This window comes from Arachis hypogaea, chromosome 17 (genome assembly GCF_003086295.3).
Source record: "Arachis hypogaea cultivar Tifrunner chromosome 17, arahy.Tifrunner.gnm2.J5K5, whole genome shotgun sequence".
Classification (NCBI taxonomy): Eukaryota; Viridiplantae; Streptophyta; class Magnoliopsida; order Fabales; family Fabaceae; genus Arachis; species Arachis hypogaea.
The window spans coordinates 27,170,737-27,242,825 of NC_092052.1; the positions used below are offsets into that span (position 1 = coordinate 27,170,737).

The following is a 72,089-nucleotide window of genomic DNA, read 5'->3' on the forward strand; positions in this document are numbered from 1 at the left end:
AAAATGATAAAGAAAAAGAAAAAGAACATATATATATAAAAGAAAAAAATATAGAAAAAGAAAAAAGAGAAAAAAAAATAAAAAGGGGACAAAAATGCCCCAAAGTAAAGTTCAATAAAAATCAATGCATATGGAATGTGAATTAAAGAGAATGCATGAGTATGTGAAAAAGTGAGAATCATGGGTAGCTAGGCATTGTATTAGAATTGTATAGGTTGTTATATGTGTTTGGTGAGAGCTTAGGTTAATCAAAGATTCAAATTTCAAGCTCACTTGACCATATGCATCCTACCTTGACCCTCGCCCCATTACAGCCTATGAACAAGTCCTCATGATGAATGTATGCATGCATTGAATAATTGTTGATTGTTAGATGAAAAACAAATCATAGAAAGCATGATTAGAAAGAGAATTGAGTGATCGACCCTATACACTAGAGCGACTAGAGCGAATACACTTCCGGTGAGGGTTCGATGCTCAATTCCTTGTTCCCAGCTTTCATGAGCTTTCTTCTTGCAAGTCTATTTGAACTTCATTTTGATATTTGAATTGGTAGAGTTTGTGAGTCATCATATGACCTTTGCCCTACTTGCTTATATATGTTCTTGGAGATTGATTTGCTTTTAACCAAGTAAGTAGAAGCATTTTGCATTTAGTTGCATGCACGTAGATAGGTTTATATAGTTTCTTTGCATTGAATAAATGTTCATACCCCTTTTCTTGTCCTTCTTTATTCTTAGCATGAGGACATGCTTGGTTTAAGTGTGGGGAGATTTGATAAACTCAGATTTTGTGGTTTATCTTGTGCTTAATTTGGGAGATTTTGTCAACTTTTCTCACATTTATTCAATGAAATAGCATGGTTTTGTAATTCTCCCTAGATTTGTGCTTAAGTGTGAAAACATGCTTTTTAGGCCTTAAAATAGCTAAATTTAACTCACTTTAATTTCATTCGATGCCTTGATATGTTTATTGAGTGATTTCAGGTTCATAAGGCAAGTATTGGAAGGAAGAAGTGAGGAGAAAAGCATGCAAAGTGGGAGAACTCATGAAGAAATGAAGGAACCGCAAAGCTGTCAAGCCTGACCTCTTCGCACTCAATCGACCATAACTTGAGCTACAGAAGTCCAAATGAGGCGGTTTTAGTTGCATTGGAAAGATAACATCTGGGGCTTCAAAATCATATAAAATTTCTCATAGTTTCCTGACGTCTAGGGATGCGCACGCGCACTGTACGCATGCGTGCCGATGGAGCAGCGTGGGTCCACTTTGGGCAACTTGTTGGGGGCGATTTCTAGCTCATTTTGGGCCCAATCCAACTCATTTCTGATGCTATTGAACCCAAGAATTGAGGAGGGAATGAACCAAGTAGTAATAATTAAGTTTTCATCATATTTTAGGAAAGAATTCTAGAGAGAGAGGAGAGCCTCTCTCTAGATTTAGAATAGAAATTAGGGTAAAGTTAGGTTAATCACTCTCAATTTTCTCTTTCAATTCGTGTTTTGATTTCAATTCTCTTTACATTTTAGTGTTCTATTGTCTTAATCTTCTTAGTTTCTCTTGTTAGTTTCTTGTTTTGTTCTCCTTTATGTTGATGAACCATTGTTGGATCTCGATTTCTTTAATGCAATTTTATGTTTCCATGTCTCTTTTATGTTGATCTTGATTGTTATTATTGATTTCTTGCTTATGTTAGTTATGGGTTTCTTTAATTCTTGCATTTGGTGATGTTTACTTTTCTTGCACATTAGGTGTTTGTTAAAATGCTTTCACTAGTTTTCAAGTAGTTTCTTTTGCTCTTGGCCTAGGCTAAGAAAATTGAGTGACCTTGAGTCATTGGGTCTCAATGATTTGGTGATTTGAGAATCCTTGGTGATCAATTTGATACTCATTGACACCAACCCACTACTAATCTAATTAGTAGATAGGTTTGGACTTATGGGTTGATGTGATCAAGCCTATTTGACGTACTTCAAGCTTAGGAGTAGATATTATGTACTTAAAGCTTTTGGAGGTAGACTTAATAGGTTGGCCTCTTATAATTATCAATGTACGCTTTGTAGACAAGGATGGTGATCTCAATTACCTATGTCTAGCCAAGAGTACTTTTTTCTTTCTTTTATTAGTTCTTGCTATTTTACTTTCTTGTTATTATATTTTCTTGTCAATTATCAAAATCAAACTCCCTTGCATCTTCATAGCCAATAATTAAACACTTCATTGCAATTCCTTGTGAGACGATCCAGAGTTCAAATACTTCGGTTAATTCTTCTTTGGGGTTTGTTACTAGTGACAACCAAAATTTTTTATTAGGAGGATTGTTTGTTAGTTTGGAGCTATACTTACAACGAAGTCCTTATTTCTATAAGAGAAATTCTAAGCCATCGAGCAATTCTCACTATCAGATACCAAACTCCACGTATTGACATTATATATTGTTATAGAATATAACAAGATCTATTAAAAATTATTTATCACCATTTATTAAACATTTGTTGGCTTCTAATTATTTTTTTCTCATTTCATATATGACCTCGAAAATCAACCTTTTGGCATAGTCGTTATCTAGTTTAAGACGTCATAAAAACTTATTTAAATAATTATTTCATACAGAGAAGTACAACACTTCTGGCATTTAGCAGGGGTTATGCAGCAATATTGCGGTGGTTTTTCGCCGCCACTAAATATTTTTTGGTGAGTAAATAACCGCTCCAAGATAGGTCGTGAACAAAAAATTAGTGGCAGTTTTTGGTAACCGCTAGAATATCCGCCGTGAAATTAGTGTTCGATTTTGTGGCAGTTTTACTCACTTCCATAGTTGGTAAGAAAATTGCCTTTCAAACCGTCGCTAAATAGCACGTACGTAAAATGACATATTTTTTGCGACGGTTAAAAATCGCCGTCAAATTCATTATTCCAGATTTTTTTATTATTTTGCATATTTTATTTTGTCTATTTTTTTACTTTAATTTATTAGAAAGTAATTAAAATAAAGAACGTTTAATCAAATAAAAGTACATAATACTATAAAGAAAATAAATATATTTGCAAAAATAACATATATAATAAAATTGTCATAAGTGCATCATTCCTTATAAATAAAAATGAGCTAATGTCAGGAAAATAAACATTAAATACTAAAACAAATTAAATTCAATAGTATCTATTTCGACTCAAACTCATTATTTTTGTTGCAGGTCATGATTGCCAGAAAAAAATGGCCTTGCGCGCGATGAAGTCAGTGTACTCCCCAAAGAATCCAGCTCTGCAGCAACCTCAGATGGCAAATTGTATCCTTGCTGCCAAATTAGATATCTCAAAAGACTCTCCATCGTCTGTCTCTTCGCTTTCTCTTCTGCTGTCTCAACCTTTAATTCTGCAATCATCCTCTGATACTCTTCAACTTGCATACAAGAATTCGACTGTTGTGCAGTACTATTACCAAAAACTTGGGTGGGACATGGTCCAATGCCTAAGGCACGAACTCATCCTGCGTGCTCCTTTCCAAAAAGTTGTGCAAGCGAATCATTTTGTGAAAGCAGCTTGGAGGATTTATCTTGGCTCTCAATATTCGCAATTGCTTCCTACAGAATACCAGAATTCGGATTATAAGGATTTTAAATTATCATGATAAATACAATAAGAGAAGTAAAAAATATTGTAACATTACTTACACCAACAACATGCGCATCGGCATAGATATACGAACCATTTTTTTTCTTATGAACCGTGGTCCACAACTCTCCTATACTAATGGGCTTTCCTTGTACTTTCTCCTACAACAATGATGTCGACACAATCATATAAATAACAACACTATATTTAGGAAAATGAAGCAAAATCCCTAAAGTAAATAATTATTTATTACCTCTTCATCTTTTTGTCTTGCCAGTATTTTGGAGCTCCCAGTATGTGTGTAAATTTGCTTCGAACGATTTAAAGCATTTTGTTTACACTTTTTCTATGAACAAATACAAATGAGACTAGGATGAATATTATAAAATTTAAAGAGACTTTTACGTACACATACATATATTTTAGGGAAAATAATACAAAATACCATTTTTTACCTTTGTTTCTTCCTTCAAGCGATATTCAAGGAACCATTTCCAGTTATTTTCTTCTATTTCTAATGGGCGATGCTTAATATTTTTCTCAAGAGTCTTTGTTTCATTGTAAAATTTATGATACAAGTTGTGTCTTGTATCCTTCCAGTTCTTTCCTATCCTTTGCACAATTCACCGCTTTATTTTCCTCCAGCGTTGTCCTCATAGTGCGTGAAAGACCCGCTATAATTATTTTTCATTGTCAGTAACAAAAACCAATCAACAAGCATAAGACTATGGTAATGTGAAGACTATCAATAACAAAAAAAAGCTACTTTAAAATGAAAAACGTATAAGAATATAAGAATCTATATGGCATTTAGTCACAATTACATATAAGATAGAAATCATGATTTAAGCATGTGAAACACGGAATATGGAAATTTAACCAGCAACATAATTTACCCATGCTAAAGTTTTTACCCCAAAAAAACTTGTAACTAAAGTGCCTTAGTATGTTGACACTAAAAGATCTACCTTAACCATGTTGTATGCATGTTCCTTATTAGCTTTGTTCATGTTCTTCCAACTCTCTTCACAGATGGGAAACTGGGAATAGTCAGCATCCAAACTCTCTAGAAAACCACTTAATAATCCAGCTGGCTGACCAATTGGTTGCAATTCTTTGTTAAATAGGAGTATGATCTTTGTATTTGGAGGAAGTGTTATAGACTCCTTGACGCTCAGCTCAGACCCTTTTGTCATGTCGTCCTCTTAGAAATATATTAAAAAAATTTGTAAAATAATCATTGCACAAAAGAAAAATAAAAGTAAAGGGATTTAAAAATAGTTATTAACAAAAACAGGAGGAAAAAAGCTTACCAATGACAGTAACTTTCCAATAATCTGTATCTTTGTGTTTCTTGTCATTGTTCCGAACTTCGGCTTCTTGCATAGCAAACAAGTCCTCAATGTGGTCATCAAACGATTCAACTTCATCCGCCTTTGGGTTGTAATCTTCATCCTCAGAAGGTTTATCGGCCACTTCATCGCGATATTGAGTCTCTGTGTGTTCTGTGGGAGTTTGAGGGCCATCACTTATACTTGATGGCGCAAGGCATTTATCATTGCGCGGTGCATGAAATGGCTCATTAATACGGGATGCTGGATCACTATTAGCTGGGGAAAAAACTGGAGGAACTCTATCACGTAGTTGTTCACGTCATATTCGAGCTCTTCTAGGAATTGATCCAACCTTAAGGCAAGATGAAATCATTTAGAATGATATTGAACAAAAAAAAATTATTTAGAATTATAATTGAATTCATAAAGTAAGAATTTTCCATGAAAAAGTTACAAAACGACTCAATGATACAATTAAAGGCTACATAAATGTAAATAAATATTAACGACGATCACTCACCATAGTATCCTCAGTTTCGGTATTAGTTCTGACATCTTTCGGGGGTTCCCATATAATGTTGTACTGTGGTCTCCTAGGCATTTTTACAAACCTTGAAAGAAGACAATATTACTAGACAAATATTAGCACAAAAAAATGAACTATAAAGAGGAGATTACTATGAGTACATTGAAAATATTGAGAATATTATAATTGTACCTACTCAATTATATTATAACTTGCCAAAAAATGTAAGATAGGACATCTATAAAATGATAACTCAATGTTGCGACTTGGACCTTCATATAAGCACTATGGGTAAATCAAGATAGGACAAAAAATTGAAGGACAAAATAAAAATAAAAAATACTCTCAACCAATTAGAAACGACATCAAAACAAAACTAAACGAATTAAAATCATTTATACAAAGCATGATAAAAAAAAGCACGACAAAAACAAAATAAATTAAAAGGTCAACGAACCTATTAGCTGTTGATAGTTAAAAAAAACATCAATTGATTAAGAAAGTCAAAACGGTAACACCCAATCCTGATACAGTGAACACAATATCAGAAGCACCTGTTGCAATATCACAAAATCGTAAATAAATGAAAATTTTCAATGAGTAAAAAAATGAAAAAAGAAACAACACAAAAAACAGCAACAGTAGCAAATGGGACCAATCCAGGAGAACAAATAAATTAAAAGATAATCACCATCAACAAAGACACATCACAATATAATCACCAAGAACAATATCACTACCATACGCTACAAAAGAGAAGGTCGTCAAACAAACAAAGATTAATAATAGAACTTAACACAGCCAAAAAGATACCTAAGCAAACATAATCATAACAAAACAATAAAACCAAACCCTCTCAACATACCAAGAAACCCGAAATAGAGAGCCGAATAAGAAGTAAAACTGGAAAAGAAAAAATGTATCTCGAAGAAGAAGTTAGGAGAGAAAATGGATCGATTGGTCAGGAGAGAGACCGAGGGACGCCACTCATTCACCAGCAACAACCAGACCCAATTTTGGATTCTAAGACAGAAGAAGAAATCAGACACAAATCTGGAAAGAGAATCGTGAGTTGAATCTAGATTTATTTGGACTGAAAAATCAGAAATGTTATTAATTATCTGACTAAAATTTATATAATCTGAGCAGTTGCTATGAAGGCTTTCTAACTTCCAGACGTGATCAAATAAGAATAACATTGGTTGACAACATATGTATTGACAAATAAATTGATATCAAAGTTTAAATTTCATGTGAAATAATATAATATATTATGAAGGAGGAATAGGTACAATAGATCTGGTAGGATACCCTGAACAGAATAAACAAAAGTCAAAAAATGATTTTTTTCAAAAACACGTGAACTGAAAAAAGTCAGCAAAATGATAAAAAAAAAAAAGAAGAAAGAGAAATACCGAAGATAGGGTATAAAATAGTCAAGAATAAAATAAAGAATACTTAAAAAATTTATAATCTGTTAATTTGCGTCACTGGTAACATTTCTTTTTGTGTTTGAATATTATCAATGCTTAAATAAATATCTAAGCGAGGAAAATGAATGAAAGAGGGAAACATAATTAATCTAAAAAAGAGACAAAGAAGTTTTTTATATTATATAATTTCTATACTAGTAAATTACCTCTGTTGCTCTTCGTAAAAGTTGTCCGATTCTGATAAAATCAAAATTTTGTTTTCATTGTAATACTTTTTTCTCGTGACAAAAAAAATCAACATAGCCTCACCGTAATTTACATAGTTACAAACACTAATATAATGGGACATGGCCAAGACATTGTTCACATTTTAATCAAGGAAGCAAAAAAAGATGGAGATAAAACGAAAGAGTCACATTTCAATCAATGAAGCAGAAAAAGGTGGTTCCATTGCACAGGGCAAGAGATTCGCAGATGCCGATCAAACGTACCCAAACCAAAATCAACAACACAACTACTAATAGGTGCTAATGTTGAAAACAAAGCCGTTGACACATTATTGATGAGATACAAAGCAGAATGCAGAAAGCAAGTTAGTAACAAAAGAATGCCAAAAAAAATCAAGAAAGGAAGAGACTAATAAAAAAGAATAACACAAAAAAATTAAAGAAATGGTGAAACAATATTCGCAAAATCAATTAGTCGAAACATTTTATGCACATTAAGACCCAAGTAACAACAAAAAGACAAAAAAAAAAAAAAAACAAATACAAAAAAAGCAATCAATGATTCAAGAAGCCGAAGATTTTGAAATTAGAATAAAGAAGAAAAAAGGATAAAATAAATTTACATTACTAAATACAAATAACATCCAATTTCGTAAAAGAAAATCAATTTCATGTAACTTATTAGTACACAGGAAAGGCAGAGAAGCAGAAAGGGATCCACCATTTTAAATTGAACATCCAATTCTATAAAAAAACAAAACAATACCTTGTTAACCACGAAGAAGGTGAATAACCGAATTCACAAAATAGTCCCCATGGCTCTGCAGTTCATCACTACAAAAATACAATAATTAGCAATATTTCATTATAAATCTTAGTTAAGAAAATTCACCAACTTGAAGTTCAGCAAGTGTTACACATACTTGAACTAATTCTCCTAAACTTCTGCATTTGACCGCACAGAACCCAATATCTTCGACAAAATTAACCTTGGAAAACAGCATACAAGTTTGATGGCGAGAAGGGGGGAGGAACAGCGGGTCACCAAAAGAGATATCGTCACTGACGCAAGATTGATGGAAACAAACGGATGGAGGTTTAGGGTTGGATAGCAATTTGAACTACATAGACATCCTCAGCTGAGATAGTTGGGGTTTAGCTTATGTTAGGGCTTGAAAGGGATAAGACTCATATGATGAGAGACGTTTAGATTGGGTAAGGGTTTGAGAGTTATGCTCATTTCGGAGCATATGGAGAATATCGGTTTAATGTTAATTTTATATGGGTTTAAACTATTATTTAAACTAGTAGATAATATCGGTTTAATTTAAATTTTTTGTTGAAATAATCAGTTATAAAAAGAATGTGCTTCTAAAAGCTATATAAAGATGTTACTTCAATATAATAAACCTCATCAATAAACAATAGAATCACATTTACATATTCTCATTCTCATCATAAATTCTTTCTCAATTATTACACACCCATTTGGTTCTCCTTCTTTTGTGTCATTCTCTCAAAGAATTATTTATATTTAACTTTCAACTGTTTTCTTTATAGTTTTTTCTAGCTTTATAAATAGTTTTTATATAACAATCATAGACACCTCTTATGCACCTCACCTCCGTGTTTGATTTCTTTCTTCGTGCTTCATTTTTTTTTTCAAAGAAATTTTTTTTGGTTTCACACCCTGACTTTCCTGTGTTTTTACCAGATTTTTGAAGGTCTCAATTTCTACAATAATAGGCAGTTGAATGGATCTTAGACCACGTAAGTAAACATTTATCTGACACTCATATATATATATATATATATATATATATATATATTATTTGACAGACCATTTTATAGTTGTTCTAATTTTAATCTAATTTTAAGATAATTTCAAACCATGTTAACCACTATAAAAAGTAGATCGTCTTGAATATGTATGTATATATTTTGTAATAAATATATGGTTCTTTCATTTATTTAGTTAATTTATGAAACCTTATTAAATTTTTTGAAAACAACCCAAAAAAAAATTAGTCAAAATCCAGATGGTTTCTAAAACCATTGTTTAACTAATACTTAATATGCACATAAAACTATATTACCTTAAAAAAATCGAACTTGTTATGACAACTACATTTACAAAATAATATTTTTCATTCATATAATGATAAGTTTAATCCTTCTTAACATTATATGAATTGTAGAATATTTTTGGTTTTACATATAGGTCGTAATATATGGTCCTCATAAAAATTAATTAATTTATATATACTTAATAGTTTTATTAATATGCAAAATATTTAAAACCTTCCTAATCAACATTAAATATATGTTTCCTATTTGCAGAGTTTATGGGTTGTAATAAATAATTAAAAAAACAATTAGTAACAAAAATTAAAAAAATAACGCATAACCATCCTAAATCTGAAATCAAAATAGCAACAGAAATTAAAACACAACAATAATAGAAAACAACAACAAATCCTCAATTCCGTTTAATTAGTAATAATTCAAAAAACAGCGTAACAAATCCTCAATTCCATTTTCAGCAATAATTCAAAAACAGCAACAGAAACCAAAACATAACAACAGCAAAGTAACAAATCGTCAATTCCATCTTTAGAATTAATTCAAAAACATCAAGAGACATTAAAACACAGCAACAGCAGAATAACAAATCCTTTTTCAAAAATAATTTCAACAACAACTATCCAAAATCAACCATTTGATTGGGTTCACATTCAAAATAGGCTCAAGTCACTTAACAAAGCATAAAATAAAACATTCAAACAATAGAAAACCCTGTAACCAGTGTCACTAACCTTCGACGGAGAGCTAGACAACGAAGAGACAACGACGAGTGGCCGATACGACAACGAGTAGCTCGAAGCCTCGAACGGAAGCGCCACGGGAGGATGGATGACGTGAGCTAGAAGACACGGTCTGGGTCCAGAAAAGGGGGAAGGAGGAAGCCGCGGAGGCGCCGGTAACCACAGACGGTGGTGGCGGCACCTTGAAGATTCTAGGATTTTGGTTTGAGTGTTTGATTTTTGAACTTTGAAAAAGAAGGCTTTTTTGCTTTCTGATTCTGATATCTTTCACAATGTCCAAAGGAGGGGGTGTTGGGGGATGGGGAGACTCATTAGGTTTCATTTTTTTCCAAAAGCTATCAAAATGGCATCGTTTGTTAAGGATCGGCCAGTTTCCAGTCTGGTCCAACCGGCCTGTCGTTTTTAAGCATTGAACCGGACCATTTTCAATGCCGGTTCTCAGTTGAATCGATTTGACTGGCTTGTCCAGTCCGGTTTCAAAACCATGCAAATAATACATATAAAATTTATTTCAAAAAATACAACAAAAATATGAGGAATAAAAAAAATACTCAAAATATTTATCCATATATTTTTAACATAAAAAAAATAGAATTTGTAATCACTGACCCATATATTTAATTTTATTATCCATTTATGTGAAAACAATTTTAAACCCAGCTAACCACTATAAAAATTAGACCATGTTAGGTATGTATATATTTCGTAATAAATATATGGTCATTTCATATATTTAGCTAATTTATAAAACCTTAATAAATTTTTAAAAACAACCCAAAATAAATAGTAAAAATCCAGATAGTTTCTAAAATCAAATTCTAATTAATATTTAATATACATATAAAACCATGACATACTTAGTTTCAATTTTAATATTCCGGTAACCTAGATATGTTGTACTAAAAGATACATAATAAATTTACTTAATTTATGATTAGTTAATAATTTTTTTGAAATAAAATACAATACAAATATGAAGAAACCAAAAGTACTCCAAAAAATATTAACACAAATATCTAATAATTAGTCCTGATAAAATTATAGTAATTCAAAAATACTTAATGATTTTATTGAATTAAAACTAATTCAATTAGTAAGAGTCCAAATAATACTTATTTAAAACATGTATTTTGTACAATTTCCCAAATGATTGAAACATGTAAATAAAAAATACAAATTATTGACCACAACTGGTTATTCTTTATCTTATTGTTTCATTTATGTGTAATTACTTTTAATTTCCCGACATGTTATTATTTTCATTTTTAAATAAGGTTCATAAATAGTGGGATATTTAAGACAATTATTGGAGTTTAATTTTATCAATAATCAATAATAGTTTACTTAAAATATAAATACCTTTGACCATGTATTATGACACGTAATAAATAATTTAGTTAAAAACAATTAAATTAACAAAATATTTAATAAAAAACCTAGTTACACAAATAAACATTTAAAATACATCAACAAAATTTTAAATAAATTCAATTTAAGAAACATAAAAAGATTATTATCATACTATTGGACAATATATTTTATTTAAATATTATTGGTCACATTTATTCTAAATTCAATAGTATTAAGTGAAGGTATGATATTTTAAATATAAGATGCTATGTTAATTTTATGGTGACTGCAATTCGCTAAAGTTAATTAAAGTAATAAAGAAAATTTGGGCTCGTGATGGATGGCATTTTTTTTACAAGTTTGTTTCCTTGTCATTCGTATGTCACTATTAATTAGTTCGATATATTTTTTTACTATAATAGATATTGATAAAAGCTGGATTTCAGCCACCGAATATTGTAGAATATAAGTAAAGATTAAATAATTTTTAGACTTTGCATTCGCTAATACATCATTCGATGGCATGATAAAGTGTCCATGTTCTCAACGTGGGTTTCAACTTATGCAAACAAGAGAAGATGCATACGACCATCTGTTGATAAGGCCTTTTCCCTTGGATATACTATTTGGTTGCGTCATGGTGAAACGCCAGTTGAAGAGAGATTTGGATTTAGACAAGTAGATGAAAATCTTATATCCCAAGTGAATCCAATGCAACAAATGGTCAACGAGACATTCAATTTCACAATGCAACATGAAAGTGAGGACACAAGAACAATTGAACATGTCGAAGATAATGAAGAGGAGTTGTCGTACTTATATGAAGGTCCAAGTCGAGAGGCGCGGAATTTTAATGATCTACTTGTAGACGGAGAGCAGGAATTATATCCCGTATACTCAAAGTACTCCAAATTATCGTTCTTAGCGAAGCTTTATCATATTAAGTGTATGTGCAGTGTGAATGACAAGGCAATGTCCATGATTCTTTATTTATTGCAGGTAGGGGTGTGCATGGGCCGGATGAAACCGGGTTTGATGTGACCCAGACTGACCCAAAATATATACCGGGCCTATTTATTAGACCCGAACCTGGCCCTAGACTTGATGAAACCTATGCACTTTCAGGCCACGATTATACCGGGTAAAAACCGGGCCGTTAACATTACATTGCCTTGATACCTTCTTATAAGTTAGCATGTGAAAATATCCAAATTTTCAAGACTCCAACTATTATTTGATATGGTAAAATTCACTTAGAAAAATATAACAAGAAACAACTATTCTCTAAAATTAAAGCATAACCATAATCAATACTAATATTATCTAATAACTCCAAATATTTAAATCAATATAAATAACACAATATTATGCATTAGTCTAAAATCTTATGCATTTTAAACATAAAACATTAATTTATAGTCTTATAATAACTAATAATACAAAATATTAAGGTTTACAATACCTAAATTCCACATAAAAATAACCATCATCCATCACTAATAACACAAAATATTAATTATGTATGATGACCGGGCCACCGGGCCGATTTTGGGTGACCCGAGCCATGGCCCGGACCCGACCCGAAATGATGACCGAGTCTATTTTTGAGACCCTTACCCGGCCTTAGACCCGGTGAAATCACACCAAAATATCCCCTAAAGTGTTCGGGACCGGGTTGGGTCTTCGGGTCAGGCCGGGCTATGTACACTCCTAATTGCAGGATGCATTTGCACAAGCAAAACTTTCAAAGACAGTGTATGAAGCCAAGAAGACCATAAGAAAGTTGGATATTGAAGACAACAAGATAGATGCATGTCCAAATGATTGCATGCTATATCGGGGTGAAAATGAAAACTTGACCAGGTGCAAGCAATGTGGGTGTTCAAGATGGAAGCAAAAGACTAAAAAAGGTTCTATTATTAGGTTCAAAGTACCTGTAAAGAGAAATGAAAAACCTATAGTAGCCAAAATGCTTCGTTACTTTCCTATCATACCACGACTACAATGGCTATTCATGTGCAGTAAGACATCAACTGACATGTTATGACATAAAGAGGCGCGTAATAATGATGATTTGTTGAGGCATCCAAGGGACGCTGAAGAATGGAGAAATTTTGATACAAAGTATACTAACTTTTCCAAAGATTCGCGCAGTGTTCGCTTAGCCTTAGCGAGTGATGGATTTAATTTTTTTGGGAATATGAGTACAAAGTATTCAATCTGGCCTGTGATTCTTATTCCGTACAATCTTCCTCCATGGATATGCATGAAACAGACTTCTTTCATTCTATCCATGATTATTCATGGGCCTAAAATGCCAGGTAACGACATAGATGTTTACTTACAGCCTTTGGTTGATGAGTTGATGCAATTATGGGACGGCGTTGAAACATATGATGCTAAAGGGGGAAACACTTTCAAGATGTGTACGACATTAATGTGGACTATTAGCAACTTTCCAAGATTGGAAAACTTACTCTGGATGGAATACGTACAGTGGGTTAGCATGTCATATGTGTAACTTGGACGCTAAAGCTCAGCGTCTGACATTCAGTCAAAAATGGTGTTTCATGGGCCATTACCGCTTTTTGAATTAGAGCCATAAATATAGACTAGACCGAAATAGATTTGACGGGCAAGTCAAAAGAAGATATCCACCAAAGAAGTTATCTGGAACATATGTCTTGAGGCAACAGTCTAACGTGTACGTTTTATTTGGTAAGAATTCAACTATGACACACAAAAAAAACGCAGTGGTCAAGATGACTCGCATTGGAAAAAGAAGAGTATTTTCTTTGACTTCCCATACGGGGAGGATCACATGTTGCGTCATAACCTTGATGTGATGCATATAGAGAAAAATGTTTTTGATAATATGGTCTTCACTATCTTAAATAATAGCAGCAAATCAAAAGACAATCTTAAAGCTCGCAAAGATTTACCGTGCATAGGCATAAGGCCTGAATTGTGGCCGGGCGAAGGTGGTAAATATACTTCTTGAAAACTCTACAAAATGTGGTCTTTCTAGATGGTTACTCTAGCAATATTGCTCATTGTGTTGACTTGCGACAACGCAAGTTATCTGGGTTGAAAAGTCACAACTACCATATTCTGATGGAACAATCACTTCTGATTTTGGTTAAGAATGCATTGCTGAGTCCGGTGTCCAGTGTGATAGCAAATTTGTCATCTTTTTTTCTAAAAACTTTATGGGAAAGCCGTAAACCCTCTACAGCTTGCTGACCTTCAAAATTATGTTGTGCAAACTCTGTGTCAGATGGAAATGATTTTTCCTCTATCCTTCTTCACCGTCATGGTTCACCTTACGGTGCATCTCGTTGATGAAGTAAAACTTAGTGGCCCAATATATTATCGGTGGATGTATCCAATGAAAAAGTTAGCTTGTTAATAAACTCTTTTAATACATTCAATTCAATTAATTGTGTATATACTGAGCGTTATGTTGTATTTATATGAAAGTTATCTAGGTCGTTTGAAGCAATATGTAAGTAATAGGGCACAAGCAGAAGGCTCAATTGTGGAGGGCTATTTATCTGAGAAAATTCTGACATTTTGTTCTAGATATCTGGATAATATTGAGACTAGAATCAACCGATCAGGGTGAGTTGATGATCAACCTGTTGATATTAGACATAATTTAGGAGAAACTATGTTCTTAGAAATTGGAAAGGTATTAGGGGTTCTTTCACATTTTGGACTCACTCCAATGGAAAAACATCAAGCATATCGTCATGTGCTAGTCAACTACGAGGCTGTGGTTCCATTTCTTGAGTAAATATACATATGAATTTTTCAAACATGAATGTAACTCTTTTCGCCCATTGACTAGTTGGCTAATTTCCTATTCTCTCATAAAGTACATTTAGGAAAAAAACAAAGCAAAGACTACAGGCTCAAACAAGATCGCAATCCAAGATAGACAATGTTGTGCATACTGAATTTTCTCTGTGGTTCAAGTATGAGGTTGATAGAATATTTAATTGACCAATGTCTTTCTAGCCTAGAATTTGTACTTTATGAAATCCAATCTTCATATTAAGCATGAATGTTATATGGTGCCAGGTTCCAATGAAAAGTACGCAACATTCAAAAGAAATGAAGTTGCTTGCATGCGGTCCCATATTTCAGGCAAGACGTTTTGGGGCGTACAACATCAATGGATACAAGTTTAGAACCATCACGAAGGAAAATGGGCTGAAAACCCAAAATAGTAGAGTTTATGTCTCTTTCTAGTACAAGACGTTATGCAAGCATACGTGACAATAGAGTGGCTATTGGTAGTGTTCCATATTATGAAAAAGTTGTGGACATATTATAGCTGTCATTTCATAATGGTATTGTTCAAATGTATTTGGACTGATACAACTACCAGCAGAGGTATGAAACAAGACCATTTGTGGCTTATCAGCGTTAATTTCTCTCGTCCGATACACACCGGTGATAGAGAAGATAATGACCCATACATATTGGCATCATAAGCTCATCTCGTATACTATGTGAATGATATAGTAGATAAGTAATGAAGTGTAGTAGTTCATGTGAAACCACGAGAGTTGATGACATGGAATAAGAGAATGAAGAAGCTAAAGTTGGTTTTTCTCCACAACCAGGGTTAAACATGTCAGCGGCATACGACATTGGAGATTTACAATTGACATGGGATGATGATATAAAAGACCCCGCAGATAATGCTTCTGAGAATTTCGATGATGTTGCATGGTAGAAATATGAAAAAAGTGAATGTGATTTAAAGAGGATCTTTGTGTGATTAATAAGTTTAATAATGTTAATAATGTACGTAGTTTGCTGGTTATAATACGATATGAATTTTCGTATTTCAATTAAGTTTGCATATAAGTGTTGGTTTTAATGAATAAAAGCAGTTTTTTGTTTCTTTTATCGTTTTTTGTAGCAAATGTTAGTATCTAATAAAGTATTAATATAGTTATTATTGTTGTTGTTCTTAATGTCGCACCGATGATAATCATGATATCTAATAATCATTATCAATAGCAATAACTAATAAATGTTAGTGAATATAAAATGATGGTATAACAGGACAAATGATAACGGAGGACTTTTCATCATGCAGTGCAATCACAACATTCACTAAAGAAATGGCTATGGCCTCTCTATTATCGTCATTGGAACATGCAATTTCTGTTGCTAGAGACATATGGTTTTCTCTAAAGTGAATGTTAGGTGTTGATTGGAGGCTATATCAGGATGATCTTATTCTAACCAATACTTGAAAACGGCAAACGAATCTACTATGCAGTAGGTTTGTTCCTTAGGTATACACTTAAAAGTTTGCTTTAAACTATATTTCAATAATATATATTTTAAGTTGATATATGCTAACAAATTTGCTGCAATTATATTTGTTATGTTAATGTTCAAAGTTGTAGGAATTTTATGAATAGGGATCAATGTACGAGAAAAAATTTGGGTATATTTTTGTGATATGTGCAACTGGGAAGAACTCGAAAGACATACTTGTTGAATATTAAAGGTTAAAAAATAAATATCTAATATTGAAATTGCATCATAGAGAAATAGTATGTTTTACAAAAAAGATTATGAACTATATATTTTTTTATTATTTAGACGCACTTTACAAACAAGCATGTTGTTGAGTTGGATATTGCTTCAAAAGAGGAAATGAAGTACATAGAATTACACATTACAGAACTTCTTTCCAAGAAATCTGTCCAAATTACCAACAAGGGAGATGGTAATTTTTGTTTATTTTTGTTTAGTTTTAAAATTGTCTTAGCATATTAATGTACCTTTTTTTCTTACTTACTAAGTTCTCATTTTCTTCTGAGTAAACTTAGATTGTTATATGTATGTTGATATTTCTAGTGTCAGCTGAATATTCAGGCAAAGTAGTTAATGATAGTCTAGATGGAGTGATATCTCCTCTGTTGAAATTGACATCTCCAGGCAGTTTGATCTCAATAAGGTTCTGGAAGAAGACAATGAAACTTTAGATAACCAGTAAAGACAAGATGATGTACATGCTCCAAAAAGGGATTTCAATTTAAACAAAAAACCATGGTTTGGATATAACTTATTAGATCCTGTATTACGTGAAGGCAGTAGATTCTTGACAGAGTATTTTTGGCCAAGTCAATACGATGTTGAAGAGAAATTTTGACCTTTTATTTTAACACTTAGATTGATTCTCTTAATTTAATGGTTTGGGTCATAGTATTACATATTTGTCTACTTTAAGTATTTCAATCTTTATGCTTGATTGAACTTTATTTTGATTTTATAAATTCAGACGTTGACATATTTTTTGCTTTTATATTTATGCTTGAATGCAAACTTGAAAGATCTTATAGTAAACGACAAAATCTAATTTGTAAATTTGTTCACATGATTAATCAAAATATATTTTTGTAAGTGATTAATTTTTTTTATGTGAAACAAATCCAAAAATAGTGTAACGATTTAAGTAACAGTGATTCAAACATATTTTTCAAAAAAAGTAATGAGAACGTAAGTAGATCATACCTGGTTTTTTTTTTTTTTAATCGAGTTAGACGTTTTAGTGGCGGTTGGAATAAAACCGCTGCCAATAGTTTATCTTGAATTACCCACCGCTGTAACTGCCACAACATTTCCATTTTGCGGCGGTTACATCAAAACCACCGCAAAATGCCAAACTATTGGCAGCTCTTTTCTTTTTCGCCGCATCAACCGCCGCAATCTTTCATTTAGCGGCAGTATTTTTAAACCGCCTTTAGAAGATAAGTAAGAAGAATAAAAAAAGGGTGAAAAAATTAAAAAAGAAGATTGTAAAAGTAAAAAATTGAACATAGATTATGCCTGAAGTTTTTGTAACTGTTAGTGAAATAAATATATAACTGCAAAATAATTTTGAATTATGTTAATAGGGTTAAAATAGAAAATAAAAAATTGGATATCAAACTCCATATATTGACATTATATATAATAAATTGGACGTAGCTACCTCGAATGCATAGAATCTAAATTAACTTTTTTTTTTATATATATATTTCGGATATTATGCTTTTGAGATGTGTAAACACATTTTAAATTCAGATTTTAGGATTTAAGATTTAGAGTTTTTTATAATTTAAAAGATAAGATTTAAAATTTAGAATTTAGAATTGTAGAAATGACAATAAAACTATAACCAGTGATGGTAATAGATGTCTAATGATGGAGGATGAAATTACCGTAGTGATTATTGGAAGAAAAAAAATAATAAAAGAATAATTTAAAAAAAATACAGATAAATAAGTTTGTTTGTTTATTAGCAAAAATTGATTAATAGGATGTTGGCTCTTTAATTGGTTTAGAGAAGAATGTTTAATTAGTTAATACTAATTAATATTTGTTTAAATAAATTTTTAACTCTTCACTTTTTTTTAGAGTTTAGTGTTTAGAATTTAAATTTAAAATTTAATTAAGATTTAAGATATAATATTTAAAATAAAAAATAATTTTAAAAAGATTAATTAAAATTAACTTGAAAAGTACTTAATTCCTACCTATGCTCATACATAACGTAAAAAGTGGTTGCATGATATAAAACAGTACCTATCTATCCAATTAGTACCGACAATAATATTGCATCATTTTAACATTAATAATTTAAAAATATTTTTATTTTTAATAATATCATTTTATATGATATTTTTTATTGTATATTTATATAAATTTATAGGAAAAAAACGTTATTAAAATAGGAGTAACAATATCTTTTTTTAATCATTTTTTCAAATATTATGATAGATATTTACTATTTCTTTTGAATAAAATTTAATAAATAATATTAAATTACTTTGTTCGAAAGAAGAAACTAAAGTTCTTTAATTACTGATTTATACTAAATTCAATTATTCCATTTTTAGGATTATTGGAAAATGGAACAAGTTTGTCTAAAAAAGATAAAAGTCACACGCAAAAAAAAGTTTGGTATGTAAATATATATATTATTAATTAATTTTAATATATATTATATATTTTGTCATGTATTTTATATGAATAATTAATTTAATAATTAATTTTTGTTGCACATGATGAACAGAAAATAATAAACGTTTGGTACAATAAGAGATAAACTTGACCTTAATAATTCGAGACCAAGAAAGAACCAAAGTACCAAACTGCTCTGAAATATTCACAATAAAAGCAATTATTTATTAACAAAATATCAAGCTTTTGTTATATTATTTATTATATCCCTCAATAAAAAAATGAAAATAATAAATAATGAATGTAAAATGACAAAAACAGTGGGTAACAACAACGAGCCACGTCCCACCACGTGGCACGATGATGAACGAAGAAGGCGGTGGTCCCCGGTCCTTTGGTTAGTGTTACAGGACCACCCAGTTGCCGGTAACTAACCCACGAATATCAAAACTAAAAACGACGTCATTTCGGAGTGAGCATCATTCAATACGCATATGGTGGGTCCAAATCCTACATCATATTTTGCATATAAATATATGTGTTCTTACAAGCGCGGTGTATCAAACCACTCTGCACTCTACCTTGCATTGTGTTAATTATCTTCCATTTTGATTTTTGAGAGCTTCAAATTAAACTTTCTCTTTCTCTTTCTCTTCTTCCTTCTTTTCTGTTTCTTAGTAGCTTTGATCATAAAAATGTGTGGTATTCTTGCTGTGCTTGGTTGCTCTGATGACTCTCAAGCCAAAAGGGTCCGCGTCCTTGAGCTTTCTCGCAGGCAATCATTCTTTTTTCTACATACATACTTTTTATATATGGTTTCTTAATTATGTGTTAATTAATTCCAAATATGCATATATACTTTTCCCTACTACTCATGAAACCAAAGTCTTAGCTTCTTCCCTTTTATGAACTAATCAACCTCGTCGTTTACTATATATATATAGTTGAGAGTTACCAATAGTTGAATTTATGTGCTAATATTGAATTTCATATTAACAGTGTACAATAATGGAATCGTTATACTATATTAGTGTATCAAAATATACTAACGTGATTATTAGTCTATTTTTATAAATTAAATATGAATAATAATAATCATAATAAATTTGAGACTCATGAAGATGATAAATATATTGCACCATAATAAACGGTCATGGATTTAGTTTCCGAAATTAACAAAATATTTTTTTATAAATTATATATAATAAAAAATATATTAAGAAAGAAAATTTGTATATCTACTCTCTCCCATATTCCTATTATATATAGTAAGAGAAAAACTCAAGGATCAACAATTTTAGTTTATATTGGCCATCACTTTTAGTTAGTAGTCCAATATCTTTAGTTCAAGAGTTTAACTCTATGTTTAATTTTTACTCTATATTTTTAAATATTATTGACTAATTATTAGTTAAAAATAACAAATTATACTGATTCTATAGCATTAGTTATTTAGTTATATATATAACTGTAACTTTTTTTTGTATTGGAATAAGTCAAAATTAAAGTTTTATTTTGGATATTCTCATATTTAATTTATGTATATTGGCGGTGATATCAAAATTCTTTAAGAAAGTCTATCAAAGTTGAAATTCTTTTGCTTATACGAGACAATATATTATATATCTACTAGAATTAATCATATTATCACGTATAGAGATAATAATGAAGTAGATGATGATATGTATGAATTTGGCACTTTTGATTCCCGGAACTTTGTTCTAAGTATTTGGTTTTAAGTACAGACTGAATTGCTGATGATGATAGGTATAGCAGAAACTTTTGTTTGTTTCCATCATGTGCTATATCTTCTGTGACTGTGACTTTCATGTGTAGGCCGTGGCAAATTTTAATACCAAAATATACAAAAAATTATGTGAACATTACAGTGATATTAATATTGTTATGAGGTGGATTGGATAGTGATATGAGAACTAATTATATATTGGACATTGAGTGACATAATACACTTGAATTCCTAGCTTTAACTTTCATGGTGGTGTCTACTCAATCAAATATTTTAACGGAATATATGAGTTCATTATTGAGGAGTTGAAATTATATTTACACTTTATGTTGGGATTCCTTGTTTGTGTGTCAAATTATAATAAGGACATAACATTAGTGGGCAACTACGAAAAATAACATGAAATATTGAAATTACTATATTCTAAGGTAGTCACCTATTATTAGGATAAACAAGTGGGCATGTTACATGTGGGGTCGAAATTGAAATTCAATAATTGGTAAAAAATTTGATGGGAAAAATCCAAAAAGGAATGACGATTGAGAAACATATAATTAAAAGTACTTACTAGTTATAACTGCTTAGCAACTATAAAGTTTAGAGAGATCCTTCTGATATTTTAAGAAAAGTGGAAATTTAAGTGCAGTCAACTTCATATAAAATTGATAACTGAGAGCCCTTAAATAAAAATTTAGTTAAATCATTTAATGGCTTTTAACTATCAACTTTACGTAAAGTTAACTACATCTGAATTTTCGCCTTTAAAAAATTTAAGTAAAATTGTTTACAAAATTAATTATTAAATAATAGATATCATTTTAAATAAAAGTTTATGACGAAAGTTTAATAATTATTTTTGGATCAAAAAAAGTATATTATAAAAATATTATTGGATCATCTACCTAAAAATATTATAAGATATTTTAATTTTGTGAAATAGTTTGGAGTTGAAGTAGACCTATTCAATCTGAATTCTAATAGTATAGAATTGCATAAAAAATTTGCTTATATGACTAAACATGTTTAAATATCTGTGTAATTTTGTTTTTGTTTACATGTAGTAAATAGAAATTAAAATAATAACGAACTTGCATATTAAGTATTAACTGAAATATGCTAGAAATAAATAGAAAGTAGAGTTGTGAATGATGATTGTTGACGGTGACGTGAGTGAAACAGGTTGAAGCACCGTGGGCCAGACTGGAGTGGGCTCCACCAACATGGTGACTGTTACTTGGCTCATCAACGGTTAGCCATAGTTGATCCTGCTTCCGGTGATCAACCTCTCTTCAACGAAGACAAAACCGTTGTTGTCACGGTACCCTCCCTAACCCCACATACTACAATTATATCCATTACTCTCTCTCTCTTTCTTTTTTTTTTTTTTCTTTTTTCCTGCTCTTTTTATTTGAATTTAGTTTTGATACATTTTGGATGTATTTTACACGTGTACTCACATAACGCTAGGATAACAAAAATAATTATCTTTTATATTGACAGTATGAATAGTCATGTAAGATAATAGTTATAATTGTATGATTGTGTAAAATATTTTTTACTGAATTCTTCTAATTTTAATAATATTAAATATAAAATTATTTATATATTTTATTTAAAATTTTAAATTAAAAAAAAAGATAATTTTAGAGTTTTTCACTTACATAAACTAAAAAATCAACTAATTATCTCTATCTCCTAATTCAACATTATTTACATTTATCTCCTGCTTGTTTACTAATAAATCGCAGTGAGTGTATGCTTTTTAATTAATTGAAAGTAAATCGCAATATTTTTTGAAAATTAACATATTTCAAAAATTAAATCACATGCATTATGAAAAAAATTATTGAGAGATAATACAAAAATCTAATACAGTAAAAAATTATTTCATTTTGTATTAGGTTTTTTATTTTATATTTTTAATTATTACTAAAAAAATTAAATAATTTTTAATATAATAAATATATAATTATAGATGTTACATAAATAAAATTATAGATATAAATAAGAGGATTTGGGACCTGTTAGAGCAATTTCTTCTAAAGGAAGAAAAAAGAAAATCATTTGGAGGAGTGAGACAAATATTTGAGTAGTGATGGCATGGTGAGAGATCATGAGTAACATAAGGTCAGGGTCCGAGGGAGACTAAAAAAATAATTATCAAAATATTTATAGATAATTATAATATATTTTTTGCAGTAATTTAAGCACAGTAAATTGTGAAAAAACAACAGGTAAATGGAGAGATTTACAACCATGAAGAGCTGAGGAAGCAGCTGCCTAACCACAAGTTCAGAACTGGAAGTGACTGTGATGTCATTGCACACCTGGTTAGTCATCAAATTCTAGAACACATTTTCTTTTCATTAAGTAATTATATGATCATAAATTCATAATGCATATGTTATTACAGTATGAGGAACATGGAGAAAACTTTGTGGACATGCTTGATGGAATATTTTCATTTGTTCTTCTTGATACTCGTGACAACAGCTTCATAGTCGCCAGGGATGCTATTGGTGTCACTTCCCTCTACATTGGTTGGGGATTAGATGGTAAATCATTTATATTAACACTTCAATTTCTCTTATCAGTTTAACTTTTGAGAAAAATGGTTTCATGATATGATACTAAAGCTTCTATGACTTAAAGATTTAGAGTTCAATCCTTGTTAAATCGCAAGAGCTTTTTTGTGAGCTTGAAAGAGCATATTAGAGATATAACCATTCATTGGAAGATAGTCAATGCATTAAAATTAAACTTTATTTTGGGATGTTTCAGGTTCTGTTTGGATATCATCAGAAATGAAAGGGTTGAATGATGATTGTGAGCATTTTGAGTGTTTTCCACCTGGTCATTTGTACTCAAGCAGAGAAAGAGCATTTAGAAGATGGTACAATCCTCCATGGTTCTCTGAGGCTATTCCTTCAGCTCCTTATGACCCTCTTGCTTTGAGGCATGCCTTTGAGAAGGTAAACCACAAAAAAGTACTATTAGGTAGTGTTTTTGTGTACTTGATAGAAAACACACAATTGATTTTAGTTTTATTTCATTATGTTTGGTTTTGCTTTGTATCTTTCACTCAAATTTTTGGGAAACTAATATGGTGAATGTTATTACAGGCAGTCATAAAAAGATTGATGACTGATGTGCCTTTTGGTGTTCTGCTCTCTGGTGGTTTGGACTCTTCATTGGTTGCATCCATCACTTCTCGCTACCTCGCCACCACGAAGGCTGCCGAGCAATGGGGATCAAAATTGCACTCATTCTGCGTTGGCCTCGAGGTGGGATAAGACTTAGTTGTTGTTATAGTAACAATAGTCTATACTACTAGTTTTCTTAACAAAATCTTTAATGTTTTGTTAATCTTTCGTCGTATCCAATAGGGCTCACCGGATTTGAAGGCTGCAAAAGAAGTTGCAGACTATCTAGGAACTGTCCACCATGAATTTCATTTTACTGTTCAGGTATATGCATGAAACAGGTTCTTTTAACACTTTTTAGATCATAATTTGTAGCCCAAGTGTTTGTAAAAATGTCATAGTTAGTAAGTAATTTATATATGGCAAATGCAGGATGGCATAGATGCAATTGAAGATGTTATCTACCACATTGAAACATATGATGTAACTACAATTAGAGCAAGCACGCCAATGTTTCTTATGTCAAGGAAGATTAAATCACTTGGTGTCAAATGGGTGATATCTGGTGAAGGTTCAGATGAGATCTTTGGCGGGTATCTATACTTCCACAAGGCTCCAAACAAGGAAGAGTTTCACCAAGAGACTTGCCGCAAGGTCGTCGAAATTTCATGCTCATTATGAGAACATATATAGGGATTTAAGTGAAATACTATTAAAGTGTATTTGTTCTTTGTTCTGTAGATCAAAGCGCTTCACCAGTATGATTGCTTACGAGCCAATAAATCTACATTCGCTTGGGGCTTGGAAGCCAGAGTACCATTTTTGGACAAGGAGTTTATCAATGTTGCAATGAACATTGATCCTGAGTGGAAAATGGTATGAATAAAAAGAATGTGCTTTGGTTTTCAGAATATCACTTAAAATGTTAATAATTGAATTTCATTAAGCTGGTATATATTTTAACCTGTTCAGATAAAACGAGAAGAAGGAAGAATTGAGAAATGGGTTCTTAGGAGAGCCTTTGATGATGAAGAGAAACCTTATCTGCCAAAGGTATTCTTCAACTTTCCACAATCTCTATATATCTTATGCAAAATTTGTTGAACTAACACATAAACATTTTATTTGATGCAGCATATTTTGTATAGGCAGAAAGAACAATTCAGTGATGGAGTTGGTTATAGCTGGATTGATGGCCTTAAAGATCATGCTGCAAAACACGTATTGAATCCAAATCTTTTCGCTAAAATTCATCGATGAACTGAATTCAGCTAATTGTCATAGAATTTCTGTTGTTTTATGATTGATTCTTGTCATTTTTTATGCATAGGTGACTGATAAAATGATGCTCAATGCTGGTAACATATTCCCCCATAACACCCCAACAACCAAAGAGGCCTATTACTACAGAATGATATTTGAGAGGTTCTTCCCTCAGGTAACTTTCTTTTCTATTTTTATGATTTTGTAAAAAAGAAAAGCGAATAAGGCAAAAATAGTAAAATTTTATTTTCTATTTTGTTTCATGTTAATTAATAGATCCAATTTTGAAGTTACTTGACAACATAATTTGAAAGGGGTTGAATAAAAAAATTGTATTCCTCAATTTGGTTTTGCAGAACTCAGCCGTTCTCACTGTTCCCGGAGGAGCGAGCGTGGCATGTAGCACGGCGAAAGCTGTTGAATGGGATGCTTCCTGGTCCAAGAACCTTGATCCTTCAGGCAGAGCAGCGCTTGGAGTGCACATGTCAGCTTATGACGAAAAGGCCAACTCGGTCAGCAAGGCTGCAGAATTCGAGAAGATTATACCTATGGAATCGAGTCATGTTGGAGTTGCCATCCAGAGCTAGAAGAAGCTGGGGGGCGAGGAAGAATTGCTTGAGAATGAAGAAATGGAAAAAGAATTGCTTGCTGTGAAATTCTATTCCAAGAAATGCTAATATAGATATGACTAGCTTGTATTTATTTTGAATGCTGTGATTTGAACTCTATCAGAATATATTGGATTTCAAAGTGTTTTTTTAATCAGTTTATTAATGAACGCAAGCTCCACTGCTCTTCAGTGATGTAGAGTATGAAGCATATTCTTATTTTTACACTTCATGTAAAGATAAAGAAAATTCCATTTAAAAAGTCGGATTAAACTTGTAAGCAATTGACTTTCAAGTAACAACACATGGAAAAGAGGATATTAATATGGCAAAACATAACATTACAAAGACCAACTTCTAAAATGCAATATACAATATTATGTGAAAAGAATCATAAAAATCCTCTACTCAATGGTATAAGCTTTTAGAAAAGATGACTCTTGTAGAAAAAGGTCAATTCTTGAGTGGTGAGCAATTTGAACATTTGATAGAGTCAATGTTAAAAGTCTGAAGTGTAAACTTCTCCATGTTATCATTCAATTATCGAAATTTATATCATTAAAAGGAATTTAGTTTCTTAAGTAGTCATTGTGATTATTGTTACATTGAAAAAAGGTACTTAAGCCTATAATATTGTAATTTAGCATTCTTTATCCTAATAAAAGCAACAAAGAACTTTCTTAATATATATATATATATAACTTTACAAATTGCAATCATTAAAATTAAAGATGAAAAAGAAGGAGGAGTTAGTAGAACAAAGCAGTGTAGAGAAGTTCATTCCAAGTATCAGGTAATCCAGGAAGGCACCAATGGCTGCAATCAGCTGAGTGGTCAGGGTTAGCTCTCTGCTGTGGACTCAATTCACCACTGTAAATTGAAGGGTGCCCATCTTTTCTTAATGCTGACAAGAATGTAGTGTCCATAAGATATGCAGGATTCTTCATTTCTCTGATCACCATATCCACAATCCTCATCTGCTCTGGATAGGGTCCAGGGTATGATGATGTGTCTCTGATAGGTGCTGTTTCACCATAGCAATTCTTTGTTGGCATCAATGTTGTTGTCTTCCTAGTATTCCATTCATTTGGGCTGTGGCAATTCAGTGACATTAAGTTTTAGCATTAGTTTCTGTTGTGTTAATTTTGTTGAAAAATAGAGTTTAGCTTGTTCAAACCATAGTTACATGGAACATAATACATTTTAGGACGGGAATGAATACAAGGTAAGTTACATGTAAAATATATGTTATGTGGGAAGTATATCCATGGTGTTCTAGTATGTAGTCGATACAAGTTACCTAATTGGAAAATTCATGTAACTATGGTTGAAACTTGAAACAATTAAAAGTTATTTGTCAGGGGAAAAAATACACTGGTGATCGGCGCATAGGAGAAGTTATCCTCTTAGCAAACCTTCTAACATGGTAGGTGATAAGGCCATGTTGAGAAATAAAGAGCTGCGACAAACTAAAATGAATCTAACTGTAAGTGATTTCTAACTATTTAACTAATCAACTAATTCTCTAATACGTATGATGCCAAAGGAGTTACAGAGTTCAAATCCAAATTGAGAAGCTTCATAAACAAATGGTATAAACTTGTAGGTACTTCACAGAATAAAATACCAAAACAATGCTGATAAATTATATCAAAGCCTTAAACGTGGTAGAGTACTACTCACATTAATAGTACAGTATTGTGGGTTGAATCCAACCAGAACTAAAGTGATTTATTTTTTGATATTGAAGCCTTGGACATTTCCATGTTCTATGCCACTAGCTTGCCCCATAACTTATATAGCACATGTACCTTTTGGCCATACCGGATATAAATGTTGTACTGTTTGAATCTTGGAAATATGTTAAGGATTATGTAAAGAGACACAAAAATAGACATATCATATCTAACATGTGCACATTAAAAGGAAAAAAAAAAAATTTAAAGCGGCATAAACTTTGTTGTATAAAATGTGTGTGTAGATAGTATTGGTTGGATGATGCATGAGCTTTATTATTTCACCGACACAACCTTTTCTCTTGATATGGGTCACTGGGATCCTGCTCTAGGAAAAAAACTTCACTCTTCTTTAGGTTTTAAAAGGTTTTTGTGAAAAGGCAATAAAAGTGCCATTGGCAACCTCATGTAAAAATGAATGAATAGCTATGAACTTGAAGAGGGGCAACAAGTGGTATGTTGGCATGCTTCTATAACCATAGATTTGACACAAATGAATTATACAAGTAATACAGCTTTTGAAGTGTGCTGCCATAATGTTGTGAATATTCTGGATAACTCGTTTTTTAATCTCCGTTTTGTAGGAAAACAAATTCCTATTAAATAATTCAGAAATATTAGCTCAAAATATAAGCATGATTTTTCTTGGAGTATCTTTTAGAATCTGCTTCATTTTTATAATATAATGATGTATGAAAAAATCATTATATAAATAACAGGATCCTAAATTTTGTAAAGTAGTATAAAGTAATGAATAATTCTATAATTATGTATATTTTATAGAATTGTAATTCGTAGATCAGCAAATTCTTTTTTATGTTATTATTTTTTTTATGGTGAAAATTCACATACATTTATTTTTATGTGAAGTTGTTATTTTCTAGTAAAAATTCGCATACATTTGTCTTCATGTGAAGTTGTTATTTGAGAACCATTAAATAATTTGAGATACAATTATCTAATGTTTCTAAAAACTATCAATTTTACATTATGACAACTGCATATGAGTTTTCAACTTTTTCCTTTTTTTTTTTTAAACATCAAATAGATTTTAACTCAGCATCCAATAAAGTGCATTTTGCAATTTGCAAAGACTCCAATCATAAAGACAAGAAGACAACACAGGGATAAAAATTTCAACAGTAAGACAAGAACACTCAAATTTCAACAAAGCTAAATAGTGTGAGCTAGCTAAGCTATAACTCATGAGATTAGTCAAAAGAAGGGTCCTACTTACAGCCCTAACAACATCTCACCATATAAAACCAAATAGAAAAATGAGTTTAATTAGGCATAGTGAGAAAAGTTGGCAATAAATCAATAAATCATTTAATAAGCATATGCAACTAGCAGTTTAGTTATAAATAATGAAAATGTTGTTACTAGTTAATTATGAATAAAATGATGAAGTAAAAGACAAGATGTCTTTCTTACCAAGCACACTGTTATACTTATATCATGAAGCTAGGTATCTTACTACTTAAAATAAGATAATGTACAGAGGGAGATAAGGTAGATTCCTTACTTGTAATGTGTAGGAGAAATTGCTTGAAAGAAGACTTTGGTTCTGCTTCTATCAATGTTGTTGTCCACCCAATTAGCCCATGTTTTCATACCTATTTCCAAAGCTGCCAAGCGATCCATGTCTTGGTAGTACTTTCCTCTTAAATTTACATAATCCCAACTGCACTCCATTACTCAAAAGTCAAATTATTTTACATATAATTTCCATGTTATACTTTTAGAATGTGAATCCAACACACTAGAGTTTTCAGAAAGTGTAAAAGAACAAAGCATTATAAAATATATTTTCTTTCAAAATTATCCTTCTAATAAGTAATACAGGGTAATTTTGTTAATTAAACACATCATAAGACCATTAATTTTGAAGGAAACGGCGACAAAAGGCATGATTTTATACCATTTGACAACTTCATGGTGTAAAGTGCATATGACACAAAGTTGAAAGGATGTATAATTGCATATTTTTTTCCTCCTTAAAAAGGAAAAAAAATTGGCAAAATCCCAATATTTTCATTTAGATCATTTTTGCTATTTTAAGATAAGCAAGTTGAGAGTTAAAGACATTGTTGCATATTACCCCTGGAGAGATCCTTGATGAGTCCACCAATGGCCAGTGTTAAATGACAGAACATCAGCACTTTTCCATGCATCTCCATTCCTACCTACCTCTTCTAACCTTAGAATTCTCTTCCCTTGGAACACCTCAACATCCACCAAATAAGGTGCTCTGTAGAATGAAATGCTCATACCATAATCCTAACATACACAACATGCCAAAATTCAAAGCCCAATTAGGATCACATTCACATGTGTAGCTCCAATATTTTGTTTTCCCTTTTCTATATAGTCTATTTTCTATAGGGTAAATCATAATGATAATGTGGCTAAGTTTGTATCAACTAGGCAACATTAATGCCTGACAGCAATTTTTGGGTCCCCTAACTAAGAGAGCCTTGCAATAGTTATTGGACCATCACACATCAAATTTTAATTACAATCATGTCATAAAGCACTTTTTCTATAAATTCTTTGTCCTATTACAGAAAGAAAAAAGGGAAACCTGCCACATAAGAGATCATGAATGAAGCTTAAACAAAGAGAGGTACACAAGCTACTCTGTTGCAGAAAACTACTATTCTTAGCTCTCATTTAACCTATTTTATTTCCTTTCAAATCTGAACTAACATCTTACTATGAATGAAAGTTATCACACATGTGTAATTTTATTCATGAAAATTTAGTATCCCCACAAATCAAACATAATCTTAGTATTATTACTCAGTGAGTGACTCACTGATAAGAAATTGTTAAAGAGTAAAGACTTAACTGACCAAGAATTTGAAGGTTGAAAGAGGATCTCCACTGAGAAATTGAGTGCGTGCATTAGGTGCAGCAGAAGATAGCATGCAAATCAAAGACTGCCATTGGTTCCTTCCCAATGAGTCACCGACAAACATGACCGTCTTCCCTTCCATTTTCATAAAAAACTCAATCCCATTGAACCTATCACGAACGCCACAAAACCATTCAGAATAGCTAAGAGCATGATAATAGTAAGAGAAATTCCGTTACATTATACCTTGGAAGGTCGCAAGAGAGAGGCTTCCAGCGATATGTGAGGTATGCAGAATCAGGACGACCGTACATTTGACAGTTGAATTCAGGGTCTATGATTGGACACCTTGAATATTCGTACAATGGCATTGGGTATTCTTCATCGCGCACCCAACTTCCCTCGAACAATGAACATGCGCTGCTGTGGTTACGGTTATGGTGGTACTTAGCTGAAGAAGAAGAAGAGGAAGCAGCCACGTGGCATTGAAAGGGAACAAGGAAGTGAAGAAGAAGCAGCAGAGAAAAGAAGGAGGACATACGCGCCATTATTGTTGGTTGCTGCAGTGGGTAGTTAGAAGGGAATAAAAAAGAGGTAACCGTTTCGGAATTGAAGGAGACAAGGGTGGGTGGGTGAGTGAGTGTGCTAGCTAGCTAGCTGCATGAACGTGGTGCTCTTAACGTGCCTCACAAAACTGTTTTCCTTTTCTCAAGATATGAAAGGAGGTGCATTTTAACTAATCTTTTAAGTAAGCATTAGTGTTCAAATCCATCTTTTATATGCAAGAAAGAGTTAAATATCCTACTTTTTAATCGTTTAGCAAAGATTTGTACAGTTTTAATATATCAAAGTCTATTTCTGTATTTTATCATTATTATTGAGTCCAATACACAAGAAGTAGAATGGGTGGAATGGACGTAAAGAAAAAGTGATGGTTATTTTGGAGGTGCAATGATTGAGCAGTGAGATGTGAAAGCGAAGGTTCTTTTTTTTTTCTTGTTAGGGTCTCTGGCCACAGATGAACACTGATCATTCGTTTACTTTACTTTATTATCTCAAGATCGAGTTGCTTTTCATGTTAGCATGGATGTAAGGTTATTTTGAATAATCTGCCTAGAGCAAAAAAATAGCAATTATTATCGGAAATTTGATTATTTGAAGATATGGTTTAGTAGGTACTCAAATTTGTTTATGTTTCAGTCACCAAAAAAAAAAATTTGTTTATGTTTCTCCTATTTTGTTTTCTTCTATTGTAAAAATTTTTAACGGATTTCAACTGAGAGTACGAATTTAAAAAGGTGTTCCATTATCTTCGTGTAACATTTTTATGAGTTTGGTTAACTTGTGACCTAATATAAAAACACATAATAAGATTATTATCAATAGAAGTTTTAAATTTTTTGTTAATAAATACAACATAAATGCATTAAAAAAATTAAATATTTTATACTTTTTTTAAAAAATATTTTATAATTTTAATATATGTCTTTAAAGTATAAATTATCTAAATTCTTTTTTTATTGGTAACTTATTTTTTGGTTGCAGAAAAATATTTAAATATTTTTAAATATTAATGTCTTTTATTTTCATTCTATTTGTATTTTAAATATTTTGAAAAATAAATACATAAATTGGTCTCTAAAAATTTTCACATCAGACATTTAAATTTGTAATAAATTTTTATTCACTAAAAATACTCACTTGTTACTTGTTAGATAATTGGTCCTTACTTCCCTTTGACTCAAATTTCTGATATTCATGTTAGATAAATGAGATAAATACAAAATCAGTATTCAAAATATTCTAACGTTGGTAAAATAGTACCCAATTTTTGTTATTGACAAAATAATTTTCAAAAAATTTTAAAATTTGATAAAAATGATCAACCGTCAATTGAGTTACTTGAAGTTAAGGTTTAGGAGTGACGTGTCAGTTAACAATTATCATAATTACAAAAGTTGTCCACTTTTAATTTTTATAATTTTAAAAACACAATTTCAATTTTCTAAAATCCTAATTCTTTTTTTCACTTCTTCTTCCCTGAGCATCCTCGTACGCCCCACTCTACTTTCGAACATCAGAAAGATCTCATCATAAAAAATCGAGAAAACCTTTTGTATGAACTCTTTCATGCATTGAGCTATGGTAGTCATTTCATTGAAGCACTATGTGGAAGAAGCATAATCACTTGAGAGACAACGATAGAAATGCAGGAACCTCTGATGGCCTGCAGTAGCTGGAATGAGATAGGTTCCCCTTTCTTCTTCGTTCCCCTCTCGTTGTCCTTGAAGGCGAAAACTCATTTCATGATGAGGTTATGATGAAGATGATCGGTGAAATTGTTGCAAGTGTCGATGCCTCTGAAAGTCAAAATACATCATGCTTATATAGCCGTTCGTTCTTGTTGGAATCTGTTGACTGATGAGTAGAACTAGAAGCTAAATTTTGCGGCTTCGAATCCATGAGAGGAGGAGGAAGAAGAGTAGGAAGAGCTGTAGCTGATGAATCTTACAGGCAATAGAGTAGGGGCTTAAACTTGGGTCTCCAAACCCTTGCCTTTAATTTTCGTTTGGATCTTTTGATTCTATAATTCTTTACTACTCTCTTGCGAAATTGCAAATGTTGTCAGTTTTAAAGAAAAGAGTTTAGAGTATAAAGGAAGAACGATCGAAATTAAAATCCATACTAGTTGACTCACAGTGAGGGGAAGGAAGGGAACCGATGGAGATGAACCTAAATGGGCCGAAGAAAAGGGAACCGAGACGAGTGACGAAGGGGAAGGAAAAGGGGAATTGCTGGGGATGTGCAGTGAGGAAATTAGGGAAGAAGGAAGAAGAGAAAAAAAAAGATATTAGGATTTTTAAAAAGAAAAAACTACCAAAAGTACCCATAAAGTTTAGAATGCTAACAAAAGTACCTATAAAATAAAAAAATTAACACTATACTCATGGAAGATGGGTTTCCTATGACAAAAGTATCCAAATCCTAATTTTTTGTTGATTTTTTAATAAAATTTTTAAATTACCCCCACCCTCAACCTCAACTCACTTTTTCAACCTTCCATAACCCAACCTGCACTTTTAAAATTCTTACCATAGAGTTCAAAACTACTCATACATCAGACCAGGTCAAAATCAATGGTGGTGGTAGTGGTAGAAGACCTCAATCGGTTCTTGATAAAAAAATTCGGTATAGTGAGCCCTTTTCCACTTTTTCACCACATCCCTTTACACAAAGAAAGCCCTCCAATTTAAGAAAAAAGGGGAAAAATAACTTAAACGATTAAAAACTATTCCTTTATAATTTTTTCTCTGATTCTTTATTGGTATTGGTTGATTTTGTTGTTAATCTTAGCGATGTAATCCTCTATTGTGTTACTATCCAGAGTTCCCACCATAAAGGTTCATTTCGTCTATTCCCAAAAGCACAACATCACCATCCAATTCGGTGTTGGCACCGTAGCCGCTGCCGAAAAGAAGTTTCGTTGTCTGTCGCACATCTTCAGCTGCATCCTAGAGCTCTTGTTCAGTCTAATGCTGATATTGCTATCGAGGAGGCTTCCGATTGCTTTCGCTCGTTGTTCATATTACTCATGTTATGCAGTACAATATTAAATTAGACAATTTGTGGTGCTAACTAGTAGTGTATAAAAATAGATATGATCGTTTGACGTGATCTAGTTTCTTAGAGTGTGTTTAGGTCATACACTAAGAACATGTAAAAATTTTATTTGTACAAAGAATAACACTATAAGTTTAAGTTTTTTTGTTAATTAAATCTAATTAAATTGGTATAACATAATAAAAATTAATTATAATTAAATTTTATTATTTAACTTAATTATATTTAATTTATAAAAGATTTGGATGTGTAGCATTACTTATATACATATTATGGCTAAATATTTTTAAATAGATATGACTATTCAATTAAATTATAATGCATCTTAAAATCATTTAAAATAACGGAAATTAATAAATTAGATGTATGACTGGTGTGAACATGCTATATTCATATAACATTCTTCAAAAAACAAATGATTTTAGGTAACTAGTGAATTAACTTTAGAGAAAAAATTTTCGAGCCTTTTAAGTAATTCATTCAACTCCTCTCTTCTTCAACATATGTCTTAATTAATTAATTAAGCTAACTAGCATTAGAAAAAAATCATGAGAGAAAACACGAGAGAGAGTGAGGGAGGAGGGACACCAATGGATAGAGATTAGGAGAAAAAAATCATGGCAGCAACACCAACATGTGAAATCACAGAGACCACATGAAGTTTTTACTAAGCGAGGGAGAGATAACAAAATTACGAAAAGCGTTCAGAGATTGGAGTAAATTTTTTTTACGATTTTTGTTGATAATCTAAATGAAAGAATGAGTGTACGTTATGCTTTCAAGAACCATGCGGAAAGAGCAATCAGAAACCTTAACGAGTATGATGTGAATGGTGTTCAAATTAGGGTGATAGAATCAAAATTTAAGATAGGAACAAAAAGAGACCAATGGAACAATGCTAATAATGCAAAACGAATGAACAAAGGGCGAGAAGATACGAGTGACCCAACAAGGATAAGAACGACACCGAAAGGGAGGGAGAAATCATTCAAGGATGCTTTATTGGGGTACAAAATTAATGGCAAAAAACAACTGAGTCAAATGGAAGAACAGAAAAAACCAATGATGCTTGGAGAGATTAAGGGAAAAATTGATCCGAAGATGGTGGAAAAGCTTGAGAGGGCTATTGTGGGTGAGTCTGTTATTCCATTGAGGCGTGATGAAGTTATCCCAAATATCTTCAATGATTGGCACACCCTTGTTGAGGTTAAAAGTATGGAGTCCTTTAAAATGATCCTTGTCTTTAATTCAGTTGAGAATATGCAAGAAGTTCTGCGGTCATCGTTTTTACTCAACCATTTTGGCAAGATAAAAAAAGTGGTCGACTGAGAAAACAAATAGATCTAGAAAAGCGTGGATCGATATCTTTGGCTTCCCTCTCCATGCTTAGTATGAAGATAATGTTCATGATATAGCAACTGTGTGGGGTCAGTCTTAAAAATCGATAAAGACTCCATGAAAGCTGATGGCTTTGATTCGGTCAAGGTCCTGGTGGACACTAATTGGGTGACGATAATTAATAATAGAGTAAGTTTGGTTCTTGATGATGGAAAATTTGAAATTTTTGTAAGAGAAACTTGGGGAGGGAGAAATGATGACAGAGCAAAGCGGTCAATGGTGAAAAATTTAAATATTCCGGTGAAGGAGATAGAGGAAGAAGATGATGGAAAATCCAAGAAAAATTATGAGATGGCGGGCAGAGTTAATGAGTCGCATTTATGATTTCATAGAGAAAATATATCGCATGAAGAGAGAAGCAGTGCACTTGATATGCAACAGTTGAATTTTTTGAATCGGGTTGAGTCCTCAAGTTCTACAAGATGCTTATTTGATGATAGAAGAAGTGAAGAGATAATTCAGAAAATCCGGTTGTGCCTCAAAGGTGGCCCAATACATAACTTTGAGGATCAACATGAAGAAAAAGAGAGGGATGAGTCACTCTCTGGCCCTTTAATACCATCGAGTTTTGAGAACATGACTATGCATGGGCTTGAGAAGGAAAGCCCCTTATTGAGAAAAAAAAAAAGAAGGAAATGAAGCAGCTTAGTGAAAGAAAGAAATATGCAACAGACAAGGAGATTTTCGAACCACATGGAATAAGAACAAAAAAAAGAATTATAAATAAAGGGTTAAGAAAAAATACACGTGCAAAAAAGGGGGTAGAGCGATCAAAAAAGAAATCAGTTGAAGAGAAGGGTTTGCCAAGTAGAGAAGATAGCGAAGAGGATGACATTGAGGATGAAACACTTGAAGCATGGAGGATTGGCTCCCAAATTTTGATGTACTGTAGTGATGAGGAAGAAGCTCTAAGTATTTGAGGAAGGCGACTCAAAATAATGGAGAAGAGCATGAGGAGATCTATTTCAAAACACAGTCAAAGAGAAAAGAAAAAAGATCTCTTAAACAGCTTGGTGTCTCTAAATCTCAGATATGTTAATTTTTTGGAATTGTAGAGAACTGGGAGTAGAGGAAAAGTAGGTTGCATAAAGGATATGGTCAGAAATAAAAGAATTGTAGTTTGTATGTGTGGTTGAAACAAAAATGAAGAGTATAACAACTAGTTTAGTAAAAAAATTGTGGGGCCAAAATGATTTTGATTGGGAGTTCGTTGAATCAAATGATGTGAGTGGGGATTTATTGTGTATTTCGGATAAGAAACAATTTGGTGAAACTGAAAGATTGAAAGGAAAAATGTGGATCTACTTGAAGGGTAGTCTTAAACAACAAAATCTGGAACTTGCAGTCATGGTTATCTATGAAAACCACTCTGTAAGGGATAGAAAGATTTATGGGAGGAAACAATAGAGATAAAGAATAGGATGGATGTTCCATTCATAGCTATGGGAGACTACAATGAGGTCTTGTGCGAAGGGAAAAAAGTAGTGGCAGAGGCAGTATAATGGGTATGTCAGATTTTAGAAGCCGGTTACAAGATATTAACCTTATTGATCTGCCCTTACAGGAGAGAAAATTCACTTGGAGGAGGGGTAGTCAAGCAAGTAAGTTGGATAGAATATGTGTTGATCCATGTTGAATTCAAAATTTTTCAGACTCCATATTAGAGATGATTAAATGCTCAAGGTCGGATCATGTCCCTCTATTTCTAAAGACGAAAAAAGAAGATTGGAGGCCAAACCATTCCGATCTTTAGATGTGTGGTTCTCCCATCCAAAGTTTGTCCCCATGATTGAAGGGGTATGGAACATACTTGAAAATGTGCCAGTCCAAGAAAAAAAGAAGATACTCAAAAGATGTATATTGAAGTGGAACAGAGAAGTCTTTAGTAATATTGATGGAAAGATAAGAATTAAAGAGAAAATTGCAAAAGTGGATGCAAAACTTGAAGATGAGATTCAAATAGATATGAATTTGAGTAGAAGAAAGGCCCTAATGAGTCAGCTTGATCTTTGGTGCAAAAAAAGGGGAGAATTTTAGAAGCAAATGTTAAGAGATAAATATATAAAAGAAGTGGATAAAAATACGAAATACTTTCATACAGTGGCAATAATCAGAAATAAAAAAAACACATTGCGGAGCTTAGATTGGGAGGAAGAACGATCAGAAATCCAAAGAGGATAAAATAGGAGGCTCGGAGTTTCTTCAAAAAATTATACAACCAAAGAGAATTGCCGAATATAAAGTTGCAGGAAGGCCTTCTTAATAGGATCACGGAAGAGCAAGCGACTGACTAGGAAAAATTTCCAACAATGGAAGAAATTAAGAAAGCAGTGTGGAGTTTTGGATCAACTAAAGCTCCTGGACCGGATGGTTTTAATATATTCATCATCAATAGGACTTGGGATATCATTGGTGGAGAGTTCAGTGAGATCGTGATGGAATTTTTCAGAACGGGTTATTTGCCAAAAAATCTCAAGATGACATGGGTGATGTTGGCTTTAAAGGTTGACGTTCCAACAGAGATAAAAGACTTCGGGCCGATAAGCAAGATTGAAAGTGTATATAAATTTATCTCAAAGGTTATGGTAGACAGAATAAAGAAGGTAATAGAAAATTTAGTAGGAGAAGTACAAATAGCTTTCATTCAAGGCAAACAGATCCTAGATGGCACTCTCATTGCGTGTGAAACGGTGACATGGTTGAAAAAGAAAACGAAAGAAGGCATTATCTTGAAGCCGAATTTTCAGAAAGCTTACAATACGGTCAGATGGAGCTTTGTGAACCATGTCTTAGATAGGATGGAATTTGGATTTAAGTGGAGATGGTGGATACAAGGACTTCTAAAAATATCAATGATGTCAATCTTGATTAATGGCAGCCCAACTGAACCGTTCTAGATGAAACATGGGCTGTGATAGGGAGACCATATTTCGCCCTTCCTCTTTATTCTGATAGCCGAAACTCTAAACAAAATGTTGGGGATGGTGATGGAGAAAGGCCTAACAAGGGGTATAGAGGTAGGAGGAGAAAATATTCTCCTATCACACCTACATTTTGCAGATGACACAAATTTGTTCTGTCCGCCAAAAAAAAAGGTGATAAGGAATAACAGAAGAATATTAGATTGCTTTGGATTAATGTTTGGTCTGGTTATAAATTACAAGAAATCATTTTTAATTCCAATAAATGTGGTAGAGTCAGAAGTGAAGAGACTAGCAGATGAAATGAGATGTCCAGTTAGTAAGCTCCCAGTGTCTTATTTGAATATACCGTTAGGGGCAAACCCAAGAAGAGTGTCAACATGAAAATCAATGATAGAAAAAATTGAGAAGAAGCTAGCCAAGTGGAAGGTGGGTTTGTTGTCAAGAGCAAGGAGATTAGTCATGATCAAAGCAGTGATAAATAATATGCCTTTATACTATCTGAGTTTGTTCAAAATGTCTAAAGTAGTGGGAAAAAAGATCATATCACTACAATCGAATTTTTTTTGGGAGAGAGGGACGGAAAGAAATCGATGCCATCTATTAGTTAATGCCAAATTCAAAAACCAAAAGAGCATGGCGGTTTAGGAGTAGGAGACATCATTATTATAAAAAAAAAATATCGCGCTTCTCTTTAAATGGTGGTAGAGATTCTCTACAGAAGGCAAGCCTCTTTGGAAGCGTATTATGGCCTCTTGTAATGGCAGTAACTTAGAAAAAATAGTGATAAAAAATGAGGAACCCAAATCAAATGGCCCTGGAGCGACATAGTAAAAGGGGTCAAACAATGTAATTGGTTAAAAGATATTGCATGGAAAGGAATTAAAATGTGTATAGGAGATGGTTGTAAAACAAGATTTTGGGAAGATACATGGGTGAAAAATATGTGCCTGAAAGAAAAATTTTCTAGACTTTTTGCAATCTCATCAAATAAAGCCAACATAATAGCAAACTATGGATTTTGGGATGGTTTATCCAGCGGAGAAGGCTTTTTGAGTGGGAACATAAATTTTGTGAGGAATTACATTATCTTTTACCGAATATTTTCTTGGCTTCAGGTATGCAGGATGAAGCAGTTTGGTCTTTTCCTGAGGATGGTAGCTTCTCAATCAAGTCTCTAATCAATGCAGCAAATGAAAAAAATTTGGGACTGTCTGAATCAAAACATAGTTTTAATAATATTTGGAGGGGAACAGTACCTCCAAGGGTTGAAATCATGCCGTGGACCACAATCCTTGGAAGATTGAATACAAGAAAAAGATTAAGTAGATTGAATATTATAAGTTATTAAATTATTCTTCCACCTTAGCTCATGACAACAATAAAGAAGTCTTGCGGCCTACAAATTCAGCCCAATAGAATAGATAAATTCAGTCACAATTTTAGTCTTTATTATTTTATCTTATCTTTATTTACTTTTATCTTTCATAAGCCAATATTCTATATATATTTAGTTTTACCTTCACATTTCAATCAATCAAGAAATACAAAGTACAATATTCTTCATCTTTTCTTATCTCATTTTTTCATAGTTTTATCATAGGTCAAAATGAAGCAAAATGCATGTTTTTGTGGGCAGGCCATAGAGGATGAGAATCATCTATTTATACACTGTAGCTTTGTGGAATTGATGTGGGTAAAGACAATGCATCTTAAAAATATTTGTTGGGTGAAACTGGAAGGGTTTAAAAGACTTCTTTAACCTTGATTCAACCAAAAAGTGGTGAATCATAAAAGAAAAAAGTGGATCAATCTGTGGTTGGCTATTATTTGGTCTATATGGAAGGTAAGAAACAAAAAAATTTTGAAAATAAAGAAATCAAGAGTGAAGAAGTTTGGAATGAAATTATATTTCATTGGTCATAATAGGTAAAGATCAATATAGAAGGAGGCTCAATGAAAACTCAGTGTAAAAGAAAGATGCTTGAGAGAAGACTTGCTACTAATCAAAGTAATGGCAAGAAGGTATGGTGGTTTTCTGTGGAATTCATATGTAAAAAATAGATGACGACGGTAGGAGGTTATCTCCTCAATTCAAATAATCTTCCTTTAGTGTTCTTATGTGAGTTCTTGAGTGCTGGAAATAATGTTGCTGCCGAGGTAGAAGGAGTAAAAAATGTTGTCCAATTTATTCTTGAAGAAGTAATAACTTCAGTGAAAGAGCTTGTCATTGTCATCACGAGCCAAAACTTGGTATAGTAGTCAACAAACAAAAACCTCATGAATTGACATCTCAACTTTGAACGAAATAGATTGATGAACCTGATAAAAAGTCTTGGATTATTGAAAATTAAGCATGGAGTACTAAGAGACTTTAGCCACCTGAATAAGTGGAGAAGCATTGCAAGAGCATCAGAAATTATGGTAACATGGTATAATAATTTTTAATTTTATCAAAGAAAGTTAGTTTACATGGATGAAATTGAAGGGATGTAAACTTAGATTATTATTTTTGTGCTATATGGTTTATAAAGGGAGATATTGAACTACTCTAAACTTGGAACCATGAGTCTAAAATTAGGTACACTATGCGACAGAAGTGTATGAAACCGCGGCTTATATATTTGAGGACAGAGTGGTGTTTGGTGCATAGAAAGATGTCATTGGAGGGTATTAAGAAGAGATAATGCATTTGATGTGAATAGTCTCAGTTATTATGAGTGTTAATTTCTGCAAATAGGTGAAGCATGAATTTTTGGTTTGGGACTTATCATTGAAAGTCAATGAACTTTTTGGAAGGTGAAAGTCTAGTTATGTTGGTATCTAAAGAATGAATATTTAGTTGGTATGTCTTTGAGTGTTTTGGTTATCTTCTATGTCTGGCTTTGCTGCTGATGCAGAATTCTTTGTGCTTAACTTTGGCTTGAGTGGTTTTGATTGATTATTTATCCTTGATGGCAATGTCGAATATCTTAAAAATAAAAAATACAGAAAATTAATTTTTAGTTAATTAATATTAATTAACTTTTTAAAAATTTATAATATAAAGTTTAAAATTAAAAAATTTAAGATGTAGAATTTAAGATAAATAAAATAATTTAAAAAATCGACTAATGTATGTAAGTTAAAAAGTATTGATTTTCTAGCCTTACTTAAATTTAAAATATTATTGATGACAAGTTAGATTAGGGTATAATTGGTTTGTATTTCCTTTTTTTAATTTAAATATTTTCTATTTTTATTTTCTTATCTTTTTTAAAAAAATAAAAATAAAAAATATGAAATGAAAACACAAATCATGATCAATCAGGCTTTAAATTTTGTAGATGCCTCAAGATCGTGTCTGTATTTGTTGGTGTTGGTAGGGTCAAATAATTAAGAGAAATACTGCTCAAGCTTCAATAAGAGGGATATATATAAGGATATGAGAATACTTGTTTACAGATCATTGAAAAAAAAACATAAGAAAGAAAATGTTCACGTGACAATTTTGATAAAGTAATAAAGCAATTGTTCCTTGCTTTTCTTCAACTACGTTCAAAGAATACTGCGTATATTAACAATATTATCCTCTACTCTTCAGCTCTTCCTTTGTGAAATGTGTAATATAAAACTATCCTTATTTAAATTCCTGCTAAGGTGGAGTTAAGAATAATAGTCTTTGAAATTGGCACTACGTTTGTTTATAAAGATAGGATATTGTTACGGATCCAATATCTGGATCCCACGCTTGGTACAGCTCCCAACTCAGCTACCTGGGTTCGGCCAACTTTCTCCTTCTAAAAGGTCCCAAAGCGGGCTTACTAGATTTTCTAACCAATATTCAAATTCAAACACTACCCTTATCTTAGCCAAATAAGATATGTTGAGTTAAGAAATTAACTAAATTAATTAGTGATGACATACATTATTTTATTGGGCAAAATAATTAATTAAATATTGATTGTTTATAATTATATGTTGCTGATTATTTAGTATTGCAGGCCAAAACTCAACATTGCAACAACCCAATATAAAAGCAAGCAGCCCAAACTGAATGAAATCAATAAACAAGGCTGGCGGGCTATAAAACAATTAAAGCCCAAAGAAAATCAAAGCAAGATATCTAACGGGCTGAACTTGAATGTATACCCAAGCCCGATTTGATATTCAGCAAGCAAACTCCCTCTCACTTGCTTTCACCAACTCAACGTACGCTTTTGCCTGCTGTGGTCAGAACTCAAAGAAAGTGAGAGAAAGCTTCTTCCCTAAGCTGATCATCAAAGAAGCAAGAAAGAGAAAGACTAAGCTTGAAAGGCAGAAGTCTAATCAACCATTTCAAACCAAATCAAGCTTAGGTAAAGGTTAAAGGTAACCCATTTCCTTATACATGCATCAGATCTTATTATCTTCATCTTCAACGTTCTACCTATCCATTCTGAGATATATGGGAAATATGTTGTTTGTTCTTTACTACTGTAAATCCACGGTCTTAAACATATCTTGGGGACCAAGTTAGTCTTCAAAGGCTGAGATAAGGTTTTACCATTGGAAATTTTTGTTAATGATGACTTGTGGCTTTCGGTCAACCAAAGAGGTCAGAAGCAAAGTCCTAAATTTAAGTAAAAATGGGAGAAAGTGAATGGCAGGGGTTGGTGAAGCACACTGCTCAAGAAGTTGACTTAGGAAGAGCAACCAAGCAACATGCAAGGAGATAAAAGAGGTTAGCTGTTCATTCAGAAGCCAAGGAGAGAAAATCAGAGTTTGGTGAGTTGTGTTCTATTAAGAGTTCCCTGAAGAAGTTCCTCTACTTGGATAATGCTTTCTTTCAAAGAAGCATTAGGCCAACATTGAAGAACTAAATCAGAGGCTTGCAAGTCTGGTTTATCACATAGCAAAGAGGTTGTTGATGAAGTCAATCTCCTTCATGTTTTACAGATAGTAATGTACTTTTTAATGTTTATCTTTCTGTAATTTCTTGAGTGAAAAGGCATATTGAGAGAGCTCAAGTAAAAGCCATGAGTGAAAAGAGGATGAGTGATACACTTGAGAGAAAAGCCTAGAGTTATTTTCAGATTTCTTTAGATATGTCTATGTCTTGTATCTTGTACCTGTGAGGTATCCCTTTCTTAGTTGGGTTAGCACTAAGAGTGAAGAGTTAGGTATTAGCATAGTCAATGTCAAGTTAGGTTAGAACTTGAGTGTGAAAGGATTGTGTCAATCCTGTGGAATTGGTGTATGTAATACTTTTAACTATAGTGGAAATTCCTCCATATTGTTGTGGAGGAGACTGGATGTAGGTTGCATAGCACAAGGCAACCAAACCAGGATACATGCTGGTGTTAGCTTCTCTCTTCTCTGAAATATTCTGTTTTCTGATATTCATGAGACAAAAATAAATTATTTCATAAATTTCCACTACTGAGTTCAAATAGAATCAAAAATCAAAGTTTGCTTTAAAAGGCCATTTCAGTAACTTAAAAGAAAGGCATAGATTCAACTCCCCTTCTCTAAGCCTACCACAACCTTCAATTGGTATCAAGAGCTTAGGTCTCAATAATCAAGCTTAACCTCTTGGAGCAAAGATCCAATGGCGAACAACTTGGGCACAACCACAGTTGCCTACACCCTCACTGAAGGCCAGTCAAACAATAGGCCTCCTTTCCTCAACAGAAAGAACTATGCCTACTGAAAAGAGATGATGAGGATCTTCATCCAATCCATTTACTACAACATATGAAAGATTGTTATGAGCGGTCCCAAGATTCCAACAAAAACAAGTGTTGATGGAGTGGTGACTCCAAAAGAAGAAGCTGAATGGAATGAGGACGACAAGAAGAAGATGGAGCTGAATGCTAAAGCAATCAACCTTCTTCACTGTGCTATCAGCTTTGAAGAGTACTGAAAGGTATCTAGATGCAAAACAGCCAAAGAAATCTGGGAAAAACTCCAGGTTACACACGAAGGTACTAAATAGGTCAAAGAAACGAGGATTTATATGCTGCGAAAAGAATACGAGATGTTCAACATGATGGATGGAGAAAGCATTGATGAAGAGTTTGAGAGATTCTCAATCATAATCAACAACCTTGATGCTATGGGTACAAACTACTCAAAACAAACCCTAGTGAGAAAACTCCTTAGAAGCCTCACAAAAGAATGGGAAATCACTGCCACTGTCCTAACCAAGAGCAACAACCTAAGCCCTATGACCTATGATGAGCTGAGAGGAAAACTCCTTGCCTATGAAACCACACACAAAAAGCCGGACTCAAAGAAAAAAGGAATATCCCTTAAGTCAAAAATAGAACCAAAAGAGAGTGAGTCTAGTGATGGTATTTCAGATGATGAGCTTATGTTTTTTGCTAGGAGATTTAGAAGGATGATGAAGAACAAGGGCAAATACAAGAGTTCAAGCTCAAAGGAACACAAGATGGACTTAAGCAAGGTGACGTGTCATCATTGCAAGGAGGCTGGACACTTCAAGCTAAACTGTCTAAAGCTCAAGAAGGAGGACAAAGGAAAGAAAGACAAGAAGAGAGTGCTCAAAGTTTGCTTTAAATGGTCATTTCAGTAACTTAAAAGAAAGGCATAGATTCAACCCCTCCTTCTCTAAGCCTACCACAACCTTCAAGATAAAATAAGATAAATACCATCACCTATATAAAGGGGAGCCACAGGCCCCCTCAGGTACGTCATTTACTCTACACACCTTATACCTTTCAGATCCATTTTGACTTGAGCATTGGAGTCTCTTTGCAGGTATCACCCCCCATTGCTCCAGTCAGACGACCGGCCGCCGTTTCGACCCGCAAGTCCCCAATCCATCTTACAACTCGTACTGGAGTCTTCCAGTACATTGGCACAGTCTTTGGGGACTGCAACACCGTGACGGCATAGCGGATAATCCCGAGGAGCAACTCCCAAGCCCTCACCATTCATCAACCGACCCTGCTCCAGCGACAATCAAAAGGGGACAATCGTCTACAGCTTGAAGCCCGAGCCCCTGACGGCCTGGGGGAAAAGGCAGTCCAGATAATCCAAGATCTCTGCTTCCGAATTCAAGACCTCGAGGGCCGAGTTGCGACCAAAGAATGGTATCACATGGAACACGGAAGCCACGTGACTTCCAAAACCCGATCCCACCACGAACCAAACACAACAGGTCACCCAAACGGTAACACAATAAAAGACACGATCGCAGCATTTTCCGAGACCCGGAAAGCCGACACGAAGAAGACGATTGACGACACCACCGGGAAGCCAAACGTACGAAAAAGTGAACACGTGATAATGGGAGCCACCCCTTTCACCGAAAGAATCCTGAGAGCCAAGCTTCCGAAGGGCTTCGACAAGCCCACAGACATGAAATATGACAGAACCAAGGATTCCCAGGAACACTTTACGGCCTTCGAGGCCAGTATGAACCTGGAAGGGGCCGCCGATGCGGTTCGATGCAAGGCCTTCCCGGTAACCCTGGCTGGACTTGCGATCAAGTGGTTCAATGCCTTCCCACATGGCTCTATAGCCAACTTTCACGATATTTCGGGAAAGTTCATGGCCCAATTCACCACCAGAATCACCAAAGCAAAACATCCCATCAACTTGCTTGGAGTCACCCAAAGGCAGGACGAATCCACGAGGAAATACCTAGATAGGTTCAATGACGAGTGCCTAATGGTCGACGGACTCACGGATTCGATCGCGAGTCTTTGTCTGACCAACGACCTCATAAACGAAGACTTCCGAAAATACCTCACCACCAAACCAGTATGGACCATGCACGAGATCCAAAGAGTAGCAAGGGAGTACATAAACAACGAAGAGGTGAGCCAAGTCGTAGCCACCAACAAACGGCAGCACAACAACACGGCACCTTGTCACAATCCCCAGCCGAGAGAAACTCAGAAAGAACACCCCAAATCGGCAAACACCAACCGACCACCCAGGGTCAGAAAAATCTCAAACTACATCCCCTTGCCAGCCCCATTACTGATATCTACCACCAAATAGATGAGCAAGGCATCCTCTCGAAGGCTTGACAACTGAAAGAGCGGACGGGTGGCAATAGGAGCCTATACTGCGACTACCATCGAGGATACAGCCATAAAACCCAAGATTGTTTCGACTTAAAGGACACCCTTGAACAAGCCATCCAAGATGGTAAACTCCTCGAGTTTCCCAAAATCATTAGGGAACTAAGACAAGAAAAAAAGGACAGATCACCAGAGCACGAAAGGCGCAACCCCAAGATGCAATGACAAACACCTCAGGAGAATCCAGAAACGGATCCCAATATAATCTAGGGGTGCACATGGGCCGGGTGAAGCCAGGTTTGATGTGACCCAGACCCGACCCGAAATATACACCGGGTCTATTTATTAGACCCGAACCTGACCCTAGACCCGATGAAATCAATACACTTTCGAGCCACAATTATACCGGGTGAAAACCGGGTGAAAACCGGGCCGTTAACATTACATTACGTTGATACCTTCTTGTAAGCTAGCATGTAAAAATATCCAAATTTTCAAGACTCCAACCATTATTTAACATGGTAAAATTCACTTAGAAAAATATAATAAGAACCAACCCTTCTTTAAAATTAAAGCATAACCACAATCAATACTAAAGCAAAACCACAATCAATACTAATATTGTCTAATAATACCAAATATTTAAATAATACAAATAACACAATATTATGCATTAGTCTAAAGTCTTATGCATTCTAAACATAAAACATTAACTTATAGTCTTATAATGACTAATAAAACAAAATATTAAGGTTTACAATACTTAAATTCCACATAAGAATAGTCATGATCCATCACTAATAACACAAAATATTAATTGTGTATGATGACCGGGCCGACTTCGGGTGACCCGAGCTGTGGCCCGGACCCGACCCGAAATAATGACCGGGTCTATTTTTGAGACCCTTACCCGGCCCTAAACCCGATGAAATCACACCAAATTAGCCCCTAAAGTGTTCGGGACCGGGCCGGACCTTCGGGCCGGGCCGGGTCTGTGCACCCCTACTATAATCGTAAATATCATTACCGAAAAAGACGCTCTGAAAAAGTCAAAATCGGCACTAAAAAGGGACCTCAAGATCCTGGCTGTTAGAAACCAAGCTCCAACCTCCATGGTCATAGAGAAGATCACGTTCTCCCCTGAAGACTGCCAACACGGCACCTCAGCAGAGCACGCCCCGTTTGTCATTTCTGCCAAAGTCGGGATAGGGCTCGTAAAAAGGATACTAGTCGAGACTCCAATGTCCTCTTCAGAGGGACCTTTGATAAACTCGGACTCCGGAACGAAAACCTGCAAACCCACCGCAAAGGGGTAACTGGGCTCTAGGATAACTTTGTTAAACCGGACGGTTCCATCGTGCTTCCACTCACCATCGGAACCGGAAGCCAAAGGAAGACAATCCTCTCAGAGTTCGTAGTCCTCAAGGACTCCACCGCCTACAACATCATCCTCGGGACAAAAACTATCAATGACCTATCCGCCGTCATCTTTACCAAATTCCTACTCATGAAGTTCCAAGCCGACGATGGCACCATCGGAACAATCCACAGAGATTGGGAAATCGCAGTAGAATGCGACAACAAAATCTTAGCCCTCTGCAAAAGGTCCCGAGACGTGGCGGGCATCTTCCTCGTCGACGTCGATGCCCGCCAGGACTGCCAACCCCGACCGGAACCAGAAGGGGACATGGAAAAACTACAGATAAGACAAACCAAGGAGGAATACACGTTCATCAACAGGAACCTACCATATGACCTAAAAGAAGATTTAATGGACCTCCTAAAACGAAACAAGGAATTTTTCGCATTCACCCGGCTGACATACCAGGCATAGACCCTAACTTGATGTGCCACCGCTTAGGCGTGGACCCAAAGGCGAAGCCCGTGACCCGAATAAGAAGGAAAATATCCCCCAACCGAGTAGCGGAGGTCAGGAAACAAGTCAAGGCCCTTCTTAAAGTAGGGTTCATACGAGAGCTACCTTACACAACCTGGCTTGCCAACGTCGTGTTAGTCAAGAAGGCAAACGAAAAGTGGTGAATGTGCGTCAACTACATGGACTTGAATAAATGCGGAGGCCACCTACCAGAGGCTCGTCACCAAGATATTCCAGGACTTGGCTAGGACTAAATTAGAAGTTTATATCAATAATATGCTGGCCAAAACTCAGTCGGACGAGCAACTCATCAGCGATGTTGAGCTAGTAATGAATACCCTAAGAATATACCTAATGTGCCTTAACCTGACAAAGTGTTCATTTGGAATGGAATCCGGGAAATTCCTGGGATTTATGATCACCTAGCGCGAGGTCGAAGCAAATCCTGAAAAATGCAGAGCAATCCTTGAGATGAACAGCCCAGGAAACCTCAAGGATATCCAAAAATTGACTAGCTGACTAGCCGCCTTTTCCCGGTTCCTCGGTGCATCGGCCCAAAGGGCCATCCCCTTCTTCAAACTCATGAAAAAGGGCATCACCTTCAAGTGGGGGACAGAGTGCGAAGAAGCCTTTTAGCACTTCAAAAAGGTACTAGCGGAACTTATGCATGAGCATCTTTCCTATCTTTTCCTAGTGAATTTGCATTTAATTTGTTAAGTTTAATCAAGAATTAATGATCTTTTAGCCACTATGGATGCTACTTTGAGTCTTGTGCAATTCTGTTTATTTTAGGTAGCATTCGGCTGGATTTGATGGAGTTTCTGCAGCGCAAGAATTAAAGGAGATGACAGCGAGGAACGACGCGTGCGCGTACTTGACGCGTGAAAAGCGAAGTTGCACAGCAATGCGTGCGCGTACTTGACGCATACGCGTGACACGCAAAGAAGACCATCGACGCGTACGCATGACTGACGCATACGCGTGCCATGCGCCACGTGCAGAAAATGCAGAAAATGCTGGGGGCGATTTCTGGGCTGTTTTTGACCCAGTTTTCAGCCCAGAAAACACAGTTTAGAGGCTGCAAAATGGAGGAATCATGCGAACACTTCTAGTTATTTCCCAAGTCAGGCGTGGGTCTTACGAAGCAAGTGGTCCCCATCCATCAATTGAAGACCTGCTGATTGTTACAATTAATTCTGATTTGAACTTTAATTTTTAAATAGAAAAAGATATTATTTTAGTTTTAGAAATTAGATTTTAAATTTATTAGGATTAGATATAAAAGGGAAAAGAAACTTCCTTTTTAGGGATCCCAACATTAGTTAACTTTTCATTCCATCTCAACCCAATTTACAATCCTAGTTTTTTACTCTGAACCATGAGCAACTAAACATCCATTGTTAAGGTTAGGAGCTCTGTTTATTGTATGGATTGATACTATTATTTTTCTATTTTAATTCATGTATTGATTTCTATTTCAAGAGTTGTTTTTGTTCTTTATCTTATGAATTTGGGTGGAACGGAAGTATGACCCTCTTTCTAATTGAGTTCTTGTATAACTTGGAAAAGCTTGAACAACAGCTTGAAAATAATTTCTCTTAAATTCTAATTATCTGGACTTAACGGGATACGTGACATATAATCCTTTTATATTTGGGTAATTAGGATTTCTGTTGCATATAAACTAGAATTGAACTTCACCCTCTAATTGGAATTAATTGACCAAGGAATTGGCAGTTGATGAGAATTAGAGGAGACTAGAAAGGTCTAAGGAATTAGAGTCTAGTCACATATAGTTTGCCATGAATTAAATCTTGCATGATTAAGATAGTTAGTAAGAAAAGTCAATCCGGAAAATAGACATCTCTAAAGCCTTAACTGTTTCTCTATACATATTTCACAACCTGTTTACTACTTGCTTTATTAAATTTCTGAATTATTATTAAATTCTCTTGAACATCAAAACACTCTTTTCTGTTTTCCTAACTAAGTAAATTAGTCAACCGTTGTTGCTTAGTCCATCAATCCTCGTGGGATCGACCCTCAGCTCACTCACCTGAGGTATTACTTGGTACGACCCGGTGCACTTGTCGGTTAGTTTGTGAGTTATAAATTCTGCACCAAGTTTTTGGCGCCGTTGCCGGGGATTGATAGTGATTAACAACTAACAGTTGTTTGATTGCTTAGATTAGGCGTTTTAATTTTAATTTTATTTAATCTTTGCTTTAGTATTTTCGTAAAAAAATTTATATTTTGTTTTATTTTATTTAAATTTTTCCTTTCTCTTAATTTCTGAAATTAAGTTTGGTGTCCCTTTAGTTGTTTTACTCTTCCTAGTTATTTTAATTATTGAGTTTAAATTTCCTCCTGTTTACCACATGGTGCGTTTAATTCTATTTGGTGTTTTGTGCTAAGAAAAAATAATAGAGAGAGATCACATGTGTTACTACTCACACCCAAGTAGTGATTCATATTATGGTGGATGGAGGAACTATCCAAATTTTGGTTGGCAAAGTCAAAACCAGAGAAACTTCAGTGCTCCATGTTCCAACTATCAAGAACCACCATCTCCATATTCATACCAAGAACCACCACCTCTCTATCCATATCAAGAACCATCATCTTTCTATCCATATCAAGAGCCACCATCTAACTATTCATACTAAGAACCATCCTCTTTTTACACTTATCAAGAACCATCATCTCCTTCTTATTCATATCAAGAGCCACCATCTTCTTATTCATATCAAGCACCATCAGATCTTGAGCTTCTCATGAAAGAATTCTTACATGATATAAAGATGAATGTCAAAAATGTAGAGAAATATGTGCAAGTGATTATCAAGTCCCAGGAAGAGGAACAAGCAATTTCCTTCCCAAGAGATATAATGCAAGATTCTATAGAAGAAAGTGAGAAAATCAATCAAGGAAGTTCATACTCCAATGAATTAGAGAACTTTCCACCCTCACACATGGAAGAAGAGGAAGATGCAAAAACAAAGGAGGAAAATGCACAAACAAAGGAGGTTGTAAGGGATGAAAACAATTATGGGAATTTACACTCCAATGAAGCAGAGAGTGGCATAGAGGGTGAATTTATTGAACCACCAATTCAAGAAGTTCTTGATGAAGGGTACACTCTAACCATCACACAACACCCAAAGTTTGAAATCAATGAAGTGAAGGCAACCAAGGAAAGCATTAAAAAGGAGATTGTGACCAAGAAACAGAAGAAAATATCCATGAAAAAGAGAAGGTCAGAAAAAAATAATCCAACCTCTACACCAACAAGCAAGGTGAATCAAGCTAATCACAATAGAAGAAAGCTTGTTAGGAGGAATTTATATCAGGGGCCACTAATTTTCACCTTTCCCCCCTTGGAGACATTTCTTTTAACCAATTGGAAGAAGAGGAAGAAAATTCAACAATTGGGTGTCAAGCTAGTGACATTAAAGAAGCGCTTGTCAGGAGGCATCCCGATAATTTCGTATCCTTAGTTATTTTTCGTAGTAGTAGTTTTCTTACTTATTTGATTTTTATTGAGTTTTTACTGTTTCTCTGATCATGCAGCTATTTTATAACAGGAACCGAACACTTCAGGCAAAAAAAAAGGGGACACGACGCGCAAGCGTCGCTGATGCGTAGGCGTCATATGTGTGTGCGTGAAAAATAAAATTGAACAGAGAGTTGTGCAGGAGTGGTGCTGGTGGCGTTCCTAGCACACAAGCGAGTCCACGCGTACGCGTCACCCACGCGTACGCATGACCCTGCAAATCGGTGTAAATCGGTGTATGGCCAGAGAGTTATGATGGTATGGAGCTGGAATGGTGCTGGGAGCACAAGACCCATCACGCGTACGCGTCCCTGACGCATGCGCGTCGTTTTCCCACCCTGGCCGTTCACGCGTACGCGTCGCATGCGATGCCCAATTAAACCACCTCAGCGCCTGATTTCAAATCATCCACCCCACTCCTAATTCTCTCTTGTTCTTTTATCCTTTTATTCTTCTTTCATCATACTATTTGTTTTTGTTTTCAGTTCTTCTTTGCTTGAGGACAAGCAAACCTTTAAGTTTGGTGTTGTCGCTTCGCTTATGGCTTTTCTAAGGGACCAAAGGGAGGCGAATCATCTTCACTGAGGAGCATAGCTGGAGGAATGAGATGGCCACCAACATAACTGAGGTGATTGAGTTCTTTTCATTCTATATTCCTTCCCGCTCTTACTATGTCATGTTCCGGTTTTCTGCTATTTTGCTTTGTTTATTACATGATCCTTTATTAGTTAGATTCCTAGGTTCTAGTTTAGTTTTCTGTTAATTGCTTTAATTCTGAAAGATGTCTCATGTATTGCACACTAAGCTTGAAATAAAAAATATAGAAGTGATGTATTGCATGAGAAAGTGAGTTTATATTGAAGAGTAGTCTTATTTACTTAGATGTGGTGGTATTTTCTATGATTCTGAATGCATGATATGAACAGTACATAGTTGAATTTGAATCAAAGAATGTTGATGTACAAGGAATAGGAATTTAGAGAACTATTATGAAGTCTCTGCAATAAGAAAAAGTTTAATCCTTGAAGCAAAAGAAACAGCATTGAAAATAAAAAAAATAAGAAAAAGAAGAAGAAGAAGAAGCAAGGTCCAAGGCTCTGAGCATCAATGACTAGGGAGGTCAGACATGATTAAAAGCTCAAAGAGTTGTTTCCCTCGTCACATGCTTGTGGTGTTCTTGTGTCAAGTAATCATTGAGACAAAACTTTTAGAGTCGAGATCAATTGCAATTAACAGAGTATACTAAAGGCTTTGAGCACCACTGTCTGGGAGTAACTGAAAGGAAAATTAGAACTTAAAGAGAGTCCCCAGTTAAGTGCTTGTGGTGTTTCTGTGTCAAGTGAAGCTTGAGATAAAACATTTAAAGTCACGGCTAGGCTCAAGGTGCAGAGCACCAAAAAAAAAAGAATAAAAGAAAAATTGTTGTTCTCAAGGGTTAAATTGAGTTACAAAAGATTAGAGAATTCATAATATTATCCGGATTCTAATTCTGAATGACAGTGACATCCTTCCGATTCAAAGGAGAGTGAGATGCCAAAACTATTCAAGATTGCAGTTGTAAACCCCACTATAAGAAGAGACCTGAGCTTAATTGAACTCTCATTCTCATGCAAATTCACATCCTAAGCCTATATGAGTTTTGGTTGCTTGAGGACAAGCAACAGTTCAAGTTTGGTGTTGTGATGCGTGAGCATCTTTCCTATCTTTTCCTAGTGAATTTGCATTTAATTTGTTAAGCTTAATCAATAATTAATTATCTTTTAGCCACTATGGATGCTACTTTGAGTCTTGTGCAATTCTGTTTATTTTAGGTAGCATTCGGCTGGATTTGGTGGAGTTTCTGCAGCGCAAGAATTAAAGGAGATGACAGCAAGGAACGACGCGTGCGCGTACTTGATGCGTGCGCGTGATTTGGAGCATTCCATGGCGACGCGTGCGCGTGCCTAACGCGTACGCGTGAAAATCGAAGTTGCACAGTGACGCGTGCGCGTACCTGACGCGTACGCGTGACACACAAAGAAGACCATCGACGCATACGCGTGACTGACACGTATGCGTGACATGCACCACGTGCAGAAAACGCAGAAAACGCTAGGGGTGATTTTTTGGCTGTTTTTGAGCCAGTTTTTAGCCCAGAAAACACAGATTAGAGGCTGCAAAATGGAGGAATCATGCGAACACTTCTAGTTATTTCCCAAGTCAGGCGTGGGTCCTACGAAGCAAGTGGTCCCCGTCCATCAATTGAAGACCTGCTGATTGTTACAATTAATTCTAATTTGAACTTTAATTTTTAAATAAGAAAAGATATTATTTTAGTTTTAGAAATTAGATTTTAAATTTATTAGGATTAGATATAAAAGGGAAAAGAAACTTCCTTTTTAGGGATCCCAACATTAGTTAACTTTTCATTTCATCTCAACCCAATTTACAATCCTAGTTTTTCACTCTGAACCATGAGCAACTAAACCTCCATTGTTAAGGTTAGGAGATCTGTCTATTGCATGGATTAATACTATTATTTTTCTATTTTAATTCATGTATTGATTTCTATTTCAAGAGTTATTTTCGTTCTTTATCTTATGAATTTGGGTGGAACGGAAGTATGATCCTCTTTCTAATTGAGTTCTTGTATAACTTGGAAAAGCTCTTTACTTGAACAACAGCTTGAAAATAATTTCTCCTAAATTCTAATTATCTGGACTTAACGGGATATGTGACATATAATCCTTTTATATTTGGGTAATTAGGATTTCTGTGGCATATAAACTAGAATTGAACTTCACCCTCTAATTGGAATTAATTGACCAATGAATTGACAGTTGATGAGAATTAGAGGAGACTAGAAAGGTCTAAGGAATTAGGTCTAGTCACATATAGTTTGCCATGAATTAAATCTTGCATGATTAAAATAGTGAGTAAGAAAAGTCAATCCGAAAATAGACATCTCTAAAGCCTTAACTATTTCTCCATACATATTTCACAACGTGTTTACTGCTTGCTTTATTAAATTTCTGAATTATTGTTAAATGCTCTTGAACATCAAAACACTCTTTTCTGTTTGCCTAACTAAGTAAATTAATCAACCGTTGTTGCTTAGTCCATCAATCCTCGTGGGATCGACCCTCACTCACCTGAGGTATTACTTGGTACGACCCAGTGCACTTGCCGGTTAGTTTGTGGGTTATAAATTCCGCACTAGGAACCCCCATCCTCGCCAAACCGGAAGCAGGGGAAACCCTATACCTCTACTTGTCCATAATAGAAGAGGTAGTAGCTGCAGCACTTGTCCGAGAAGATGAAAATAGGATGCAGAAACCCATTTATTTCATAAACAAAGTACTCCAAAACACGGAGGCACGCTACTCTAGACTCGAAAAACTTGCCTTCACACTACTCACGGCCTCACAATGTCTCCGACAATACTCCTAGGCCCATCCCATTACAGTTCGAATGGACCAAGCAGTCAGACAAGTGCTACAAAAACCGGACCTGGTAGGAAGGATGCTCGCGTGGTCCGTCGAACTATCCCAATTCCAGATAGACTTCGAATCCTAGAACGCCATCAAAGTACAAGCCATGGTGGACTTTATCACTGAAATCCAGGAAGCGAGACCATAGAAATATGGAAACTACACGTGGATGGCTCGTCTAACACTAGCTCGGGAAGGGTCGGGGTCATACTAGAGAATGCGAACAGAATCGTCATCGAACAATCCATTCGATATGAATTCCCGATATCAAACAATCAAGCCGAGTATGAAGCCCTTTTAGCCGAGCTAACGTTAGCCAAGGAATTTGGGGCGAGAACACTAGAAGTTTGCAGCGACTCCCAGGTAGTCATCTACCAGATCAATGGAGACTACCATACACGAGACCCCCTGCTACAACAATACCTAGCCAAGGTAAAAAAGCTGACGAATGAGTAAGTAACTATTCAACACATTTCCAGGGAACGAAACGCGAGAGCAGACATACTCTCAAAACTGGCTAGCACCAAGCCAGGCCAAGAGAACCACTCGTTGATCCAAGAAGTCGTCAAAACACCATCCATCTCGGCCACGACCACCATTGGCCTCCCGATCTCAAGCCAAAGCTCATGCACATCCCCAATCCTCTAGTAGCTCTTAAATGGAACATTACGCAAATACCCTAAAGAGGCAAAACGGTTGAAAAGCGAAGCCGCAAACTACACTACAATAGCGGGACAACTCTATAAGCTCAGGTTCTCGCAACCCCTCCTCAAATGCGCAAACCCGGCAATACAGAATACATACTTTGCGAAATCTATGAAGGAGTTGCAGCCACCAAATAGGAGGCAAAACTCTGGCCCAGAAAGTTATCTGAGCATGGTACTTCTGGCCTTCCGTCATAAAAGATTTCCTACAATTAGTCAAAAATTGCGACAAAAGCCAAATTCACTCCGACTTCCATTAAGCTGCACCACAGCAGCCTAACATCATAACGGTGGATCGACCCTTCAAGACATGGGGCATCGACCTCATCGGCCTTTTTCCCATGGCTCCCAGGCAACTTCGGTACCTCATCGTCACCATCGATTACTACACCAAGTGGATTGAAGCCGAACCCTTGGCCTCCATCATAGCGGCCCAATGCCAAAAATTCTTCTGGAGACACTTCATAACCCGATTCGGGGTCCTCGAGATTGTAATCTCAGATAACGGGACCCAGTTCGTGGATAGACGATTCAAAGAATTCCTAAAAGGACTCTGTATATCTCACCTGTTCAGCTCAGTAGAGCACCCGCAAATAAACGGACAGGTTGAATCGGCCAACAAAATAATAGGGAAGGGCCTTAAGAAATGGCTTGACAAAGCCAAAGGACTTTGAGCCAACGAAATCGGCTCGGTTCTTTGGTCATACCGAACCACCCCCCAAACTTCAACAGGAGAAACCCCGTTCCGACTAACTTACGGCCTGGAAGCCGTCATTCCGATAGAAGTCGGCGACCCTAACCCGAGAAGAACCGTTGGAGGTAACAACGAAGAAGCAGAACGAGACTTCACGGACGAGGTCAAAAGCGTAGCCTACCTACGGGAACTAGCCCTAAAACAAAGAATTAGCCTAAGGTACAACCGCAGCCTAATCCAATGGGACTTTGGTTCCCCTACTCCTGGGGAAGGGAAGCTCACTCCCAAATGGGAAGGTCCATATCGAATAAAAGCGGTCATCGGGAAGGGAGCCTACAAACTCGAACGACTCAACGGGGACGAAGTACCGAGAACCTGGAATGCCGCTAACTTGCGGCGATACTACGCCTAGGAAATGGCCAGCATGGAGGATCTTGCATCTTAAGATAAATCTCCTTGTTCGTTTATATCTTTTCCTATTTATACTTTTCTTTTCTTATTTGCTATCCTTTTCGGGTACTCTTTCCTGCCCACCTCAGAGGGTTTTAATGAGGCCCAATATCTTAATAAAATTCCATTTTTGTCTCTATTTTATTATTTCAATCCTTTTTCCTCTCTCTTAAACTGCTGCCCTTCCCAAATGGCACGCAACACACGGCTACCACCAGGGACTGATCACTCCTGCAGCCAAACAAACACGGATGTCCATGAAAAACACAACCAAAGCGACCCAACGAGGGCCCATGATGAACGATCCGCGAGTAAGACCCCAAGTCACAAGATGGCTTAAACAAATGGTCCAAATGACCCCAAACATCAACGAGTCAAAACAAACGGCTTAAAAAATAAACGTCCTGGACGACCCGATCGTAAAATATAATCAAGGAAACGACTTAAACAGTAATAGAGCCCCCGCACCCAAGTCATAAACACGGCCGAACGGCCGAAACAACAAAACCATAAACAAAGTCTAAAACACGGCCAAACAGCCAAAATCACAACCGCTAAATAAAAGTCAACAAAAAGAATTTACAAGTACTCTACTCTATATCAACGATCTGGCCATCCCGGACGATCTTGAACGCCCCCATCAAGGACACATCCGCATCCGGCGCGAGCACCAAAGCCTGAGCCCTCATCGTCTCCTCGGTAGTAGAAATCACATTCTTCACGTTAGCCAACAGTTCCCCCTTCTCTCTCTTCAACCCCGGCACCTCAGCCTTCATAGCATCCGCCTCGGCTTTCAGGGTACCAACCTCGGCAAGAAGAACAGCAGCTCAAGACTCGGCATCCGAAGCCTGTCTTCGCTCACCCCCAAGCTGAGACAAAAGCAAAGTCTCAACCTCGGATAAGCGGAGAAGCTCGGCCCCGACGTCCTCGGCTTCCTCGATAGCCTTCAACCTCGCCATCTCCGCCACCTCCAACTAATCCTTCATCTTACCCACCTCGGTCTGAGAATGATGAAGCTTCTTATCCAGAAGACCCACTTGAGCCATCACAGGCTCGGCCTTCCGGACTATCACGGCAGAACGAAGAAGGGCCCGATACACCGACTTAGCTTAGAAAGCGACGTCACAGTCATGGAAAAACTCCTCGGTGCCAGGCATGAGATGCTGATTGATAAAGGCTTGGGCGTTGAAGCTCCGGTCCATCACAGAGGGAACCATACCCTCCTCCTCCAGGTTCTCACTGCTAGCCTCCTCCGGCCTCTTCTGCTTTCGAGAGGCATCGGCAGCCAAATCCACGACCACCTCCTCATCGCCACCTGCCACCCCCAACTCTGGATCGGGGGAACCAGAACCCCCACCCCCAGCTGAGGTCGGCTCCGGAGAGACTGTCCTCGAATCATCAGCAGGTCGGGATGAGGGAGTAGAAGGAGAAGCATCTGAAGCCATCTCCCGATCCATGGCGGCCTTCAACCTCGCCAAAGTCGTCAAACTACCAACCATCTCAACTAAAAGAACAAAAATATGTAAAATTCATAAGTCCCAAAACCGGGAAGATACAAAAGTTAAAAGGAAAGACAAACATATACCGATAAAAGCACGACAGGCCGTCGGATCCCCCATGACATCTCGAGGATTCAGAGGATCCTCCCCAAAAATATGCCAGAGGGCACTGGCAATATCCTTATCCTCCAGGGACAACCCCTCATGGGTAACCCGAGTCAGATAAGACGGATTGGCACCAAAGTTCCAGTATGTCGGAAACCGATGTTCCCCCTCCAAAGTTAACTAAAAGGGATGATGTCCCCGAGCAGGACGCACTTTAAAATATTCTCTTTTAAACCCGTGAAAAGAATCTTCGTATAGACCAAAGAGACGTCAGTTAGGCTGGGCCTAAACGACATATACCCCTTGTTGTGCTTCCCCTCTTTGGTCGACAAGGTGCATAGAAAGAGGAAGAGGAAAACGTTAACTGAAGCCAGAAGCTCCAGGTACTCGCACAAAAGCTCAAAGGTGCGAATGGCAGCCCAGCTGTTCAGATGCAACTGAGACGGCACCACAGAACACCGGTTCAGCAACGCTTGGACGAAAGGCGAAAAAGGAAGCCGCACACCAAGGCGAGTAAACATTGACTCGTACACCCACATCCAATCCGGAACGGTCGAAGAGTCGGGATTAAGATAACAAACCCGATCGTCAACCCCGGAGAGAGCGAGCTCATACTGACGCTCAGCATCCTCACCCCAACAAATAGCTCCCTGGTCACGGAGACGTTGAAGATCCACCTCCGTCATCGAGATGGTGTTCCCCAGACATCGGAAGTCTCGCAATAATATAAAGAGGGAATGCCCCCCAGCCGGAACCACCGAAGCACCCACATTCTCAGTCCTCCACTGAGACATACCTAAAAAAGGAGGGAGCACCACCGTTAGCCTACCAAAGCCACACGGCGAAAAACGGTGCAAAAAAAAATGACTACCATCTACCACCAACTACGCCCCAAAAATAGTGGTGCTCACTCCCTCCAAAAAAGATCACTACACCTACCCAAAATAGCCCAAAACAGAAATTGCAGGAAACAAAATCACCCAAGCAAAGCAAAAAGAAAAAAGGAAAAATACTAACCTGATAGGGAACTGAAGCAGGAAGGGTACAGGAGCGCAAAGCAAAACACCAAAGTGCACGAAAGAAGAACGGAAGAATGCAAAGAAGAGAAAGCAGAAAAAGCACGAAATAGAGAAAACTAAGAAATGAAACGAACGAGGGAAGGAAAGTAAAAATCAAAATAGTTGCGAATGGTGAAAAACCAAAAATACCCCCCAAGAACCAACAAAGGTTGGAGGGGCAAAAAAGAGAAGCAGTTCAAGTGTCCCTTCGCAATAAATGCTCTCTAAAAACGCAACTAACAGCGCATCTCGAGAAACACAACGGGCGTAGGAATACGAAAAGCCCAAACCAATCACTAACACATATTCTAAGAACGACGGCCCACGAGTCGCCCCCTCCCACATAGGGTAAGCCAGCAAACCGACCCCTCGGGCTCTGACTCCCATTTCAATAACACCGAATAAAGCCATAAATGGCCAAACCCATGACCTCCAGCGACAAAGACCGACCTCGCTCGCTCTCCCGCTACGGGGCAAATGTTACGGATCCAACCTCTGGATTTCACGCCTAGTACGGCCCCCAACCCGGCTACCCGGGTTCGGCCCACTTCCTCCTTCTAGAAGGCCCCAAAGCGGGCCCACTAGATTCCCTAACCAATATTTAAATTCAAACACCTCCCTTATCTTAGTCAAATAAGATAAGATAAAATAAATACCATCGCCTATATAAAGGGGAGTCTCAGGCCCCTCAGGTACGTCATTCACTCTACACATCTTATACCTCTCAGATCCATTCTGACTTGAACGTCGAAGTGTCTTTGCAGGTACCACCGTCCATTGCTCCAGTCAGACGATCCGGCCGCCGTTTCAACCCACAAGTCCCCGATCCATCTTACAACTCGTACCAGAGTCTTCCAGTACAGATACTAAGACAGGAATATAGAAACACAAAATTGTATTTGATAGATGAAACATGGGTAGATATATTATGTCCAGAAATAATGAATTAGTGTATTTTGTGTCTATCCTGACAAAAAGAATACAGAGACACTAACAAGAGACACAACTTATTTTTTATTTTTTTTATTATTTTTGTTAATTTTTCATAATTATATTTTTTATTATTATATTTTTCTTCTCAATTTTTTTTAATAAAAAAATAAAAATATTTTCATAATTTATTCTAGTTTATCACCAAATAAAATACAAAAATATAAAATTTTTGTCATTTATATCTCATTTTTAATATTTTATCTTGTCCTATCCTTAATAGCGTTCAGATTTGGATTGCACTATTTTATTTTCTGAAATTTAAAAAATGCATTGTGCTAGTCCCACTCCCATTTTCTATCACCCGAGCGTTATCATCGTGAATAACATGGTACGGTACTTAATAAAATTGTGATATGGTGGCGTAATTCAGACAAACATGAGATAAAATTTTGAATCATCAAGCAATGAACAACACATATCCCTCTAGAATTGCTTACTCTTCATTGTTTTTTCAATAGATCTACCCTTTCCATACTTATTAGGTGTCTAAGTAAGTGAACATCAATTTAAGCATACAAAATACATTTTTATACATATTATATATAATATTAACGTAAAATTGATTAATATGGTAGATATCTTCTATCATTAGAAAATCCTTGCCCTTTACATGAAATCATCCATTATCATATTGACAATGGTGTTACTACATTATTTCAGGTTGAAGTATTAAATCTCTAAATCATTGTTTAACCTGGTTTAAGACAAGAGAGAGTCATTATTATAGCTCAATAATTCCCTGTTTAAGTAAAATTATGAAACCAAATTGTTACAACTCCATACTCCTTGTATTATTGTTATTTCTAAACACACTAATAGTATTAATGTGTTACATATAACTATATAAGATATATATAGGAAGGAGGGTATAATAATAACAAGGGAGAAACCAAACATAACATTATTTATGATAATAATTAAGATCAAATGATAAAAGCTCAAATATCCTGATTGCGCTGAAACCTTGAAAGGCCAACTTTATGGCCAGTTTCCTTGATGTCTTTCTGCACTTGTGCCCTAAACTCATTATAAGTAAAGGGTTTGTACTTAGAGCTCTCAATCTTAACATCTTCGTTAGGGAAGACAAAGTAACATATTGAGATCCTTTCTTTTGTATTGTTTATCTTCACCCGGTGAAAAACGCTTTTGTATATGTCATCGCTCAATGCCTGTCAAGAGTCAAGAGTACACTCACAGTAATATTACAGTAGTGTTACACATTTTATAATTTGTAGTTATTAATTAATTATTATTAGTATTTTTAATAATATAAAATTATATTTAATAATATAGAATTACACATTTTTTTAATAATTAAATATTAACTAAATTTTAATAAAAATGCTGCTCTTGAAACTTTCTCAAATTTTTAATATGAAATTTAAATCTTTAAAAAATTTACATCAATTTAGTTCTAATAAATTTTGGATAAAAAACTTTAGTTCAACAAATATTTATTACTCTAAAAAATTTAGTTCTAAAAAATTATATACTTAATTATATAAGTCCATAAAAAATTACTATGATATAATTTAGCCTCTAAAAATATTATTATAAGATAAATTAATCTTTATTCAAAATAATAGAGAAATTAATCCGTTGAGCGATATTTTTAAAGACTACTAAAATAATAAAAAAATTAAAAACTAAAATATATAATCTGAAATTCTGTGAGAATCAATTTTAATTCAATAATCAATAGATTCCAAAATTAACTAGGATATTAGCGTAGTGATAACGGTGCACTACAATTTTAGAGAACAAATTTGACCATACTCAAATGGAAATTAGCCTCTTTCTTTCAAATAGTGTACCAATTTGGTTTGATGTTAAAAATCTTTATAAAATAGAAGAATATTAAGAAAAAACAAATATAAAAGAGGACCTGCATCATGTCTCCAATGTTGATGATTAATGTGTTAGGAATGGGCTTAACAGTTACCCATTTATGATCCTTGAGAACCTCAAGCCCACTAACTTGATCATCCTGGCTTAGTATTGACAAGACGGAACTATCGGTGTGCTCATTAATGCCCCAACCAACATTATTAGAATCAGAGCAACTTGGGTAACGGTAAACTCGAACATTTCCTGTGTTTTCATCCAAGTGTGATGATGGTTCTAGAAGGTTCAGGTTGAGGCTCTTCACCAATAACTCGAATAAAGTTCTGGCGATTCTTGATAGATGCTTTCCATATTCCGCCAACAACATCCTTGCCAACCAAATACTTGCAAGTCTTATTAATCAATTTCTCACGACAAATGCATTTATTAGAACTAAAAAAAATTGTAGGTAGAGAGGGAGAATTACATTTATATTGGTGTCACAAAATTAAAATATATTTAAAACATATTTAAATTTTTTTGCAAATACGCAGATATGCGGATACCTATCTAAAAGCCGCAATATGATTTTATTAGTATGCAGATCGAATCAATATCTATAATTTTTGAATTAAAATCAGATAAATATCACAAATACACAGATCAAATTCGATCCGTAAACACCGCTACACACGTCATATATATTCCAAAACTCATAATTGCATCTTTTAATCCAACTTGGATTTACTTTGTGAAAAAAGCACCTATTGTAAGTTGTAACAAAAAATTAATGACATATAAGACGATAAAGAAAAATCCAAACCAATTTAAGTTTAAGTAGTTTGATTCCGTCACAGATATAATTATTCATATTATCTTCTTTTATCGATTTAGTATTAGTTTAGATTGATTTATTTAAACAAAAAAATATTTTTTATTAAAAATAAAATATTTTTATTAGGTTTTAAGTATGTTTGAATATATCTTTAAAAAAATATTTTTATTGAAAAACAAATTATTTATTTTTTTAAAAATTAACAATACCTTATTTAAAAAAATAGAAGTAAAAGACATTTTTAAAGATCTTTTTTCGAGTTATTTTTTTAAAAGATTTTATAAAAAAAATAAAAGTAATTTATGTTTGTATATCTTATACAAAAAGATATTTTTATTTATCAATTATGTTTGGTATAATAATATAAAAGTACTTTTTATTTATTTATTATTTTTATTTATTTATTATGTGAAAATATATTTTTTAAGAAAAAATTATCTTTTAAAAAAGATATAAATTGTACCTTCTCAAAAAAAATTATTTTTTTATTTTTTAATAATTTTATTCTTACTATTAGAAATTTACTAAATACGCTAAAAAATAAAAAAAAAAGTCTTTTTTTCTATCAACTTAATAACATCCAAATAAATACAAAATTTCTTTTTAAAAAGTTGTAAAATAATTTTTTTCTATTAAATAAAAATAAAAAATAATTTTTTATTTGTAAAAATATATTAAAAATATAATTATTTATTTTTTTATTAATTTAAATTTTTGAAACGAATGATTTAAGGATAGATTCAAAGGAGGAGCGGCCTTGGTTTGTAGTGCTTATTGATTTTGAAAGTTGCTGTGAATTTTGATAGACAGCTTCGTTGAATATTTTTTTAGCTTGCTCCTCTGTTTTTGAGCTTATCCATTCTATTTTATTTGCTTTTTTCATTCAATATTTTTAATTTGATGTCTCATATTTTTTTATTTATTTCACTACAAGAAACTTGATATTTAGTGACAGTAAAAAACTGTTATAGGGAGATAAAACCATAGAGATATAACTTATAGTCATGGTTCTATTAAAATTCCATGGGTATAGCCTACAGTGACAATTAAGTCATAAAACTGCTTACCTGAAAGACTCAAGCTCAGAAAGTTGAGGTTGAAACAGAGAGATTTGACCCAAACCAAAAGAAAAGCCTTCAACCAAATGGGTATTTTGAGGCCCACTTGTAAGGGCTGTCCCAGAAGTAGTTAGGGCAGGGGTGCCCCAAAAGTAGCTTGCAGCTGTTTCAGTTCCGTTCCCATTGCATGAGGCCTGTTTGGTCTCAAACGACAAAGAAAAAAGCTGCTTGGCTTGGTCTTGAAGTTGGTCCAATAGGGTCAACGGAATCCCATGGTTGACCAAACGGAAGAATCCCCATTCCTTGCAAGCCTCATCAAGCTTGCTCTTCTCATGGCTCAACCTTTGAAAATCTATGATTGGAACTTCATCATATTCCTCTTGCTCCTTATCCTCATCCTTGGTTGGGTTACTATTCCCATTATGGGTTATGGTAGGAGGGGCTAGGTGGTGGTTTAGGTGGCGGAGAGAGGGTGGCAAGGACTCCATATCTCTTTCACTTTAGAGGGATTGTATAATAAGTATACAATGATGATATTGGGATTCATTGAACATACCAGAGGAACTATATATGCTATTACGTGTGTCTTAGAACAATTAATGTGATATAATCATTTTTATTTTTTTCGGGTAAGAGAATATTATATCGTGAAAAACACTATTTGTATATTAAATGTTTTTGACATCCCATAAAAATACAGTTGTTATTAATTAATTGTGTATTTAAATTATTTTTTAATTAATAAAAAAATACATGTTTAATTGTTAAGAATATAATGGTATTAAAATGATGTTCAATATAAAAGATGTAGAATTGTAGACATAGCGAAATGGTTATATCATTGTTGTTTTTAAATTTGGAATGTGATTACCTCTTTTTTAGTTGGCCTTATCACTTTATTAGAGAGTCATTGACCAATTAATATTACTAGCATCCAATAGACACACTGACATGCCTGTTAGATTTTTTTTTTTTCTAATTTTTTTTTTATATTTTGCATACTTATTACTAGTTTAAAAAATAAATTTTTTTATAAATTTGGCCAACTGACAGTAATTTGTGATGAAATACATTAGACATCCTAGAAAATTAAAATTTTTAGTAAAAAAAAATAGAAAATTAACTAACAGTAATAATAGAAAAATAAAAAAAAATCAAAAAATTTATTTTATTTAGTATTTATTTATTATAGTACATTAAATAAAGATAAAAATAATAAATTTTGATAGGTTTTAACTAATATTTTCAAGTTATGAAATATTTTTAGTTAACAAATATTGATTTAAAATATAAGATAAATATATGGAGAAAAAAATTATTGGATATCAAATAGTTCTCATAAATATATATGATTCCAAAAGAAAATTCAATTAAGAGAAAAATACCAAAAGTAGTAACTAGGAACGGATCTATGTGCTTTGTTGTGAGCGCAAGTATCCCATGTAAGATTTGAAAATTTTTTGAATAATATATGATAATAATATTTATTTGTCCTCGTTAAATGATTGAATTTGATTTTACAATAAATTTTTATTCAATTTTTGGTATTTAATAGTTAATTTAAAAATTTTATGTAAGATGTCTATTAGAATGATTAATTCTCAATTTAAATAAGATTAATGTTCTTTGTTAAAAATTAATTCGAAAAAATATTATTTATCTTCTTTTAAAATTTTTTTAGTAAAAACTACATTAATTGAAAGTATTTTCTCAACTAGAAATATCAATAAAATTTGACTTCTAATTGTATGAAAAATAAATTTTTAAATAATTATTTAGTAACATATATAAAAAGAGAGATATTTCGATTATATTATTAAGGAAATGATTACTCAATTTTTTTAAAATATAAAACCTAAAAGTAAAATTCTAATTAGATGTTATATTTAAATTACTAATCTAATGTTTTAATTTGTAAATTAGATATTTTAAAAATTAATCATATTTTATAATAATAAAATATAATTATAATATTAATTATCTATATGTACATAAAAAATCACCTATATAAAATATATATTAAAATATAAAATATATATTAAAAATAAATTAAACAACACATATTTTTATATAAATATATAATAATTAATAGATAACTTAATAGCTGAGTTTATATACATGTTATAGTTTTATTATAAAAATTATTATTATTATGTTATATTTATTTTGCTTCTATTGTCAAAATTTTTTGGATCCTTCACTGGTAGTAACAACATATTCTAAGATCATTAGTATAGCATTATCTTATTAGAAGAAAATAATAAAATGGAGCCAAAAATATTAAATGTGGTCTAAAATGTCTTTAAAGATGAAATTAAGGGGGAATGGATTAAAATGGTAAATGATAATATATATTCAAATGAGAATCCATGAATGTAGTATAAAAAAATGAGAATGCATGAATATAGAGTAATCGTGTATTTATTAAATGCATGTAGACAATTCGAACCAATAAAGACTAACAGAAGAGATGATATATAAATATAGACATAATAATTCTGGATTATCAATTTGACTACGAAAATTTAAAAAAGTAATAATTAAGAGTCTTAATTTATTTTTTAATATTTAAAATTATGAAATTTTAAATATATATTACTTTTTTATCCTAAAAAAATTATTATTCTTTTAATTTTCAAATAAAAATTTTGAGCTTTTTATTTGTTTGATGTTTTAAAAATATATATATTGAAATTTTTACATTTTTAAATATTAAGAGAATAATTAAAATAATAAAATTAGAAGTTTCATTTATTATCTTTAAAAAAAAATACTGTTGGAATGGTAAACAACTAAACATCACTATGTTCAAAATTAAAAATAATTTGTCATATTTTCTATAAGTATATATAGGGGTGCTTCTAGAAGACATAGTGATAAGCAAGTATTCATAAAGTAAGTGACATTGATTTTTAGATTTGTTATTGCGTGCATGATACTTTTACCTGATGTATATTTCCATTCTTATTAAAGGATTAAGTTTCCTCTTCTTATTTATTTTTCCATGTCTGAAGACAAGATATATTTTAGCCTTTTGAAAAAAATTAGATGAGTACATGTAAAAAAATACTCTGATACTTATGTCATTATCAATATGAGAAGTATATTGGATTTTTTTAAATAAAAAATATTTTATTTATTAAAATATACCATTTGTAGCATTTTTACCAAAATTCTTCATATTTTTTATCTCGTTTACAATGTAAATGAAATAAGAATAGACATATCTTATTTACGCTATAAATGAGATAAGACCCAAGAGGGTAGATGTGTATATTTGGTTTACAGTGTAAACAAGATACGTGAATATATATAACGTTTACAGTGTAAACGAGATACGTTTCGACAAATTTTCAGCAGTTATAAAATGATGTGCAGCCTTTTCTGTTCTCTACAAACATTTCACTTCTTCTTCTCCTCCGTTTTTCTTTCGAAAAATAAGCCAAAATGTCTAGTAGTAGTGGATATGTGGTTGTAAGTGTATATCCCAATTGCCATAAGAGAAACAGTGATACTGGCATAAATTTGAGTGCCAAAATCCCATTCCGTTGCGCACCCAGTGAGTAAGTTCTTTATCGGAGTTGAAAAGTCTGATATTGGGTAGCATTGGTGGTAGCGGGAGAAAAGAGATCGGGAGGATGGGGTATTAGCACAGATGGGAAATTGAGTTTTTCAGTTTTGTCTGTTTTGCCTCCATGGCGACGAGCATGTGTGCCTCATGTTTGATATCCATGGAAGAATCATGGCAAAACAAGTGATGGAGCTTTCTGCGGGGGTAGGTGATGTTGGTGGTGGTAGATCTGGGTAGTCGAATTTTGTGCAAGACGACCCTCCTCTCGCACCACCACTGCTACATGCAGTGGAAGACATGGACGTTGATGGTGGGATTCCGATGAACAGTATGTTGTGGATAGCAACGACAGTAGTTGTTCTGAAAACCATGTATGTGTTATTTCGTTAGGGAGGTGCATAGGGTTGGAGCAGTGCACAAGTGTTTAGCACCCACCATGTCCCAGGACCATCGACAGTTGGACAACAATCTCATCTACAGTGTCATCCTGCCATTGATACAATCCAGTCCATCCGTCAGCATCCATGTTCTACAAGGTGTAGTTAGGCAAAGCTATCACTTCAAACCCCTCATACAAAAAGGTTTGGATGGCAAAGCAAAAGGCTATTACGTAGATGTATGGTTATTGGGAGGAGTCATACAATAAGGTGCCGAGGTTGCTGCAAGCACTGCAGAGTTGTTGTCCCAGAACGATATGTGAGTTCAGGGCTGTACTATACTATGATAGTCACCTTATGGAGCGTGATTGTAGCATGTTTGATAAAGTATTTTGGGCCTTCCCTACTTGTGTGGAGACTTTCAAGCATTGTAAACCGTTCGTCTCTGTCGATGGCATGCATTTGTATGGAAAATATGGTGTTGTTTTGCTCATTGCAGTGGCACAGGACGGTAACAGCAATATCCTTCCTGTAGCATTTGCAATTGTTGAGTCTGAGACCACCGAGCATTGGTCTTTCTTCCTTACCAATCTGAGATTACATGTGACTCCACAAGATGGTCTGTTAATTATTTCTGATAGATTCCATGCTACCAAGGCGGCACTGAGAGCCGATGACAGTGGTTGGCAGTCCCCTAAAGTATTTCATGCTTATTGTGTCATGCACATGGCGGCAAACTTCATGTCTCATTTCAAGTCTGCCGAGAGAAAGCGATATCTCATAAATGCTGCTTATAGTCCAAACCAGGCTGGGTACGAGTGGTACATGAATGCCTTGAGAGGTTTGTTGCGAGAGATAGCAGATTGGGCTGGTAGGTTCAACAAAAAGATTTGGCTAAAATACTACAGTGACGGTTGAAGGTTTGGGCACATGATAATGAACCTCTCCAAGTGCATGAATGCAATACTTAAGGGTACACACTATTTACTAATTTCAGCCATTGTGCGATGCACCTACGAGAGGCTACAGCAGTTGTTCGTTAGGAAGGGAAGGGAGGCACATGCACAACTTGGGGCGGGGAATCAATTTTTTTAATGGCTGATAGCTGCTGTTGAGAGAACAAAGAGGGGATATTGAAGATGCGCGTTACTCACTGCGACAGACGGGCTTCAGTGTTTGTGGTTGAAGAGTTAGAGCCTTTCGAGGGTTGGTCGAAAGGTTCGTTCCGTGTTCGGTTGACGGTAGGTACGTGTGACTGTGGTCTTTTCCAGTCATTCCATTTCCCATGTCGTCATAAACCAGTCGTGAGATACGTATAAACCAGTCGCACAGGGTAGACACCACTGAAAAAATCTCTGGTATATCCAAGAGACTAGCAGCGGAGTGTATCCTACAATGGCTATGGTGGCTCAATATGCTGCATAGCATAGGAAGTGGTATGTCCACGCAAGCATCGCGGAACCCCAAGATAAAGAACGACACTTCTGAAAGTCATCAAGCAGTGGCAGCCACCAGAGATGGACCTGATTGTTTGACTTGTCAGTCATCAGGTAACTCCTAATCATCAAAAGTATGTAACACCTCGTGTACGTCGGAGGGTGCCTGGATCATCGGTATCGGGCATCCGTCGGAGTCGCTCTTGAAGTCGTGTCAGCTTGAGGAAGAAAGACTCCTTTCTCTGTGCACCCTGCTGCTGAATTGCAGGAGGTCTGGCACCAAGTAGCCGCTCCACCAACTCCCAGGTCTCAGTCCTGTACCATGTGTTAAAATCATAGAAGGACCCACCTATCGGCTCTTCATGCGTACGTAACTCGAGGTGGTACGTAACGTCTTGCAGGGTGATGGTGCACTCACCCCATGGCAGGTGGAAAGTGTGGGTTTCAGGACGCCACCGCTCCACGAATGCCGTAATCAGGGAGTTGTCAAATACGAAGTCTCTGAGTGACACCGTGTCGCCAAAGCTAGCATCTTTTAAGTAAGGGACAATGGCATCCAGTGAGGTAAGTGTGTGACTCACTCGCTTGGGAAGAAGCTAGCGAGACCTTTGATAAAAAATAAAAAACTGAATAAGAATCTATAAAACTATAACCTATCAAATTTAACACAAAAAACACTTCCAATAAACATTCACATCACAAATTAATTTAACTGATAAGTAGAAACAAATTTAACAAATAAGTAGAAATATTTATTTAATTATTTAATAACTAAATTAATAAACATATAGTTAATAAATTAATTTAAATAAAAATATTAACTTAAATAATTAATAACTAAATTAAAAATTATCTAGCTAATTAATAACTAAATTAATAAATAAGTAAAAACAAATTTAACAAATAAATAAAAATATTTATTTACTAAATTAATTGAAATAAAAATATTTACTTAATTAATTAATAACTAAATTAATAAACATGTATTTAATGAATTAATTTAAATAAAAATATTGACTTAAATAATTAATAACTAAATTAATAAATATCTAATTAATAAATTAACTTAAATAAAGATATTTATTTAAATAATTAATAGCTTAATCACCTAACACCTACCAAATAACTTACTTTAAATAAAAAAAATGAATAACATTTACTTAAGAATTTAATTTAACTAATACCTAAAATCATACCATATCAACCTTTCATAACAATATATTTATCTACCAAACATGTGTTATATACTAGTTCTATAAAAGTACTCTAAGTATATATATATATATACATGTTCTAACATAAATAGAAAAAAAAAAAATACTAACTTCGAAGTTGACTGCCTCGCGATGTGTCATGTCGTGTTCAATTAGTTGATATCCGTCATGTCGTGTTCAATTGGTTGATATCCGAATCATGTGCATCTGCACGCGCCATGCTCGCCGAGTAAGTCGGTAATATGGTTAGAAGAGGGTAGAAGTTGAAGGAAAGTTGAAGAAATTAAATGAATGAAAAATCTATTCAAAGAACGCCGTAAACGAATTGTATATATAGGTTGCATTTAACATTCTCTCATTTATAATGTAAATGAAATAAGATTGTACGTATCTCATTTGCATTGTAAATGAGATAAGACCATTACACACCACGTGCGCAAACGTGATACGGCCACATTGTATTGTGCCTTATCTATCTCATTTACAGTATAAACGAAATACATGCAATCTTATTTCATTTACACTGTAAATGAAATAAAATATATGATGAATTTTGATAAAAATGATTCAAATTATATATTTTGGTAAATAAAATATTTATGTATTTATTTTAAAAAAAATCCGAAATATATTAGAACAGTAAAATTAATTTAGAATCTAAGACTTTGAGAGGTAGACATTAGGTGAATATCATTGATGACACGACTGATCATTAAATAGGCAATGATAGTTATTAATTTAGTTGGTTATAATTTACAAACTCATAATTAAGATAAAAT

At 34.4% G+C, this 72,089-nt stretch overlaps 5 protein-coding genes across 6 annotated transcripts; 3 read left to right on the plus strand and 2 right to left on the minus strand.

Moving 5' to 3' along the window:
- Window positions 1-19,758: 19,758 nt before the first annotated feature.
- Window positions 19,759-26,199, plus strand: LOC112764060 (asparagine synthetase [glutamine-hydrolyzing] 1). The gene is made up of 13 exons (XM_025809587.3): window positions 19,759-20,059; window positions 22,211-22,349; window positions 23,266-23,361; window positions 23,445-23,586; window positions 23,813-24,003; window positions 24,154-24,315; window positions 24,418-24,498; window positions 24,607-24,828; window positions 24,916-25,050; window positions 25,147-25,227; window positions 25,309-25,395; window positions 25,505-25,612; window positions 25,794-26,199. Exons 1-13 carry the CDS (start codon window positions 19,980-19,982, stop codon window positions 26,022-26,024), a joined length of 1,755 nt encoding a protein of 584 aa, XP_025665372.1. The 5' UTR covers window positions 19,759-19,979; the 3' UTR covers window positions 26,025-26,199.
- A 373-nt stretch (window positions 26,200-26,572) lies between these two features.
- LOC112764062 (protein PMR5) lies at window positions 26,573-31,405 on the minus strand. Of its 2 annotated transcripts, XM_025809588.3 has the most exons (6): window positions 30,885-31,384; window positions 30,637-30,808; window positions 29,883-30,061; window positions 29,307-29,465; window positions 27,419-27,514; window positions 26,573-27,137 (listed from the first exon to the last, which is right to left on the minus strand). In XM_025809588.3, exons 1-6 carry the CDS (start codon window positions 31,184-31,186, stop codon window positions 26,795-26,797), a joined length of 1,251 nt encoding a protein of 416 aa, XP_025665373.1. In that variant the 5' UTR covers window positions 31,187-31,384; the 3' UTR covers window positions 26,573-26,794. The 2 variants fall into 2 exon arrangements, with proteins under 2 accessions (XP_025665373.1, XP_025665374.1); XM_025809589.3 differs by lacking the exon at window positions 27,419-27,514 and having other exon boundaries at window positions 30,885-31,405.
- Window positions 31,406-56,537: 25,132 nt separating this feature from the next.
- LOC140180544 (uncharacterized) lies at window positions 56,538-57,302 on the plus strand. The gene is made up of 2 exons (XM_072221767.1): window positions 56,538-56,832; window positions 56,929-57,302. The coding sequence occupies exons 1-2, from the start codon at window positions 56,538-56,540 to the stop codon at window positions 57,300-57,302; spliced, it is 669 nt and encodes a 222-aa protein (XP_072077868.1).
- Window positions 57,303-61,713: 4,411 nt separating this feature from the next.
- On the minus strand, window positions 61,714-65,319 carry LOC112766535 (gibberellin 2-beta-dioxygenase 6). The gene is made up of 3 exons (XM_025812424.3): window positions 64,722-65,319; window positions 62,881-63,208; window positions 61,714-62,164 (listed from the first exon to the last, which is right to left on the minus strand). The coding sequence occupies exons 1-3, from the start codon at window positions 65,198-65,200 to the stop codon at window positions 61,934-61,936; spliced, it is 1,038 nt and encodes a 345-aa protein (XP_025668209.1). The 5' UTR covers window positions 65,201-65,319; the 3' UTR covers window positions 61,714-61,933.
- Window positions 65,320-68,897: 3,578 nt separating this feature from the next.
- Window positions 68,898-69,578, plus strand: LOC140180545 (uncharacterized). Its single transcript, XM_072221768.1, has one exon. It carries the CDS (start codon window positions 68,898-68,900, stop codon window positions 69,576-69,578), a length of 681 nt encoding a protein of 226 aa, XP_072077869.1.
- Window positions 69,579-72,089: the final 2,511 nt, after the last annotated feature.

What these genes read in the sequence shown, in the direction of transcription:
- LOC112764060 (XM_025809587.3), top strand. Translation starts at nt 19,980, where the DNA reads ATGTGTGGTATTCTTGCTGTGCTTGGTTGCTCTGATGACTCTCAAGCC. An exon ending in TGAGGCATGCCTTTGAGAAG is followed by an intron (nt 24,004 to 24,153) that starts GTAAACCACAAA and finishes ATGTTATTACAG; the next exon opens with GCAGTCATAAAAAGATTGAT. An exon ending in AGAAACCTTATCTGCCAAAG is followed by an intron (nt 25,228 to 25,308) that starts GTATTCTTCAAC and finishes TATTTGATGCAG; the next exon opens with CATATTTTGTATAGGCAGAA.
- LOC112764062 (XM_025809588.3), bottom strand. Translation starts at nt 31,186, where the DNA reads ATGGCGCGTATGTCCTCCTTCTTTTCTCTGCTGCTTCTTCTTCACTTC. An exon ending in CTCTCTTGCGACCTTCCAAG is followed by an intron (nt 30,809 to 30,884) that starts GTATAATGTAAC and finishes CGTTCGTGATAG; the next exon opens with GTTCAATGGGATTGAGTTTT. An exon ending in CCTATGCGCCGATCACCAGT is followed by an intron (nt 27,138 to 27,418) that starts GTATTTTTTCCC and finishes GAATTGCCACAG; the next exon opens with CCCAAATGAATGGAATACTA.
- LOC140180544 (XM_072221767.1), top strand. Translation starts at nt 56,538, where the DNA reads ATGGCTCCCAGGCAACTTCGGTACCTCATCGTCACCATCGATTACTAC. An exon ending in CAACAAAATAATAGGGAAGG is followed by an intron (nt 56,833 to 56,928) that starts GCCTTAAGAAAT and finishes AAACTTCAACAG; the next exon opens with GAGAAACCCCGTTCCGACTA.
- LOC112766535 (XM_025812424.3), bottom strand. Translation starts at nt 65,200, where the DNA reads ATGGAGTCCTTGCCACCCTCTCTCCGCCACCTAAACCACCACCTAGCC. An exon ending in TCTGAGCTTGAGTCTTTCAG is followed by an intron (nt 63,209 to 64,721) that starts GTAAGCAGTTTT and finishes TTGGTTGGCAAG; the next exon opens with GATGTTGTTGGCGGAATATG. An exon ending in ACATTGGAGACATGATGCAG is followed by an intron (nt 62,165 to 62,880) that starts GTCCTCTTTTAT and finishes GACTCTTGACAG; the next exon opens with GCATTGAGCGATGACATATA.
- LOC140180545 (XM_072221768.1), top strand. Translation starts at nt 68,898, where the DNA reads ATGTATGGTTATTGGGAGGAGTCATACAATAAGGTGCCGAGGTTGCTG.